The sequence below is a fragment of the Eptatretus burgeri genome, chromosome 10, assembly GCF_056783735.1.
Source record: "Eptatretus burgeri isolate ZD-2024b chromosome 10, Ebu_testis_v1, whole genome shotgun sequence".
NCBI lineage: Eukaryota > Metazoa > Chordata > Myxini > Myxiniformes > Myxinidae > Eptatretus > Eptatretus burgeri.
The window spans coordinates 17728343-17800431 of record NC_140970.1 but is presented as its reverse complement, the minus strand read 5'-3'; the positions used below and the strand labels follow the sequence as shown (position 1 = coordinate 17800431).

General features: G+C 41.4%; 1 protein-coding gene across 1 annotated transcript; it reads right to left on the bottom strand.

The window, feature by feature from the left end:
- Nucleotides 1–17497: 17497 nt before the first annotated feature.
- On the bottom strand, nt 17498–69043 carry NTN4 (netrin 4). The gene is made up of 10 exons (XM_085897214.1): nt 68826–69043; nt 67307–67842; nt 52142–52405; nt 50865–50991; nt 49896–50084; nt 36682–36892; nt 25354–25487; nt 23411–23479; nt 21960–22130; nt 17498–20797 (listed from the first exon to the last, which is right to left on the bottom strand). The coding sequence occupies exons 1-10, from the start codon at nt 68893–68895 to the stop codon at nt 20661–20663; spliced, it is 1908 nt and encodes a 635-aa protein (XP_085753340.1). The 5' UTR covers nt 68896–69043; the 3' UTR covers nt 17498–20660.
- Between the last annotated feature and the right edge of the window lie 3046 nt (nt 69044–72089).

The window sequence follows — 72089 nt, the reverse complement described above, 5'->3', positions numbered from 1 at the left end:
ATTGGAAATTTGGAGATGGATGAAGAGATTGTTCCGTACTGAGTGAGTGTGACTGTCAAGCATTAGTGAGGCAGATTGTAGAGAAAGTGTGTGGCACAGTGCCAGATCGGTGGAGGAATACCCTGGTGTGGGAGGAGTAGTACATTCACAAGCTGCAAATTGGTAAAGAGAAGAGGTAACTCTTCTGGTCCATTGTGCCTAACCTCTTCTTCTTCTTCTTTCGGCTGCTCCCGTTAGGGGTCGCCACAGCGGATCATCTGTATGATCCGCATAGTGATTTGGCAGAGTTTTACGCCGGATGCCCTTCCTGACGCAACCCTGGTCGCCTCTTACGACACAGGGATAAATTGTGCCTAACCATCCATTATTAAATGTCATTGAGCACTTGGAAAGGAGTTTGAGTAGTTGGAAAAAGCACACTTTTTTTTCAGGGCTTGTGGGGCAATTATGAGATGTTGTTACTCAAAGACAAACAAAGCTCCATTACCTGAGCATTTCCAAAGACTACACAGGTGACAAACAAGTGAGAAAATTAACTTGTTTTGTCAGTTTTTTGAGATATTGTATGAAGAATATAAAAATAATTTTAGACTTTTACATTTTGACTTATTAGCTGTACCCCTAATAATTGCTCCTTTATAATACAGAAATTTCAAGCTTGTTTTAAATGAGATATTTCCAATTCTTTTTTGAACTCACATTGCACAAGGTAAGTCATGCAAGCAGTTGGAAAGTTCCTTTCCTTAAACTTTAAAATTCTGACCTCATATTACATGGATCATGTGTACGATAGTTGTGGAATGAGACATTCTATGAATGAATTAAAGACCTCTGGTAAATGTGGGGAGTTTGAACATTCATAGAATTGTATCATTTGACTTTTGTAGGCCTGGCACTGGCTTAAGATCCTTGGGTCTTCAGTTCAAGCCCCTATCGGGCTGTTTAATTAACACCAGGTAGGGTTGACTCAGCCTCTCATCCTTCTGAAGTTGGCAAAGTTTTGAGGTTTTGACTTGTTTCCAGTGTGCTGGTAACATGGAGTGTTGCATCAGTAGCACAGCTGTGCCCACAGAACATGATGCAGCCAAGCAGCCACAGGCTGCATATGAATAAATGAAAAAATTCGACTTTTAATAAATAACTTTGGAAAAAGTTTTCCCACTGCTCCTTTAAATATATTTTCGTTGTCTTCCTGGATCATTAATTGTCTGTGCATCATGTGGTTGCATGTATAAGTGCACCTTGTATTTCAAAACAAAGAATGGTCACTTGGGGGAAGGTTTGGGCTGCAATGCTAGGCGGTCTAAAGGAGTGAATGGTCAAGATTTATGAGTATGTCCAGGGGTTGTGGAAATAGAGACAAATAAATAGGTGAATCTGGTGGCCAAGTGGTGACGACAGTGGATTGGTATCCTCAAGGTTAACGGTTTGAATGCAGCTGAAGACAGCAGTCTCTAAACTTAACGAGTCTCAGATGAATTGACACGCTCCAGTTAGACTGTTGATAACCCATCTATCTCACTAATTACTCTCAGAGAGGGGGTAATCTGTTTGCCACACCTGGACTGCTGGATGTATGTTTCCAGTAATCCATACGACTTGGTCGACTCTTAAATGCCATCAGAACAATTTATTATTGGGACTAAAATGCTTGCTATATGATAAAGCATTGGTGTCAATATCACTCTCTCCAAATAATAACGAAATATTTTCCAATTGAGATTTAAACTATGGGCCAAAAGGCTGCGTTAAAACAGTATCAGCTCTGTCATGGCTGATACAGGGTATGTTTAGTTTTTTTTTTATAAAAGTGATGGATGCTCACAGAAGAACATTGCAACAGAAGACAGAGGGTCAACAGACAAAATCGAGAGAAGGGGAAATGTGAGGACAAGAACTTACAGATGCACCGTAGCACGAGGAGTTGTAGATGAAAAGGGGACAGGTTTTCAAAGGGTGTAGTGAATCTCAGAGGTAGAAATGGAGGTTCAATCTGTCCTCACTTCACTGTGCGTTGCCCATGTGTCTATTCCTTTGTTTGTGGTATCTGTTATTTCCCAAGGCCCAGGTGTTAAGGTTGTGTTGAATTCCTTGTACATATCAATTGTCAATGTCAAGCATTGTTGTTGTGGAATGTGAATTTAAATTGTCCAAAATAAATTTCAAGTTTATCTTTGTTTAGTTGGTTCTGCTCTTGGTTTCTTACCTGCACAATTCCTATACAAATTGTTGAGTCGAGCACTTTGACGGGGTCGACCGAGTCGAGCACTTTGGGGTCGACCGAGTCGAGCACCTCCACGGGGTGAACCGAGTCGAGCCCCTCCACGGGGTGAACCGAGTCGAGCCCCTCCACGGGGTGAACCGAGTCGAGCCCCTCCACGGGGTCACCAGAGTCGAGCCCCTCCACGGGGTCACCAGAGTCGAGCACTTCCACGGGGTCACCAGAGTCGAGCACTTCCACAGGGTCACCAGAGTCGAGCACTTCCACGGGGTCACCAGAGTCGAGCACTTCCGCAGGGTTAACCGAGTCGAGCACTTTCACGGGGTCACCAGAGTCGAGCACTTCCGCAGGGTTAACCGAGTCGAGCACTTCTGCATGGTTAACCTATATTAGCACTTCCGCCGGGTTAACCAAATTGAGCAGTTCCACGGGGTTAACCGAGTCGAGTACTTCCACGGGGTTGACCGAGTCGAGCACTTCCACGGGGTTGACCGAGTCGAGCACTTCCACGGGGTTGACCGAGTCGAGCACTTCCACAGGGTTGACCGAGTCGAGCACTTCCACGGGGTTAACCGGGCCGAGCACTTCCACAGGTCAACTGAGAGCAGATCAGGTGGGTCAGACAGATTATTCCATTAGGAAGGTCTGTCTATCTGAATCTGTCTATCCAGTGCATCGGCAAGGTCTCGGCATCATCATGCCCGAGGTCCGCAGCGAATTTACGTGCCTTCAGCAGCAACATTTCACCGTCCAACCGAATATTTGGCTGAGCCGACATTTGCCGAAACCAGATGATGAGCGCGTCATCGACATCTTCAAAGGACACACATTTCACACGTTTCACACTTACCGCCGCCTCGCGATCTTCTCCACTTGTCCAAACATCGTGCCCTTATTCTTCAAGATATCGTTCAATCTCTGCCGTTTGATGTCCAACTTCTCAGCTATGGCCGTTTTCTTCATCAGTGGGTTTGCCTCGCAAAACTGGATAATGTCGTATTTTTCTTGGTAGGTTTTAGTTGTAAGCTTACGCTTAGTCGCCATTGTTCCGCCTGCAGTGCGATCAACGTGTGTACGCAGTTATAAATAGCCTATCACTGACGGTGTAAACCAATGAGCGAGCATCACGATTCCCTGAAATCGGGCTTCTCACGAGGCAGCAGTTCCGTGTGACGAGTTAGGAGTGGTAATTTCTTGAGTTTCCATTACACGGGAACAGACAACATCTGACGACTTAGACGAAGTGACGACTTAGAGATGACGACTTACAGAGGGATGACCCTTTATTCATAGGGATTTAACATGAGATAAATTCGGGACTTTTTGACGCTGCCGACTTAGGCGAAGTGACGAGTTACACGCTGCCGACTTACGCCTAGTCTACTGTATATATATATATATATATATATATATATATATATATATATATATATATATATATATATATATATATATATATATATATATATATATATATATTTTTTTTTTTTTTATATATATTGGGGCATATTATGTGATACCGGTCGTCTGTCCGTCCATGTGTCTGTCTGTCTGTCAGACCGAGTCCGTCCGTCCGTTCCTGTTCGCACTCTAACTTCCAAAGTTTTCAACTTTCACATTTCATATTTGGTACGTAGGTACAGACTGTGGAGACGGTGTGTCATGACATATGTTCGTCATCTAAAGTGGTTGCCATGGCAACCAGGATGCTGTTTTCCATCCATTCCTGTCCGCACTCTAACTCCCAAAGTTTTCAACTTTCACGTTTCATATTTGGTACATAGGTACAGACTGTGGAGACGGTGTCGTGACATACGTTCGTCATCTAAAGTGGTTGCCATGGCAACCAGGATGCTGTTTTCCATCCGTTCCTGTCCGCACTCTAGCTCCCAAAGTTTTCAACTTTCACGTTTCATATTTGGTACATAGGTACAGACTGTGGAGACGGTGTGCCGCGACATACGTTCGTCATCTAAAGTGGTTGCCATGGCAACCAGGATGCTGTTTTCCATGTAGTAGCACAATTCCGTATATACCTTCTTGTTCGGGCGCATATTGTGCTCACTTGCGCTCTTGTTACTGATTACAATATACAAATACGTATATTGCTTTAAAATTATTTGGATCAGACTTCACTGCAATGCTTTATAAAAAAATATTAATTATTAGACTAGTCTTTTAAACAGGCGAGCATTGGGTGGCTTTGACACCAACTCTGGTCTGATTTTTTTTATGATGTGCTGCTCACAGCATTTACCTTGCCTGTGTATTGTGTATGCGTTTTTGTCAATGTGCCGGTGACATGATATGGTACACCGAGCCTGTAAGAATTTACAACAAATAATTTGTCCATAAAGTTCAAAAATATTTCAACTTGACACACTTCACACAATTGACACCGACACACAGTGGCACAAGCTGGAGGCATGCCATTCTGTCACACCCCTGAATGCCATTCTGTTCACACCCAATGCCTGGGGACCTGGGTGTCCAAAAGTAGAGCTGTGCTATATAAGCATGTTTCATTCCAACCTTGCATGCCAGTAAGGACTTGCGTCATCATACCTGTAACAGGAGTGGTAAATTTACGTGCATCCTTCAAATATTTTGTTCTGCAAAGGTAAACTTGCCCTTTCAGAAGATTGATGACTTGTTTTCATGGTAAATGCAGACATTCATTTGTTTTATAAAAGAAAGGATTTAAGTGTAAACAAAGTGTTTAACAACAACAACAAAAAAACATTGTTTGCATATGTTATTTTATAGATAGTCAAACTAATTTGTTCAATTTCCTTGTTTCAGAAGGTTGTTCTGAATGACAAAAAAGAGAGGAACGAATGATGGAGGACGCTTCAGTCCGATACACTTAAAAATAAATAAATAAATAAAACGCATAAGGTGTCAGGAAAGCAGAGTTTGTTTTGTACACAGAGTCGAGGCTTGTAGAAGAACGAGAACACTGAACGGATCAGGATGCAACAGAACAAAAGGGAATAGTAAAGAGAGAGGGGAGACACTAATAGCAGAGTTCAAGGATAAAGTAGAGGGAAACTTGAACAAATAGGGGAAATATGGAGGAAAGAGGGGTAGGGGAGGATCAAGACACACAGGATGAACAAGATGGCTATAGAATCAGTCTCTCAAGAAGGAAAAACTGGAAATTTGGAAGGAGGTGGGCTTTGGGGAAGGGATTGAAGGGGGTCGAAAAGACGATGGTTTTGGTTTTGGATGAGAGGTAATCTGAGATGGTGGTGAACAGCTATATTGAAGACCTGGAGGGGAGAATGAGACTAAAGACAATGTGGAAGTTGATTGCACAGGTGGGAAAAAGAGGAACTAATGAGTGGAGGTGAGAAGTGATTCTTGATTTTGGGCGTTTCACCAGAAGGGGGTTGATGGTGGACCATGTGTGCACTACAGAAACCTGGGGGAGGGGGGACAAAGCATGGAAAGAGCAGAGGGTGCAAGACCAGAAAGGAGAGTACAAGACAGAGACCACCAACCTGCCTGTGATGGCAAAGTGATAGGCCCATAGATTCAGCTTCAACATGGGAGATTCCAATTATCTTGAAGACCTTGGTTTCCACAGCGTCATGCTGAGCAAGTTGTGAGGCCAGGGAGCCAGCTCAGAGGGTACTCCATGAATCTGCAGATGAAGATCTTGTAAGTGGATCGGATTTCAGGTGTGCCAAAGAAGGACGTTGTCTGATGGAGGATGTTCAGTTGGCGAATGGCAATTTGGAAGCCAACTTTGAAAGGTGGTTTTCCGAAGAAAGATTATTGCAGATGGTGAGGCCCAAAAGTTTGAATGACTTGACTTCTTTCAGTGGTTTGTTTGGGAAGTAGATGGGAGGGTTTGACAGACGGTCCTTTCAGAGGGACAGGGTGAGTGTGTGGGATTTGTCAGGGTTGAAAGACATATTCCAAGTGTTGGAGCAACTCCTGATTCTGTCATTTCCTGCAGAGAGGGAAGAGGCTGCTCCCTGCCTGTCTGAAGGATGAGAAATGATACGGCAGAGGGTGGAATCATCAGCAAAGACATTGGTAGGAGATTGTTCGGAATCTGAGATAAATTTACATTTGGTTTGCAAGGAAATCTCAGCTTCTGCTGTAGGGGCATGATTTTCTTTTTTATGGGAACCATAAGAAACTAGCTAATCAGATTCGCATAGTCTATTATTGCACACCTCGGTGGTGCACATTTCTGTCGACCCTTCATGTCGCTGATGATTCGCCAATGGTGATGATTCGCCAACAAGTGATGAAACCGGTCCGTCGTCTTTAGGGGTGTGTATGTGTTACTTGCGAATGTTTTCAGCTGTTGGGGAACACAGGTAGGGTTTGAAACACCAAGGGATCTCTTTGAGTGTTGGAATAGATGGGGAAAAGGAATAGGAGACAACATAACTTTGTACATCATGAGAAAATCAAACATGGATGACATAGTCAGGATTGGAGGAGGATTGATAAACGGTTTAGGTATGCTAAGGATACCACTCTGTTGGCATAAAGTAAAGAGGACTTTAAGAAACTGCTGCAGACAGTAACGAATGAAAGTGAAAAAGCAGGTTTTATCTATCTATATATTACTAAAACTCTCATCTTGTATATGTGTATATATATATATATATATATATATATATATATATATATATATATATATATATATATATATATATATATATATATATATATATATATATATATGTATGTATGTTCCCGAAATACAGCCAAATTTTTTTTTTATCAATCGCTGTCACAACGGGAACCCAACTGGTTCACGGGTCATCTAGTATATTACTAAAACTCTCATCTTGGATGTCTGTCTGTATGTCAATCATTGCGAGGGAGGGGAGAGGTATGTGACACCATTACTCGGTGTTTCCATGTACTTGGTGGCAATTAGCCGGTACACGATAGCACAAAAATTTTATGGCCACTGTTCTCACCATTCTCCTGCTGTATGCAGGATCAAGTTTCGTTATAATCAGGCAACGAAAAAAATTATTTAAAAAATCAATTCCCGATTCAGGCAAGTATTCTTCGGGATCATTTGATCATTGCAAACAACCTCAGCAGTATAGTTCACTGGAGCTATCTTCTTTTTTTTCTTGAACTGATTTTTTTCATCAACCGCTGTCACAACGGGAACCCAACGGATCGTCTAGTTTAAACCTAAAAAAAGAATAAAATATTTTCAACTGAGAAGATTGACATGTTCACATTGAAAGACTATCAGGTGGAAATAGTGGAAAGTTTCATCTTCTTGGGTTCTGATATTAAAGTGAGTGGAGAATGTTAGAGGAGGAATAAATGGACAGTTAACAATGGGGAGAACAGCAATGTCAGAACTGACAAAGATCTGGAAATTCAAATGTGACGATACAAACCCAGAGGAGGCTGGTGAATGCTGTGGTATTTCCAGTTGCAATGTATGGATGTGAGTCATGGAGAGTGAAAAAGAAAGAAAGAAAGAAGAGTGACAGTTTTGAAATCTGTTTTGTGAAGACGAATGTTATAAATTCCATGGATCGCAACAAGAACAAACAAATCATTTCTTGAAGAAACTCAATCACCATGTACAGGTAGTGGACAAGAAATGGAAACACCGACGTAAAGTCACTTAATAGGACATTTGGCCATAACGTGCAGCCAGAACGGCCTGCATGAGCCGTGGCATAGAGTCAACCAGCATCTGCAATTCTGCAAGAGGGATGTGGAATTATTCTTCCACGAGAAAGTCAATCTACTCACATGTTTGATGGAGGTGGAAAATGCTGTCTCGGGCATCATTCCAGAATATCCCATAAATGCTTTGTTGGGTTCAGATCTGATGACTGAGAAGGCCATGACGTATGGAAAACATGAGTGTCATGTTCATCAGAACATTGGACTACCACACCTGCTTTGTGGATGGGGAAATTGTCATCCTAAAAGACACCTCTCCTGGCAGGAAAGAAATGCTGCATCATGGGGTGAAGATCACTCGGAACCATAAAGTAGCGATTGGCATTGACCTTGCCTTCTGAGGGAATGACTACACACAAACAATGCCAGGAAATTTCGCCCACAACTTCACACAACCACCAGCATGCTACAGGTATAAACAGTCTGTGTGTCAATCATTGCGAGGGAGGGGAGAGATATGTGACACCATAACTCGGTGTTTCCATGTACTTGGTGGCAATTAGCCGGCGATCTTGCCTCTCCTTCAACTCTCCCAGCATGGAGTCCTGCACCTGTGGGGTCACGGATACTTTGCACCTCGCTGCCACAACACATCCTGGTGCTTCTTTCTTTGCACATTTAGTTTTACTTTTTACTGGTGTTTGCTCTGTTTTATTCTTCTCTATCTTCATTTTATTTTCTCTTTGCTTCACTGCTATCTCTTTATTTCTTTTCATCTCCTTCTTATTTTTCTCTTTTGGTACTGCTTCTATCGCTGTCTCTTTTCTCTCTTTTAATTTCACTGTATTCCTCCTACTTTCCACTATGTCCCTCTTTACTCCCTTCTGTTCCATCCAAATTTATTCTTCTCCTGTTCATTCTGCTCGTAAGCTGTCTACCCCCCCCCCCCTCTAACCTGGCTTGGCTGGTCACCATCTGCTCTGCCAGCTCAGCTTGGCCAGTTCTCATATTGGCCATATCGTCCCCATAACCTCCAGCTTGGACGACATTCTGTCCTGGCCAGCTTTCATATCGTGGTCTCAGGCAATAAAGGACTGCTGCTGAACCTCGTTGGGCCATTGTGGTTTTTTGGTGTTCTGGAGGCTCTTGGCTCCCAGGTGGGGAGGGCGAGCAGGGGAGTGACTTCACTGGGCCCTATAGTGGGCCCTCCATCTCCATCTCTCCGAAGGACGTGGTAGCATCAGTCCAGTGCCACCGCTCCTCCACCAAAAACAAGGATTACTCTCCATACAGCATTTATTACACAAAAAAGAGATTATTTTATACAAAAAGTGATACAAATATTATATTAAACCAAAAAAGACACAAGCCGCTCGGCAACATGGGTGGTCGCTATATAATTGCATACTAGTCATACAGTTTTTGACGGATCGGGCTGAAATTTTTTAACAGAGGTTCATTATAGTGCGCACAAAAGTGCGGAAGCCGATTTTTGATTTTCGAAAAAAAAATATATAAAAATATTTTTCGGATTTTTTTCAAAAGTTTCAAAGTCCCGTTGCTAGGCAACAGAGGTGTCCATAGCAACGGTGCTCAAAAGCATACAACTAGATCCTGGTATGAAGCTTCCAGTCAAGTTTCATCAAAATCGGTTGACTCCTCTGGCCTCCAGAGCTGTCCATTACAAACATACAGACAGACGGAAAACCTGAGAATAACGGTAGTCTAGCTACCACCCAATTTAAGTAAAAAGATAAATAAAGCAAATAGAAAGGCAAGAGAATGTTGAAACAGGGGTATGTTCCATTACCAAGCAGTTTGTAGATTGTTCGCCAAGTGGCTTTAGCACTCCCACGAAACGGTTGATAAGGAATGGCAGGCTTGGCAAGTGATAGCAAGCTGATTGGAAATGGGACACACCCCAGCACCTTCATCAATGCAAAAACAACAACTGGCATAAAATATGGAGAAGGGATCATAGTCTTGCTTAAAGGAAAAACAATGAATTGCAAGAATCGTTAATTTCTTTAAATTTTAAATTTCACTCCACATTTTGACACTTGATTAGCCTATGAGCTCAGATCCTCAAATCCGAAGGCAGATTTTGATTATATACGTTAACAAGAAAAAGAGCAATCAGAAATTGCAGACTCTTGCCAGGACTTCTTTTGTGTGGTGTTTGTGTAGTTTTGTGTGGCGTTTGCGTCCTGGTGTGTTCCATAATTAGAACTGTCACTTTATAAATGCTGACAGTGATGACTGGTTCAGCCATTTCAGAGAAATTTTTTTTGAAGGTTTAAAAAAAACAAAATGTGGCTGCCAAATCATGTGACTAACGTCATCAAAAAATTTTTGTGGACCATTTTATCCCTAGATGACCCTCAAATTTTTCAGAATGATTGGATGTAGCGTTCTACATATGCAACTCGAAGGGCACTCGGTAGAGCACATACCTCCGCCACTCTATGCCTGATCCTCGAGAACATATCGGACCCAATACGTTTTTGAATTATCATGCGATATATCGTTATTGTTTTTGGCCCGTTCTCTCAATGGTGAAAAACTCCCTTTAAAAATGAAATAATTCTCGTATCCAAATCCAGATTCAGATCTTCACCAAAATCGAATCATTTCTTCCTTGTCACACACCCAACCGGTCCACAAATTTTCATCCGAATCCGCCTACAACATTTTGAGATATCGTGCTTATATATTAGTTCAGCCCTATCTCTCAATGGTGAAGAATCACTTAAAAAACTTCGAATAGTCGAATCCGGATCCGGATCTTCACCGAAATTGAATCAATTCTTCCTTGTCACACGCCCAAACAGCCCACCAAATTTCATCCGGATCCGTCCACAACTTTTTGAGATATCCTGCATACAAACAAACTAGAATGGGCACTCGTATAGCGCATACCTTCGCCGCAGCCACTAGTTTGAACATGGCATGAGAGTGAAATGAGGAACTAAAATTCCACTAAATCTGCTCGGGAATTTCGCAAATTTAAAGTCCATGATCCGGATTTTGTGAAAGGATTTTGTTATTATAACTATTACGATTCTGACAATTTTAGGTGATTCGTTGTCCCGAGTGCCGAACTCTGTAGCATGTAGGGTCGGATTCGGTCGAATGTCACTGACCATGCAGACACGACCTGGATCAAGTAGATCATGTTTTCAAATCCGAGCGAGGACAAAAACGTCATTTTAGTCGGCGTCTAATTAAACAAGAAAGTAAAACTCCTTTAACTAAACCATGAGCGAAGCTATGTGCATATCAAACTATACCAAGTCTCCTTAATGAAAATTTGTTGTATTTTACTTAGTAACTAAGTTTGGTAAGGCCCTTTTGGCCCTTGTTGCATCAACAGACACAGTTTAGAGACAGAGATATATTCTAGTTACCTTTGTATTAAGTTGTCCAAAACGCATCTCAATACAAATATGCATTTCGTGACCCCCATGACCTTTGACCCACAACCGCTACCTAGGGTGACAATAGTACTATACCTTGTGTCATTTCAGAAGATGGGGAATTGAACACTGAACAATTTGGAGTTAATTTGATGTAAATCGGAAACATATTAACCGTTTTCATCATGAAAAAACGATGTTGACCTTTTTGTGACCTTGACCTTTGATCCGATCGCTCCCAAAATCTAATGGATTTGTCCTTTCATGATGCCAAACAAATCCAAAACAATTAAAGTCTCTCTGCGTTTTGTTTTTTTTGCATTGAGTTGTCCACAATGCTTTCCGATATAAATGTGAATTTGTGTGACTCCCTTGACCTTTGACCCCCAACTGCTGCCTTGGGTGACAAAAGTACTATACCATTTGTCATATTAGAGGATGGGGAATTTAATTTTGAACATTTTGGAGTTAATTTGCTGTAAATCAAAACAAAATTGACAATTTAATCGTGAAAAAACTATTTTGACCTTTTTGTGACCTTGACCTTAACCTTTGATCCGATCGCTCTGAAAATCTAATCGATTTGTCCTCTCGTGATGCCAAACACATCCACAAAATTTCATGACAATCAGCGAAGTGGTTTTTGTGTTATGTTGTCCACAACGCTTCCCAATCAAAAACTCCATTTTGGTGACCCCCCTTGACCTTTGACTTCCACAGACTAACTAGAGTTGCAAACACTATACCATACGCTACATCAGTGGATCGGGATTTGAATACTGAACTGTTTGGACTTAAGTTGATGTAAATCGGAACAAAATTGACACTTTAATCGCAAAAAAACTATTTTGACCTTTTTGTGACCTTGACCTTGACCTTTGATCCGATCACTCCCAAAATCTAATCGATTTGTTCTCGCATGATGTCAAATAAGTCCACAAAATTTCATGACAATCTGCTAAGTGGTTTTTGCGTAATGTTGTCCACGACGCTGCCCAATGAAAAATGCTTTGTGGTGACCCCCTTGACCTTTGACCCCCAACCGCTACCTAGGGTAATTCCGCCACACTTTCATGTGGCATAGCCTAGAATGTAGAATTGAGTAATGAACATTTTGGTGTTAGGGTTTTATCTCATGTTATCTCATTCGGATAAAAATTGACCGTGTTATGACGAAAAAACGATTCTGACCTTTTTGTGACCGTGACCTTGACCTTTAATCCGATTGCTTCCTAAAGCTTCGCCTGGCGTCCTCGAGTAACTGCACATCATCTCTGAAAATTTCATGCAAATCGGTCCAGCAGTTTTTGCGCAATGTTGTCCGCACACATATTTACCAATAAATAAATACACAGGGGTCAATACAATACCTTCGTCAAACGAAGTTTGCGAAGGTAACAAATGAAATTGCTCGTCCCGACCCCCTTGACATTCGACCCCCGACCGCTAAGAAGGGTGTTTGTGTGACACCCCAATGAGACATATGGTTGGATGCAGTATTGGAAGATGCACATTTCGGATTTGGTTTGAAGTCGATACGACCATTTTAGTGGACGTTATTGCGAAAATAAGAAGTTCGGTTTGTCGGTGACCTTGAACTTGACCTTTGACCTAGATTCACCAAAAACGGCAAGTGTCTAAGTTGGACCATGGCCGACGTCTGTACCCAGTTTGGTCATGATTGCTGAAATGGTGTGGCTGCTACAGGGTAAACAAACACACAAACAAACAGACAGACAGACACACAGAATGACACACACAACCGAACAACATAATTGCCAAAATCCGAAGGATTCCGGCAATTAACAAATGGACCCAAATGAAATGCCCTCTTCTTCGGCAAGGGAAATAAATCATACAACCACGATGCATTTACTGCAATCGTCCACCAGATGGCAAGTTCGACTTTGAGCAGAACTATAACACACAAAAACAAGAAAAAGACCAATCAGAGATTGCAGACCTTCGCCAGGACTTGTTTTGTGTGGCATTTGTGTACTCGTGTGTTAAGGTAATTAATAAGAGACATAATTAGAACTGTCACCTTCTAACTGCTGGCAGTGTTGACCGGGTACCATGACGTACCGCTTTGATGCAACTCCCTTTGATCGGACACCTGACCCTGACCCATGACGTTTTAAATTATTATTCCATTGAATTTTGAATGGGATTAAAATAAATTCAATTCACATCAAATGGAAGACCAAATAGGTACAGTCCTGCATTGGAGTCATCAGAAGGAACCCAAGCAAGCAAAAATAAAAGATGCAGTCATCAGGAGGAACTGAGATAGGATTTCAGCTGCTACTCCTCTTTCCTCAAACCCATCCAGGCACTGCCAAGTGAGCCTTATTCAACAAATGAAAAAATAAAAAACCCACATCAAAAATTAAATAACTCTGGCTGCCAGACCATGTGTCCGATCAAGTTGAAATTTAAAACATACAGTACATTCGTAGATAATAATTGTGAAGTTTCACGTCGATTGATTAAGCGGTCCCAGAGAAAATATTATTTAATATTTTTCTTAAATCCAATATGGCTGCCAAACCACATGACATCAATTATTCCTCAACAACCATGTACACGCATGCCTTGGTAAACATTTGTGTGAAGTTTCCCCTTGACCTGTCCAGCCATCTTCGAGAAGAAGATTTTTATGTTTTTGGATAAATCCAACATGGCTGCCACACCACGTGACCTATGATGTCACAACTATCATTAAAACATTCTAGATGAATAGTCGCACCAATGGTGAAAATTTTGTCTCAATCCGACAAGTGTTGTGGATAAACAGACAAACAAACGACCCAAATGCAATTTCCTCTCCTTCGGCGAGGGTAATTAGTCCGTGAAAGGCCAGAATGCATAAAATCGCTCCAAGTTCCTAATTTGAAAATGATGGCACCTACCAAGCGATATATATATATATATATATATATATATATATATATATATATATATATATATATATGTAAATATATGTATATATATATTTATATATATATATATATATATATATATATATATATATATTTTTATATATATATATATATTTTTATATATATATATATTTTTTATATATATATATATATTTTATATATATATATTTATATATATTTATATTTATATATATATTTATATATTTATATATATATATATATATATATTTATATATATTTATATTTATATACATATATATATATATTTTTAAATATATATATATATTTTTATATATATATTTATATTTATATTTATATATATATATATTTTTATATATATATTTATATATATATATATATATATATATATATTTATATTTATATATATATATATATATATATATATATATATATATTTATATTTATATATATATATATATATATATATATATATATATATTTATATATATATGAGCCTGGTGTTGGCGCAATGGTTAGGGCAGCGGCTTGGGATCCAAAAGGTCGTGAGTTCAAGCCCCGTCGGGCCACTAAATTAATACACCAGGGGGTTGACTCAGCCTGTCATCCTTCCGAGTTCGGCGAAATGAGTACCAGTATACTGGGCTAGTGTATACCCCGGTTAAAATAGGTGTACCATATCCCTGTGTCGTAAGAGGCGACCAGGGTTGCATCAGGAAGGGCATCCGGCGTAAAACATGTACCAAATCACGGTGCGGATCATACGGATGATCCGCTGTGGCGACCTCGAACGGGAGCAGCCGAAAGAAGAAAAAGAAGAAGAGAAGATATATATATATATATATATATATATATATATATATATATATATATATATATATATATACATGTATATATATATATATATATATATATATATATATATATATATATATATATATATATATATATATATATATACACATATATATAAAGCAGTTCGTAGGTATGAAGATCAGGCATTCGATGATACGAGTGAGGAAAGTGAAAAAAAAAATTGAGTGCTTTATCATACAGAAACCGTTGCGGCCTGTTCCAAGTTAAGGCGTTGAATGTGGTTTGCTAGAAAAGTCGAAGATATGGTGCTTGAAGTTTGGATTAATGCCACAAGTATTGTAGCCACTGATTGATTATCATATTGCAAACTGAGCATGTAGAGAGGATGGAGGTTTTGATGAGTGGGTTTGTGAGGAGGTGGTTGGGAGTGCAACTCTGTTTGACGAATATTGTTTTTACCGTCAGGGTGGAAAACTTCGGTTTCGCTTAACATCGATAACTGAGGAGTATAAGGCGGTGAGGGTGCGGGAGTTCATGATGGTGTGGGATTCGAGTGATTGTGCAGGTGACGACGTTGAAATGGCAAGAGGTTTGGAGGATGAAGTCAAAACTGTTGATTTTCCTGTTGCGGACAACATATGATGTGCTTCCATCGCCAGCAAACTTGAGGGTGTGGGGGTTGTTGTAGGAGGAGAGCTGCTCCTGGTGTGGAGGTCAGAGAATGATGCAGCATGCACCAATTACATGCTCAATAACTTTGGCAGCAGGAAGATATGGATGGTGGCACAAATAAGTGCCAGCAGTGGTAAGGGAGATGGTGCAACAACAGGTGATGAGATCGAGAGGAGAGTGGAGAAGGAGGAGGAGGCCGATGGAAGAGAGGTGTTTGCGAAAGAGGTGCATAAGGTGAGAGGTGGAAGGCAAGAGGTCTGCTAAATGCTTGTGATTGGCAGGTGGTGGCAGACTTAAAACAGGAAATGGTATTCCCAGAGGAGATCTGCGGGACAAGGTTGCGGCCTGACAATGTCATCGGATCAGGCACAAGGTTGGTTATCTTTGGGAATCGACAGTACCTTGGAAGGAGAATAAGGAAGAGGTGCACGAGAGGAAGAGAAAAAAAAGTAAAGGTGAGCTGGAAGAGGAGTGTCAGGAGAAGGGTTGGCGGGTTTCTTGTCAGCCATTTGAGGTGGGGTGTAGAGAGTATCTTGGCAAATCCTTTTGTGCATTTCTTGCTCGATTTGGAGTATGTGGAACAGAAAGGAGGAGGTGTGAGAGAGTTGCCCAGGTTGCCTTGAAAGGCACACTTTAGATCTGAAGGAAGTTTATGGAGGCAGGTCAAATGGTGTAGATCGAGGTTGATTGGGTGGCAGTTCTATCAGCCCCAAAATGGGGCAGTGACTGAGTGTGAAAGAAAAAGGAGAGATGTGTATGGTTGTTGTTTTTGAGTGAGTTTGTTGGTTGTGTGTTTTTTGTGTGTGTATTTTGTGTGAGTGTCCTTTTGCTGTTGAGTGTTGTATGATGTAAGTTTGGGTGGTTGGTTGGTTGCTCCAGCATATATTTTCGATGTTGTCAATTGTGGGAGTGGTAGGTGTTGTTGTATTTTGTGTTCTCGTTGACTGGGGGTCGGGGGCTCCTGGATCTCCCTCCGCCTCCTGCTCAACCGTGCTCCTTCTCACACCTCTTCACACATTCCTTCACTGCAAACATGACACACACACCCACTCAAACACAATCTCATTCATCTTCCTCAGTCTATCTTCCATCCTTCCTTTCAAACTCTGAAGTACCCCACAAACTACTCCATCCATCCTTTCTCTTCATCCCCTTTTTTCCATACCTGGCCATTTCACTGTCCTCCTTCCATCCATTCCCAGCTGAAGTACAACCCCAAGACCTACAACACTGTGGTTTGCTACTTGGCTGTTTCTCCCGAAGGAAGAGTTGGAAGGTGAAGGGAGGACTGACAGGGGGTTTTGTGTTCTCGAATGCATCTAAAGGTAATTGCTGCATGTGGAGGCATATGTGCCTCTGCTGGTTCACCTTAGTGGACTGTATTGAGGTTCAAGCTCATAGGGTTAAGCTGATGCTGAGGACTCTTCAACTGAACACCCAGTTAGGAAGGCACAATTGTGGCCCAGGTGTTTTGAAATTGCGTGTGTGTGTGTGTGTGTGTGTGTGTGTGTGTGTGTGTGTGTGTGTGTGTGTTGTGTGTGTGTGTGTGTGTGTATATATGTATATATATATATATATATATATATATATATATATATATATACATATACATATACATATACATATACATATATACATACATTTGAAAAAAGTGGAAGGCCCCTAATTTGAATAAACTGCCCCACTGTTGTCTCATATTAACTTCTTCCCTGAACAAAGGCAGCATTGTTTTAAAAATAGAATGAAAAATCAATTTTCACTCAGTCCATTCATTTAAATCAACATATACACAAGTGCCTTTTTGGCACATGAAGGAAAAATACTTTGGTCAAAATTATTTTAATAATAACACTGATTGGCAGGTGATTTATTTTTTAAATACATTACCTGGGGATAAGTGGATGTACTTTAGCAGAGTGCCCTGTAAACACATTTTTTCCATATAATTCCTGCCCTTCTTAGCATGCAGTATGTCAGGTTATATAAATGATGCAGCTTGGAAACGTTAAACACCAATTTACAGTCCTCTTCATTGTACACTGACAGGCATCAGTTAATCGGTTTTTGAACTTAACATTGAGAGTTAAACATTAAAGGGAAACAAGACTCAAATTGAAAAAAATGTGAGATAAACCTATTTTTACCTGACTTGCAAGGATATTAGTAGACAACAGTCAAACACATTTTAATCTGAGTTTATAGACTTGGGTTGAGAATGGAACACAAAAGTCAAATCATTTTATCCTCATGGTTGATCAGTCACAAACTTTATAGTGTATTTATAAGAGAATTTTCAGTTCACACAATTATATGAATAATGCTCCAGAGAAGAGTGAATGCTGCTTATTGAATTTCACAGTAACTTACATGAGGGCACTCTCGATATTGAGGGTCTTCAATTGCCTATGGGCATGCATTTCACAGCCAATCAGGGATCCACAAAAGGAAAACATAACAGCTTCCCTCGAGAGAAAAATCACTGAAATTGCATTTGCTACTTAATGGGTCATTTTCTCATATAATGATGTAAAGTGAAAAACTCATTAAAGATCAGATGAAGTTTATCTCAATTATTGTAACATAAGTCTGCTTTCCCTGTTTAATTTATTTCACCACATTTGACTAATTTCAGAAAACTTTCCAAAGTGATTGAAAAAAAATAAATCAGTGTGATTTGTAACGGAGTACAAAATGTCACTTAAAAATTAAAAAATAAAACACCTCAAGGGAAGTGTAAAATATCCAGTATTAACAGAAAGAAAAAAAGGCAAAAAATAAAAACAAGTGCATTCAAACCAACATTACAAACAATATATTGTACAAAGCCTGGCGGCAAGCTTTATACACAAGTATTAAACAGAACTTCCTTTCTGATAATGTATAAATAGGTCTCCTATTTTAAAAACTAAAGGCACCTTTTTTAAGTGCTCACTTGTCATTTGTGCAAAAGGCAAGTCTTAAGTTCTAGGCCAAGGCAAGTGTTTATAAGAGCCACCTTAAATTTTATCACTGTTATTAGATCATTGATAAAATGGCACACTTTAACCATAAAATTTGAAAAGCTTGAGCTGCTGTTTTCTCTTTGAAGCAGATAAAACAGAAATTTTATCACTATTTGATGGACAATATTTTCTTACTTCTGTTAATCCTTTTATCTATACGTACTTTGTTTATACTCTGCTGTAGCTTAAAAAGAGTATTTAAATTTAGTTAATGCTCAAATTTTACAGATTTTTGCTTTTATTCAGTTCCTTATTGCTGGGATTGCCTATTTGGCCTCAACCCTTCGGGGCGGGACAGGAGAGAGTATTGCAATCGGTATGTGTGTCAGTCAGCGAGTGTGTGAGTACATGATTCTGAATGCAGATATACATTAACATGGATCATTCATCCATCGATCCACTGTAATCTAGATACCCCAGAAAGGTTCTGCATTAACTGCTCTGTCTTATTACCTCTGCTACCGAAGGTGGACGAATGTTATGTTTTCACCCCTGTTTGTCTGTTTGGCTGTGAGCAGGATATTTCAAAAAGTTATGGACGGATTCGGTGGACAGATTGGGTGTGTGACAAGGACGAATTGATTAGATTTTGCTGAAGATCCGGAAAAGGATCTGGATTTGAGAATGAATTTTTAAAAAAAAAATTGATTCTTCACAATTGAGAGATCAGGCCAAAACGATATATAGCATGATAACTCAAAAACTTGTGAATGGGTTATTACAAAACTTTATGGATGGATGGTAGGTGACAAGAACAAGCCAATTATATTTTGGTTTAAGTCCGGATGCAGATCCGGCTTATCAGTGGGATATAAAACGTAAACTGTTCAGCCTAGCGGAGGTATGCGCTCTATTGAGTACCATTCTGGTTTACTCCTGTGTTTGTATGATTTGGTTCTATTTTTATAGCATGGTGACATCGGCTGTTATATAATTGGCTATTCTTTCCTGTGTCTTCTGTCACACTTATGGCTGCGTACGTCCCTTTGATCTGAGGGCTATAAATAGAAATTTGTCCAACGTCACAACTCTTCCCATCATGCATGCTAATTCACCTTGTCTACATTAACATTTTACAACTGCAAAATTGTTTCATCATTCTTAACCTAGACTTTTACTGCCCCCAGACGCGTGATATCAAAGTATTCGCTTCTTGTTATCCTCATGGTTGGTCAGTGACAATCATTTGTTTCTTTAAAAAATGGAGGAAAAACATTGGTAAACACTGATTATAAGTGATGAATACGGAACTTTTGTTGAATCAAGATTGCGGCTGAATGCTTCAAAGTTAATTTGGAAAAAGAAAAAGGAAAAACATTTTTGTCAATGCTTGAGGGAGACATGTCAAGAGAGAGCTAGCCACATACAAATTATTAATTAGTTTTCATGTACTGTATATTTGAGGGCCTGAGATGTGTTTTGGTCATGGAGGCAGGCAATGCAGAAGAAAATGAAAATAGAGATGTTGGGTGGAGGGCAGCCTGAACCTGTTGTGGTTTTATAAACTGTTTAAAGCTTGAACATTTCTGGCTCAGCATCCTCAGGCATCTCATTTAAAAGACTTGCTAAACTTCTTTGAATCAGAAACTAGCTTTCACCAACACCAACCGCAAAAGCTTCTTCTGTATCTTCAGGTAAAATTATTTAGGAAGTGATATTTTCTTAAAGTATCAATGACTTGTCACTTACTAAGTTTTATTGTAATAATTGAACACATCATATAAATAACTATTACATGATCTTTAAACTCATCGAGTGAATGCTGTTGTGGCCACAAGGATGACTTTTCAGGCCAACAAATAATGGCCAACCCTTTATATTGCAATAGCTGAATTTTGATTGCATTAGATTTCATTCATAGGCAGTGTGTTTGTATAAATCCAAGCAGACAAACAATGTCTTTTCATGTTTCATTGACCAGAATACAGTTAGTCTCTGCATCTGCAGCAAATGTCTTCATTGGTTTTCTCAACTTTGAAAGCCATCACTTGCAGCCTCCAGACAGGAAGGAAGTGATGAGCTTTGCTCTTCGGCGCCGCCATGGTCTGACATAGCTTTGCAAATCAACAATCAGTCTTCGTCTATGTACGTCTTCATGTCCAGCCACCAAGTACTGAGTTCCTGCACCATGTAGCAAGGATGCAACATGTTGGTCATGTTCTCTTCCAGACAGTTAACAACAAAACTTGTAAATCGGGTGAATTAAAATGCTTATTTATATTTGAGGTAAATACACAAACAAACATATTACTGGGTCCATCATGTTTGCATCTCATCTTCATTGCAGTACTAGATCATAATGTATGTTGTGCAAAAGATTTGCGAGGAAAGGTTAAAAGTTCCTTTGCTCAACAATCGTTCAATTTCAACAGTAAATTCAGGATTCAGAGAGAGCAAATCAAAAGGGTTCAGAAAGAGGTAGAATTTGGTATGGAGTGGGGGACAGAGGAAAGGGGGGGGGGAGGGGTGGAGGGTGAGATAGGTTTCAGTGTCAACTGATTCATCACTTGCATGCACAGGAAAACCGACATCTATATAACGATATAACCATATATAGAACTATATATATATAACTATATATATACATATATACACATATATAACGATGCCTGATAGTTTCATTAAAGGGAAGTTACATCCATTTCTGCTCGTGGGAAACTTGAAAGCAGGCTTTAAATTTATTATTTTGTGTATGAGTGTCTGTTGACTCATTTTCCCTGTATTTGTGGATCTATCACTGGAATTTGGTGCTTGGCAAGGTGCCGGAAAACTTGGACCGTGTTTTGACTAGAATGCAAGTCAGATGAAGCAAATATTTGTGGTTTCATTCAATACAGTTCTACGATAAGAAATGCACCAGTTTGGCACATCCACACTCTATTTGTCTTCATATTCAACTTCACAAAAATGTATTAAAAGATCACTCTAAAATACCTTAAGGCTGTATTTACATGTTACATAAGAATGCGTGGGAAAGGGACGTGGGGTGAGGTTAGGAGGGCAGTGGGGGATTGCAAAATGGAAATTTAGAAAAAGAAAAGGGATGGGAGGAAAAGGGGGTATGAGAGGTGGGGAGAGAAAAGGGATATTTGTTTGGGAGGAGAGGGAAGGAAGGTGAAGGGAGGGATGTGGAATAGGAAGGGTGGGGGGATCCACCATTTTGCCTGGATTATAAGTCTGCATAATCCATTTTTGAGCTCCATAATTTTTGTACCAATAATCTCGATGAACCTACATCCCATTAAAGTGCATGTATTGAGTGGGAAAAGGTGTTGTGGCAGACCTGGGTTGAGAACTGGACAAGTACAGCCTCGGTGGGTCCATGACTCTGGGAAGAGAGTTGCCTTCCCTCGTGCCAACTTGAGGTGTGTCCTCTTTAAAATCTTCTTCACACGAATGATGACTTCCACGTGGCTGCCAAGGTCGTGTGCAGAGAGCACTTGTACTCTGATAACTATTGACCAGGCGAGAAAGTAGAGAAAGAGAAAAGAATAGATAAGGATTTGTTTAGTTTTTCAGAACTTTGCCTTACTTTGTTGTAAAACAGCGCATATGGTACAGACATACCACAACAAAGTACATGTCATATATATATATATATATATATATATATATATATATATATATATATATATATATATATATATATATATATATATATATATATATATATATATATATATATATATATATATATATATATATATACACACACAAATGTGTGGGAGAGTTTGCCAGGAAGAAAAGGAAGTTGCACACAAAAATTAAATGAAAGAGAAAGAAAAACATCAGGTGAAAAATGAAGGAGAAAGGGTTTTTGACACCTTGGATTTTCACTGCATATAAAGGAGGAAAAGAATGTCAACACAACCAACTTTAGATCACCAACTGGATGATGAAAAATCTTCAAGATGTTGAGCAATCAGAGCAGAATCAGAAAAAGGAACAAATATTTTAAGTTCTCCAAGCAGTTAACCTTTGTGTCACAACAGGAAAGGTGGAGTTTCTCTACTTGTGCCCATTTTTGGCCGTGGTGATGACAAAACAATACCATGATAATCAGGGGTTGCTTAGTCAGGACCATCTAAATGTTACATCCACAAAACGGGAGTGGGGAGGGGGTTGGAGAACCTTTCTTCTTTCTTGACATGTTTCCCTTCACTCCCTGCTTCCCCTCATCTCTTTTTCTCTAATTCCTTCCCAACTGCCAATTATCCTCAGTGTGTTCCCACCATTCCATTACAAAGTATGTAATATTTAGATGGTCCTTTGGTTCCATTCGCCCACTATAGAGAAACTGACTGCTTTTTAGTAATGTAATTTTAAAAAACTGGTTTTCTTTGCAGTACTTTGTACAAAGGAGAGTCAAAACGAGTTTTAATGAATCAGTACCATTCCATCATAATGGATGTTAAAGATCCCATGATGTCTTTCTTGAAGAGTAGATGAGCTAACACTGGCACCATGAATTTTTTTTTCAAATTCCTGCTCTAACATACAGGGGAGCACTGTATCAACGGTACAGCTGCCCCTTCCCCAGCCATTGATGTTATCCGCAGCCATGTGCTGCATAAGAAAGAGGAAGATGAAGATTCCCTCTCGGTTGTGAGAAACATATTTTGACTCCACCTCAAATCATACTGGATCTCCATAAAATAATTTGGATGTGAGCATACCTGCAACATTTTCATTTAATCTATTCAAAGCTAAAGTGGCCTCCACATGCGTACCTACCATAAGTATATTTCTTGCTGCAGAATTCCTCACGGCTTCCCAACTTCATTTCCTTGCAAACGCAATTCCCTGAATTGCACAAATGAATAGCAAGAACTTAAATAAATGTCTGAAGTAAGATACATTAAGATTCTTTTTGGTGGTCTTTATTTTTTTTTTCCATAAGTTCCCTTACAAGGAACTTCAATGCAGGAGGAGGCCATTTGATCAACAATCAAAGCATGCACAATGGTTACCAACATATGGTTGTTTGTCCATGCTCTATCCTTTTTAAATACTGAGTGTTAAGCAAGTAAGCAGCAGATACCATTATAAAAGTCTTTGGGATATGATTCAAGGGCTGGCAGGATGGCCTCGAGGTATGCATACCCACCTCTAAGCCATCTAGCCTGGGTTCGATTCCCAAGCCAAATATAAACTGTCATCCTGGTGTTTCACAACCAGGGTGATTCATCAATGGGTGTGCTGTCTCTCGGATGGACGTTAAACGGACGTTGTTGGTGGACGTCAAAGATCCCATAGGGTCATTCGCAGAGTAGGTGAGCCATCGCCGGCACCTTGGCCAACTTTCAAATTCCTGCCCTAACTAGTTAAACGTCAGGCCTGGCCAGCCGGTTCGTGAAGACTCAGGCCAAGCTTCCCCCGGCCAATAGTGGCCGTTGAAGAAGAAGAAGAAGAAGAAGAAGAAGAAGAAGAAGAAGGTACTCAACTGGGGTCTGAACCACCGACCTCCCAGACTCGAGAGCCACCACGCGAACCATTACACCACCGAGTCTGGTTGAGTGGCAGTCGTGTCACTTTAGGATTATGTGTTTTGAAACTGTCCTGTCTCTTTGCTTAAAGTAAATATCACAAAGTAATTCGGAGGATAAAAATACATTGTTTGTACTTCTCATATTGATGAGACAGTTGACAAATCATAACCTGGATTATGGATCTTATCACGTAAAAACTGATAATGTGAGTATGTTAACCATCATGGAAAGTTTGAGTGTTAGTCCTTTGAAAAGGTATTTTGCTCTGATAAAGGAGAACGCTCGATTTCTCAGCCTCCACCTCGCTTTGCACAACAGTTAACATAATCTCATCAGCTTTCAGTGAATGAAATCTATTGTTTACCTTGCCCGCTGATGGGTACTGACATCAGACCTCATGAAGACTAGTATTCCATTGGACAAACTATATCGTAAGTAGTTGACATTCTCTTAACAAATCTATTGGGACAGTACCTCCAAACTCGAAATGAATCATCACAACCTGCAAGTGCATGTTTTCCAAATAACGCAAAGCAGCATGTGCTGAATAAAGATGTGCGCACAAGTTGAAACTTACTAAAGAGTAGACTAACCTTCAGCGTGGGTTTGCTATTGGGTGCTAGATGGTTGTGACATATCTATCACTTTGGGCGTATTTCCGAAGGCAACTGCAGGTACTGTCCTTACAAAATGGAAAACAAAAAGTTGTGCCATTGTGTAGAAATAGGATGGGCAAACAAAAGTTTTCACAGAAAGGATCAAAAAACCCTTAAAACACATAATCTCTATTATAATACCAAGCTCGCACACTGAAAACTCGGCTCGCCGTCACACGATCCCTATGAAATTGCTGTGGCACTTAGCGGACATGCCGACAATGTTTGGGAAGTCTTGGCGTTCCATAGTACCACTTGCATTTTGCACAATGCGTATTTTTGTCATTCCCCGTGTACGGTCTGTCGTCTGCTACCAGCTATGTTGTACTGCTATTCCGTGCATGTGCACGGGTATCGCTAGTGATGCAATATTACATGCGATATCGAGCAAAATATGCAATAAAATGGGGCTGACAGTGACACATTCTACCAATCAAACAGTTATGAACTCATAATTCTGCATATTTCATGATGTGCCTACACTTTTGGTAAAATCGTCTCGATGATGCTTTCACGATGAGGTACTTTATACCTGGGTACAAGGCAGCTGAAAACCCCTGCACTTCATCCCATTCTTCAGTCTGAGGTGGTCGGTGATGGCTCAGCCCTGGGACAGCTCCTCCAATGGGTACATCAAGCCAGGTTGTGTTTCCATGAGTTTGAGTGCTGCGTTAGAGACATCCCACTCATCACATTGCACCCATAAGGTGAGGGAAAGCCGTCATCCTCACAATTATAAGCGATTACAAGCCTATTCCAAAGCTCTCAAAAAAACTGGGAGTGAATGTGTCCACATTATGTTGCTCGGAAGCATGATGTCATGATTGAAATTGTATGATTTCTGCAGTGGAACAATAATCTAAAAATTTAAAGGATTCCTGTCCCACATGTGAACAGATAATCAATTTTATCAAGCAAGAAAAAACTTTTTTTTAAAAAATTAGTCCAGGCAGCCAAGCTCATGTAACGGCGCAAGCAAGTATGTTTATCCAACACCTAACCGACTACTGACTTATGTTGGTGAGACTACCTGACTTGCATTAGCAGAAAGTGTCACCCCCAAACCGTCCCTGGAATAGATGTTAAACTGGGTGTATTGGATTGTGGATGTTAAAGATCCCACGATGTCCCTTGCAAGGAGTAGGCGAGCTATTGTCGACACCCTGACCAAATTCCAAATACCTGCTCTAACCTACATGGGGGCACTGCATCAGTGGCATGGCCATGCCACTTCAAGAACTGATGCTAACCCACAGCCACATGCTGCATAGAAACGATGGCAATGAGGACATAACTGTATATCGCTGCAAACCCTTCAAGTATATTATTGTTCAGCTCTTCCCGATATGAGGCTTAACACATGTAAAGAAGAAAGGGAAAGAGAATGCAATAATTTAAGTAGTACTGGCCAGTGATTGCTCATGAGGAGCATGTGAAAAAAAAATGTATTACCTTCAGCCTTTCATCTGCTCGAGTACGAATAAAATTACTTTAATTTAAAGCTGTTTGAGATAAACTTGTTGAACAACCACAACAGGAACGACACTCTCCAAAGCACATACCTCTGCCAGGTGAAACAGTTGAAGTTTTGTATCCCACAGATAGGCCAGATCTGCATTCTGACCATAACCAATATCTAATCGGCTTGTTCTTGTCACACACACAACCTGTCCACCAAGTTATGACCAAATTCTTTCTTAACGCTTTGAGATATCAAAATGCACAATGGTTGCCAAACTCTCAGGAAGGAAAAACTGGAAGGTTGGAAAGAGGCGGGTTTATGGGTGGGGGAGGTGGGTTAACGAGAGTAGAAAAGATCGTGGTTTTGGATTGGGGATGATCTGAAATGGTGGTGAACATCTGCCTTTGAGACCTGGAGGGAAGAATAACATTGAAGACACTGTGGAAATTGTTTCCACATCCGGAGAGAAAAAGAATGAATGAGCGGAAGTGAGCAGTGATCCTTGATTTAGGTAGTTTCACCAGAATGGGATTGCTGGTGGACTTCGTGTACCATGTAGAAACCTGGAGGATGGTGCGGGGGGGGGGGTGGACAAAGCATGGAAAGAGCAGAGAGTGCAACACCAGAAAGGAGGTGGTAGAAGACAGAAGGGAGAAGAAAGTAGGCCCATAATCTCAGCCTCATTACAGGAGATCTCAATAATCTTGAAGGCCTTGGTTTCCACAGAATCAAGTTGAGCAAGGTGTGAGGCAGGGGAGCCAGCCCAGAGGGGAGTGCAGTTCTCCATCAAACTGTGGATGAAGGTCTTGTAGGTGGAGAGGGGTTTAGGTGTGATAAGGAAGGATGTTGCAGGCCAAAGTATGCCTAGTCGGCAACTGTATTTGGAGGCCATCTTGGAAATGTGGTTTTCCAAAGAAAGATCATGGATCAGCATAAGGCCCAAGAGTTTGAGTGACTGAACTTCCTCAAGGGGATTATTAATAAAGTGGACAGAAGGGTTTGCGATACTGTCCTTTCTGAGAGTGAGAGTGTGAGATTTTTATGGGATTGAAAGACATATTCCAGGTGTTTGACCTGCTTGAGATTTTGTCAAGGCCTGAAGAGAGGGAAGAGGCTGCAGCCTGCCTGTTTGAAGGATGAGGGATGTCACGGCAGAATGTGCAATCATCAGCAAATAGATAAAGATGGTTTTGCAGAGAGTCAGATAGATCATTGATGAAGATCAGGAATATGACTGGGCCTGTAACACTGTCATGGGGGCACTCCAGCCTTAATCAGAAGAAGAGAAGAAAGGACTCCATTGGGAGCTACATGTTGGCTAAGAGAGTAGAGGGAGTCAGTAACCCAAGAGTGGAGTTGGCCTTGGATGCTATAGGCAGTGAGTTTGGAGAGCAAGGTGGGATTCCAGACTCCATTGAAAGCTGGAGATACAGTGGCCTGCAAAAGTATTCACACCCCCACCCCTAAAGTTTTCACATTTTGATGCCACCTGAGTATATTTTGTGATGCTTTCAAATAAAACTTAATACATAGAGTCTTCACAAACTACTCCAAAGTGATAAAGCTAAAGAATGCAGATGAAATGTGAATAATTTAGATTAACAGAGAAAATCAGATGATTCTAAAGTATTCAAACCCTTTGCCGAATTAACCATAAATCACTTCAGGAGCAAATTATTTGTTTGAATGATTACCAAAATAAATGTAATAGGTTTCACTTTGGTTGTTATCTCCATTTGCAGGTTTCAGGAAGTGGGAGGAAGTTCTCCCAGAACTCGATCTCCCCCTCCTATTTTTTTGTAAAGAATCATGATTCATGAACTAAACTGTGAAACCTTGTTCTCATAACCTCGTTCCAATGGCTCTTTTCAGAAGCTTCACTGAACCTCTGACAGCCTCCACTTGTAACTTGTTTGGAGTGATATTTCCAGGAATGATTTTTAAGTGCTCATTAAGGGTTTTCTTCATCATTCCCATCGCTCCAACTCTCACTGGTACAATTTCAGCTTTCTTCAATTTCCACAACCTATTGACGTCATTTTTCAGATCTTGGTATTTAGTCGTTTTCCTCATTTTTGTGGCATTTAGTCCAGTCATTATGAACCGATACCTCGATGAACAATGCTGTTTTTTCCTTTTTGTGTTTAAGCACCATTTCCAGACGCAATGCTTTGTTTGCGATGTCCACACTTGATGGGATCATCTTGTTGTCATGTGTGAACATTATTTGTTCATTTTTGAGAATCGGCTCTGGTTTTTGTTTCCATGATTGTTTTGGGACCGGGATGTTGAAATGTTTACAGATGTGCAGGTGGAATACTCTGCAGATGTTGTCATGTCTTTCTGTGGACAGCTGTTTTGACATGAGTTTTTTATATCCTGAAAGAAGGTGACTGGTACTTTGTGTTTCTAACCCACAAAACCCGCACTTGTCCGATTGACTCAATTTCACCATTTTCTTCAAAGTATTAGTGTAATGTCCTTGGTCTTGGGCATTGATGATGACTCATTCTCCAACCCAATTAATTTGGCCTCTTCTTCACGATTCCAAAGAGACTTCCTTGTCGATCCCTGTTCTGTCAAGCTCTTTTTTTTTTTTTTAATCTTCCTGCTCTTTTGTCATTTTCCCATTTGTCAGAGTATATCTGCTGATATTTCTTGTTGTCGGTTTCCTTTTTTTGCAATCATTGGGGCTGTGTTTGGTTTTGTTTCCTTTGCCTGTGTAGTATCCATAATTTGCACGTCTTTGGAAATTTGTTGCTAAATGGATTGAGGATCCCTTTTCCGGTCTGTTGTTTTCTTGCTTGTGTACAAATCTCATCCGGTGGTCTGTTGAGCTCTTCACATATATTCCGCAAGTCAGACACACAATGTTCTGTGCACTTGGTTAAGGTCTATCAGGCCACTTCCTTCTTCTCATCTGGGTAAGTACGACCTCGGTATGCATTGTTTTTTAATAGAACATCTTGTGAATCGTTCGAAGTTTCCTTGTTTCGGTGTCTAAATTGTTGATCTCCAATTGTGGCCAGTTTATACTTGCACAGCTATATTGGAATACTCGTACTGGAAGTTGGTTTATAGCTTTGGTTTTGTTTCTCGGGGAGAGGAATGACTTCAGAATTAGTCTTGTTCTGCATAAGTAGTCTTTTCTGATTGTTTTGTGCTGTACCTGGGTGCCTTCTTCTACTCCTAAGTATTTGTAGGATGCTTTGCTTTCTAGTACCTGGACTGTTGTGCTTTTATCGATGGAGATGTTGTCTGTTCTTTTTATTATTCCTTGTACACATGTGCACTTTGCACATTTGTCAAGACCAAACTCCATTCAGATGTCCTCCGAATACTGCTTTACTAGTTTCAATTGATCTTCCAATTTCTTATCATTTGGGGTGAAGAGTTTTAGATAATCTATGTACAGTAAATGTGTCACCTTTCTTGTTTCTTTGATCATTTTTCTATTGCATATCAGATTGTATCCATGTCCTTGTTCATTGATGAGGTTACTCAGTGAGTCCAGAGCCAGACAAAACACGAGGGGGGAAGACTGTCACCATGTAAGATACCACATCGCATCTTTACTGCTTGAATTTCAATCTTTCCTTCCAGGAAAGGTAGTATCAGAGTTGTGTTCTAGAGCGTCATTGGTTTTTCAATTAGTGTGACTATTTGGGGGTAAATTTTGTATACTTGCATGCATTTTATAATCCATGAATGTGGGACACTGCCAAAGGCTTTTTTGTAATCTATCCAGGCTGTGAATAAGTTAGTTTGTTGGAGCTTGCAGTTTTTGAGGATGGTTTTATTTAACAATAAATGGTCTATTGTTCCATAACATCCCCTTTTACATCCTTTCTGCCCTGCCTCTAAAGCTCCTTGCTGAGTGAGGTGGTCATCAACTGCATCGGTGATTATACCTGTTAATAGTTTGTATGATGATGGTAAGCATGTTATTGGTCTATATTTGTTGAGTATATGGGTTTCTTCAGAATTGGGAATCAGAAGTATGTTACCTTCTGTGAACCATTTGTCCATTGACTGTTTCCGTTGGATGAGCTCATTAAATGCTCGAGTGTAATGAGGGTGGAGAGCATATAATTGCTTTAGCCAGAAATTCGGAATCCCATCCGGCCCTGGGCACTTGAAATTTGGTGCTTTTGCGAGATGTTTTCTCATTTTTTTTTTCTCCTCATCAATTGTCATTGGGTGCATTTCCTGTAGCTGTTTGTTTCTATTTTCCAAGTGTTATATCCGCTCTGCTTCCTTGTTATGTTCTTTATTGTCTTCAAATATACCCCTCCAACATTTTTTGAGGTCCTCTTTTTTTAGGGGGAGTTGTCACATTTTGTTTCCGTTTCCCGAGCTCTTGGTAGAACTTTTTCGGGTTGTTTTCAAATTGCTGATTTTGGTTTCTTCTCTTGTTTATTGGCTTCATCATAGTTTTTTTTTTTTAAGTTCTTGATTAAATTCTATAATCTGTTCAATTTTTGTTACTGTTGTTGCAACTGAACCCAAAATCCCATCCATTTCTGTTTTCCTCTCCCATTCTACCCTTTGTGCAGCATCAGTAAGTTCTGTTGGTTGTTCTTTTTCTTTGGAAGTTTGTGCTCTGGGGATCTCATCCCAAGCATATGTCCCGTCATTTCCTTCTGGCATTGGTGGTAGTTCGCCATTTATAGGTGACCAGCCATTTCTTATTGCTTCTTCACTTTGTTCGTCTCTTATTCTTAATTCCTCCTCTGTGAATATTTTCTGTTTGAGAAGATTGTGTTTCTTTGTGTTTAGTGTTGCCCTATTAAAATTACCTTTATCATGGCATAGTCTTCAGATTATCTGATCCCAGGTGTTTGCACTTTCTTTCCTCATGCCTTTTCGTCTGGCATATTCCATTGCCCATAGTAACGTCCATTTTTCCTTCCTTGTCCAATTTTTTTGTTTGATACTGATTCGCTCTTCTTGAGTCATCTGATTTATGTCTTCAATTGTTTGCTTGTTTGCTGTCTTGCTTTGTCAATTATTTCCTTTATTTTTTCCTGGGTCAAGTATCTGTAGATCATTGCAGCTAATGAAGTAGCTGTTAGGGTTATCCTTTTCAGCACACATTCTGGCTGCTTACTGTGGCTGTGCAGAACTCTGCATCAGTGTAGGAGGGGTCTGTCTCCCTCTCGTCATTTTCTGTGACCGATTTTCTTTATTTGGCTTTTTTTTTTTTGCAGCGAGCCATATTGCTTTCCCCGAGAGGCCGTAGTGCCTCGGCTGCTTGACGGGTTACCGATGGCACTCAAGGGAGTCGTGCCAAGAAGGTATATGCCAGGGTTGTATATCTGCATGCTCACTTTCTCCTCACTGGTTTGCTTATATAGCTTGCTGTCACTTGGGATCAGTTTGCTCAAATGCATTGCCATCACTCAGAATCGCTCACAAGGGAGGAATCCACAACCAAACCTGTATGTAATCAGTGGTTCAACTTGAAGATGAACCTCCTCACTTATATAAGGAGTTTTAAGGTGCAGCTCACTTAGTAAACCAACAGGACAAACTTGAAAGACCAAAGAGCTTTCCAAATAAGTCAGATATAAAGTAGTGGATAAGCACCGTTCAGGAGAGAGTTATAAGAACATTTCATAGTCACTCATTATCCCTTTGAGTATGGTAAAATCCATCATTAAGAAGTGGAAGACTTGTCATACCATCCAGACTGTACCCAGATCAGGTTGCTCATCCAAACTCAGAAGCCGGGCAAGTAAGAAACTGATTTAGGATGTCACTGTAAATCCAACAATGACTTTGAAAGATGTGCAAGGCTCTATGTCCAAGATGGGGATCAGTGTTCATCGATCAACAATATCCCGTTCCCTTCACAGAGCTGGCCTCTATGGACAGGTGGCAAGAAGGAAGCCATTACTGAAAAAGACAAATCTAAAGGCTCATGTGGAGCTTTTGAAAAAGCATCTTAATGATACTGCAGGCATGTGGAATAGGTTTTTGTGGTCAGACAAGACAAAAATTAAACTTTTTGGTCTAATTTCAAAGCGTTACATCTGGCGCAAACCTAACACTGCACATCACGCAGTCAAAACCATTCTCCCTACTGTCAAGTATAGTGGTGGCAGCATCATGTTATGGGGCTGCTTTGAATCAGCAGAGACTGACAAGCTTGTCAGGATAGAAGGGACAATAGACGGTGCAAAGTACAGGAGAATCCTTTAATGAAAACATGCTTGAGTCAGCCATGAATCTGAAACTGGGTAGGAGATTCACATTTCAGCAGGACAATGATCCAAAGCACAAAGCTAAAGCCACACTGGAGTGGTTGATTAAGAAGAAAATAAATGTTCTTGAGTGACCCAGTCAAAGTCCTGACTTGGACCAAATTGAATATTCATGGCGAGACTTGAAGATTGTAGTCCATCGCCGATCTCCATCAAACTTGGGAGAACGAGAGAAATTTTCATGTGAAAAATTGGGAAAGACCCAAAAAGACTCATAGCAGTCATTGCTTCCACCAAGTAGTGACTTAAGGGGGTGAATATTTTTGCAACCAGTGAATTTTGATTTGTGCATGCTTTTTGCAGGTATTCCTGATATGTAACCTCCTTCAACTATAAGTGTTTAGTTTGAGCTCTTCAGTTATGAATTGAATAAGTTCATTTGGAAAAACTGTTTTATATAATTCCTAATTCGTACAAATTTGGCATTATTGGTAGGGGGTGAATCGTTTTTCAGGCCACTGTATGTCCAGAGAGATGCCCCTGATCTCAAGTCTGACATCAAGGGGTTCCATACATTGTTGAGAGAGTAGAAGCAGCATGTCCAAGGTAGAGTGATCTGGTTGGAACCCAAATTGGTGATCTGAGATGAGGCTGTTGGAGAAAAGTAAGGATTTCATATGAATTGCGATGATTGAGTCCATGACCTCGCCGATGATTGCAAGTAAGCAGATAGGTCTGGATTTAAAGGGATCGGTTTTTGCACCTTTTTATGTAATGCAGTGATGTTAGCGGATTTCTAAGCAGATGGAAGACAACCGAGAGCAAAATATAGGGTGAAAAGTGCAGAGGGAGGATGTGCAAGAGCAGCAGAGCAGATTTTTAGGACACGTGAGCTAATGCTGTCCGGTCCAGTCGCAGAATCAGAGTCGAGGGTTGAAAGAACCTTCTCAACCTTCTCAGGTGCAAAAGGCACAGAGTCCAGGAGCAGTTGTGTGTGATTGGGTAGGGTGGGTAGAGGGGCGAGGGGTTAGGGACACCAGATTTTGGATTAAATGCAGAATTGAGGCATTTGGCTTTCTCATTAGCAGAGTCGGCTGTGGTGCTGGCGATAACTCCCCGACATTTCACAAAAGATATCATAGGATCCTTAATGTCCATTAACTTAACTAATGCTAGGACACTCAGCTTATTATCCATCTGAGGAATGGTGTACTTCGTGATGTAATGAACTGCCTGTGAAGCACCAACCCAAAAGTTTATTGTTGGGTTGGTTATTCAAACCCAGACTAGACAGCTTAGATGTACAGAGACATGACAGAAGTAAATAGACACCGTAAATTTCATTTCATCTGTATAACGCAGTTTTACTCAGTGATTTGCATTCATATTTGACGATTTCTTTGCAGAAACAAGTTCCTGGGTCTTGTAAGACAATTAACTACACCTCAAACTCAGGGAGCACATGAACTTTCTGATTTTCAAAGAGGACGAATTGTTGGCCAATCGGAAGGTGGAGTCAGCCAGCGTCAGATAGCTCACAGTCATTCTGCTTTGGCATTCCTTGGCATTCTGCTTTCTACAGTCAATCGGGTGATTGTGCAATTCACCAGTGAAGGCAAGGAAGCCACAGCTTTCCGTTCTGGTTGACCTGGGTCTTCAGAAAGATGTCTTTGAGCTGTCAAGCAGTCCATTGAGAAAACTCCCCATTGCAAGGCAGCAGATGTTGCAGAGGAGGTCCAAGTTAGCTCAACAACTACTGTGCAGTACCTTCATCTACTGGGCTACTATGGGAGAGTAGCTAGGAGAAAACCTCTTCTTTGACCAGCCAACATTCAAAGGAGAAAGCGTGTGCTGACGAGATGGCCAACAGACTCTTGGAGTTTTGGCAAACTGTCATTTTTTCAGGTGAGTCCCAATTTATTCAATTTTCTGAAAGTGGGCGCGTATGGGTCTGGAGACTTCCCAGTCAAGAGTTCTCTTTGAACTGATTGCAGCAAACTGTCAAACACAGTGGTTTTTCAGTGATGGTGTGGGGAGCAATCTGGAGCGCTGGTCGGTCAGAGCTTGTGGAGTGTGTTGGCAACATCAACCATAAGATATACATTTCTATCCTTGAGGATAGACGTCTCCCTGTCTTCTCCACTGGTCAGATGTTTAAAAACAACACTGTTCATGGAAAATGGAGCTCCATGCCACACTGCAAAAAAGACCAAAGAATGGCAAGGCAGAAATGGGATCAAGCGACTTCCATGGCCAAGTCAGTCTACTGACATGAATCCCATTGAACACCTCTGGGCCAAATTGGATCGAGCTGTGCAGAAAAATTCCAGGAAACCAACATCACGGGCAGAATTGCTAAACCTTTTGTGTGAAGCCTGGGCAGAAATCACACAAAATAAAATTTGTTTTGAATAAAAATAAAACTGAAAGAGTAAAAGCGGTGAAATCTGCAAATGGCAAGTCTACCATCGACTAGTGTATGTATTAAACTGGATCAAAATTACTTCAAACGTTCAAGAAATAAATTCTTTAAAAATTATGGTGTCTATTTGCTTCTGTCATGTATCTGTAAGTGTGCTACCTCTTCACCATCCTGTCAGATGATATTTGGAATCCTTACTATAATTCACAGAGCGGTGTGTGTGTGTGTGTGTGTGTGTGTGTGTGTGTGTGTGTGTGTGTGTGTGTGTGTGTGTGTGTGTGTGTGTTTGTCGTGCTACTCCTCATACAGTTCTGGGCTGATTTCATCCAGACTTGCTACATAGGATCAGCATGACCCAAGTTCATGTATAGGGGTGTTTTAATGTTTGCCGGTGGTCTTGGGGGGGGGGGGGGTAGAGGGGAAGGTGAGGGGGATGCTAATTCTCCATGTAAATGTGTATCATGTAGCATCGTTTCAGGTGGGAGAGGGTATTATAAGTATCCACCATTTTCAGCCCAGTCCTGTTTTTCTGTACCGTACATTTTCAAGTGCAGTGAAGAGTGTTTTGAATTATAAGCAGTAGGTATGTTTTTGCTTCATGCATGTAACCTGGGTTATTTTTATTTTGCCAATACAGACTTGTCAGTTGCCTATATTACACCACCCAAATAAAATTATGCGTCAGAAGAACATGTTGCATGCTTGGAACAAGATTGCCTGTAGGGCAGGTACTCTACGAGTAAATACAAATGATCATGAATGAGGAACATCCCAAGAAGGATTGTTTGTGGATGATGATGCTATCAGTGCCCTTCAGTGAAAATACAAGTATATAGTATCATATCAAGACTTCTTTTGAAAGCTGTGTGATGTTCTGAAACATTGTGATGTTTTGAAAGTGTGAAAGCAATATATCGTATCAATCAAGCAAGCGTGCATGTTTTCATTTATTTCCTTATTGATAATGAGAAGAAACCATTGATGTTTGTTCATTAAAAATTTTAAAAATATAAGTTGGGATAATTAATTCAAACATTAAAACTTAAAATTAATTAATTAATGCAGAAAGAGCAAATATATTGCTGTCATAATCAAAATTCACGACAAAACAAGGAGAAAAGACATAAAATGTCACAGCCCCTGTGGTTTTAGTAATTCTGCTGAATGGCGTTAAAGGGCGAGCCTGTATTTACAAGATTTATGGGTATGCACAACTGAGATGAGTGGTCATGTGACATGGAAGATTGCGTACAATTGGTCAAGGTTGCAGAAGTAACAAAATGGCCACCAGTCAGCCATATTGGATCTGATCTCGAAAAAAACATGATGTGCTTACGTAAGCCATCATTCCTTGTCTGTGTGCCAAGGTTGAACAACATCGGTAAATGCATGTCTGAGAAATGGTTAAGGACGTATTCAACATCAGGTTTTTTACAACTAAAATGGCCACCATTCGGCCATCTTTGATTGAATCGCGAAACAAAATGATATGCGTATGTATATCATGATGTATTGTCTTTGTGCAAAGGTTGAACAAAATTGGTCCATAAACGTCCGAGATATGGCTGTGGACGGATGGACGCATGGATGGGCGAGACCCATTCCATAAGCCCCCATTTCTGACGAAGTCCAACGGGGGATAATAAAACTCCTCATGGCTTTTTAAACTTTCATTGACGTGTTCTTCATACACTTCACCCCAGCCCCATTGGTTAGTTCCCCCAATCATATTCCAAAAGCAGCTCGACCGAAATTATGCCACATACTCACCCACTGGTGCAAAAACCGGTGTTTGAATCACAAGAGTTTGGGCAGTGACAAGGTCTACATCCAGAAAGGCCAAAGCCCCAATAGCCAATGAGGCACTGATGGCAGTCGCGTCCCCCGACACCAAGTTTGCAGAAGCAATTTCCAGTAATGGGGTCGCATGTGGAACCTTTGTCACCGGAAGAGAGAGAACCCAGAGGATGGCAAGAGCAAGCTGTTGATGTTGGGATGTTTGATGAAATAGGAGGGGGGGGGGGGGAGAGGGAAAAGTCATTATCGACCTAAGTATAAGTTGTAGTAGATATTTTGAGAGCCAATGGTGTTTTTCTCGACAGATTGGATAAATCACTAAAATGTAGGACACTGTAGGATATACTAATGGAGGATATTTGACACTTAATATAATAGCATACAAGCATGGTGCCTGAACATGTACTCAGGAGATACCTTGGTGGTGCCATTATAGTGCTGTCAAGATATATTTTACATGAAGACATATCAGAGAGAGGCAATAAATTATGTGACGTTTTTCTTTTTAATGTCAAGAGCATTTTGAAGAATGAGAAAAATGAAGGGAGTAATTCTGAAAAGGTGAATTAAATGTATGACATGTTATTTTGAAAACCCCAGAAGGCAATGCTTTAAATGCTTTCCTAAGATAGCCATTCTACATAACAAGGGAGGTCGAGATTAGCACATATCCAGAAAATCATACACAGAACCACAGGTTTACCTGTGTAGCACATTACCATCTGAGACGTTGGCTCATGATGGTCAGAACCAAGGCTCAAATACCGTTTACTGTGATAGCCGTTTGAATGGTTTCCTGTATGGCTTTGCAATGCTAAACTGTCCACAGCTTCTCAAATGTCATAGTGTTGAGAAGGAATATCAACTTTCCTCGTACTGATTTCAGTAATGTATAGGTGCTGTGACCAGTGAGGGCTAAACAATGGACCAAGCCATATTGCAGGTGATTACTTTGTGTGCAGGTATATAGGTGTAGGTGTAATTATAGAATTTCATGTTCTGCTGAGAAATACTGCACAAAAGATTCAACAGCTGATGATAGAGACCTTGAGAGTGAGTTGCACTCTTCTTCTGATTAAACCATATGGTTGCAGGCAATGTCCATGATATCGTCGTCCTCACTTCAGTCTTACAAATGCGCTGCCCATCACGACCAAATCTGCTCACTTATGCAGACGCACAATCTCTTCAATAAATACTGATTCTTCAGTGTTCTGCTCCCCTCTGGGACTTTTTTTTACCCGCAGAAACATGTTGTGGGCATAAATGAGGACTTGGTAGTTTGTAAATCCAGTGATATCCTTTGCTATTTTGATCCTCCATGATCTCAGACTCTTGTATGTATGTATGTATGTATGTATGTATGTATATATGTATGTTTGTATATATGTATATATTAAAAAGATGCTTGGTACAGCAAAATTTTAATATAGACATAAACAGAGACATTTTGAAGAACATCATAAAAAGAAAACACAAAACTTTTCGCTGTGCTCTCTTCAGGTTAAATTCGCACAAAGTGAATGAGAAATGATGAAGAACAGTCGAATAGACACCTGTTTGTTGATAGGTGTCCATTAGACTGTTCTTCATCATTACTCATTCACTTTGTGCGAATTTCACCTGAAGAGAACACAGCGAAAAGCTTTGTGGTTTTCTTTTTATGATAATCTCCTTCAAAATGTCTCTGTTTATGTATATATATATATATACTGTATAAGATTGCGGCAGCTGGGATGACATATTTAAAGAAGATAAAGAAGATTCATCCAACCAAAAGTAAAAACGACATCGACTCCGCTGATATAGATTATATTGTGGTTGAGGAAGCCGGCTGTGAAGCTCGTGAAACGTCACCTCAGAGCGTCGGACGAAGTGCGTTGTGTGGGTCTAATAATTATATCTCTATCTTCTTTTCAATGCTGATTTCCATCCAACCCTTTCCTTTTATCCTTGATACAAATCGAAGCAGGCACCGCACCCAGCCAGCCACCCTATGAGAGACTCACCACCAACACTGTACAGGATGCGCATGGCGTGCCCTTTCATTCGAATCTGCGTGCCAATTTACATCGGCGTCTCACCTTGCTTCACTTTCGCTCACCAGAAGCTCACCACCTCGACCACCAACATCTCCTGCACACAGGAAAAATCACCCCGTGCCTCCACACACCTCCGCATTGATGCAATTCGCCACCAAATGGGTGTGCTGCACGACCCAGGCCACTTGGATCACGTGGCGTTGGGACGGGCCAAGCATGTTAACAGCACCAAATGCAGCTCACCGGGGGTGCACCTAACGGGCATGCGGGACCGACACAACCCTCGTCCAGTTGCCAGTACATGGCCCGGTGCAAGGCTCCGGGCCATGTCATGCCAAATGTGCTAATGAGACCGCTTCCAGCCCCAGGAGCCTGGCAGGGTGGGGCTGGGATCCAATGGAAGGGTACGATTCGGATGACGGCGCGTCGTTTCTGGTTGTCACCCCACTCTTCGCTCTTGGCTTATAAAAAGTGGATCACGAAGCCGTCCACCCTCTCTCTCTCTCTCTCTCTCTCTCTCTCTCTCTCTCTCTCTCTCTCTCTCTCTCTCTCTCTCTCTCTCTCTCTCTCTCTCTCTCTCTCTCTCTCTCTCTCCCTGCACTTCCTCACCTGCCTGCCTCACCCACCTGCCTGCCTCACGCCCTCCTTCGTCTCTGTACTCCACCCTCTCTTCACTGCACCTCATTGTCTGCCTGTCGCTGCATCTACACTCGGGGTTGGTGTGCGACAGACGTTCTGCTGGACCAGTGCGGAGCATACATTTCCATGAGCCCTGGCAAAGTGATCAAGCAAGAGATAACGCACGGGGTCTTAAGGTGGGATTGCTCGAGCGGAGCATCCCCCAAAGCATACTGGGTTGCGTTGGTCGGCCGACCGTGCCAGGTATTGAAAGGCCATTAGTTCTCATCTGCTCTCCTTCCTTCTGGCTAACTAATCTTCTGTGTGTGTGTGTGTGTATGTGTGTGTGTGTGTGTGTGTGTGTGTGTGTGTGTGTGTGTGTGTGTGTGTGTGTGTGTGTGTGTGTGTGCGTGTGTAAGTAATGGTGCCAGTCGCATAAGTTAAAAGTGTAGAAGATATAACGGGATAAGTCTGCTCTGTGTCTGCTTTGGTAAATTGCTTGCCTTTTGTCATACCTGTGTCAGGTCAGGTTAGATCTGTGACCTGCTACAGGTACCATGTAAACCTGTACTAACCTGTTCCCTGGTCGGGTTGTCGGCGACTAAACCGTCTCCCCCACCAGGTTTTCTGGTGAGGAGGATAATTGGATATGGACACCCAGCAGGATTAAAAACAAAACCTGTCAAAGGGCAGAGGAGCTCCTTGTGAGCCAACGGCCATCCATATCTAGTGCCCAACTGTGTCTGCGGACGTCCTCCTGCAGTTGGGTTACTTTTTATTAGGAGGTTGGTGGCAGGATTTGCACTCCGGCCACCGTAAAACCCTTCATTCCGCAAAACACAAAAACGCAAAAAAAATCTGAAAATCCACTCCGTGGGAGTACCTCCTGTGCAGCTTCCCTTTGCAGGGCAGCTCACCGGATGACGGGATTGGGGCAAAGCCTTCGGGACCCCCAATCTTTGATAGGAGGGAAACCACGGGGTAACATCCCTGGGTCAGATTGCGGGAGAGTGTGTCGGAGTGGTGCCGAGGTGTCGTCCACCAGATGGCGGTCTCCTTGGGTTAACCTGAGGCAGTCCCTGCGGGTGGGTGCCTGGAATGTCCTATCCCTAAGAGAGGATGATCACCTGTCTCTGTTATCATCTGAGCTCAAGCGTTTGGACATCGGGATTGCAGCTCTCTCTGAGGTTCGGAGACCGGATTGCGGCGAGATAATGGTGGGTGGTTACACCTACTATTGGTCTGGTCGCTCTGATGGTTACCATACCCAAGGACTTGCTGTAGCTGTGTCCAATAAGCTGACCCCAATGATAATTGAGGTAACACCGGTCAACGAGCGTATTATGAGATTAAGGATTCGTCACTCCTTAGGTGTCATTTCCCTGGTCCCTGTTTATGCTCCGACTGAGGCGAGTGATCTCACCGTGAAGGATGTATTCTATGCCACACTCGAGTCTGTGGTTGATCAGTGCCCCAGACGAGATACACTTCTAGTCTTGGGGGATTTCAATGCATCGACTGGAACTGATAGGGATGGTTATGAGGTGTGTGTTGGCCCCCATGGGTCAGGAACTTCTTCTTCTTCTTTCGGCTGGTCCCGTTCGGGGTCGCCACAGCGGATCATCCGTATGATCCGCATAGTGATTTGGCACATGTTTTACGCCGGATCCCATTCCTGACGCAACCCTGGTTGCCTCTTACGACACAGGGATATGGTACACCTATTTTAACCGGGGTATACACCGGCCCAGCACACTGGTACTCATTTCGCCGACCTCAGAAGGATGACAGGCTGAGTCAACCCCCTGGTGTATTAATTCAGTGGCCCAACAGGGATTGAACTCAGGACCTTTTGGATCCCAAGCCGCTGCCCTAACCACTGCACCAACACCAGGCTCCCCATGGGTCAGGAACTATGAACCAGAATAGCACTAAGTTCCTTGACTTTGCAAGAAGTCATGGACTTAGGGTGGCTGGTTCATGGTTTCAGTGCCCACAAGCTCATCGCTGGACTTGGTATTCCAACGCTGGTGGTGTGGCAAAGGAGATTGACCATGTCCTCATTGACAGTCATTGGAGGATGATCCAGAACTGCAGGGTCTATCGGAGTGCTCAGTTCCTCACTACTGACCACAGGCTTGTTGTAGCAACTCTAAAGCTGCAACTTAAATCCTGGAGAATGGTACCATCCCAGCCTTGGCTGGATGTTGGCAAGCTCAGGGATGAGAGAGTAGCTGAGGAGTTTGCGAACAGGCTGAGTGGACACTTGGGGGGTCTGGGTGATTTGGGGGGTCCTGAAGAGTTGTGGAGTGCCTTCAAGACCACCGTCCTTGATGTTGCCGGTGGATGCCTTGGAGCTCACCGCAGGGCAAAGAAGAATTTTGTCTCTCAAGGGACACTGGATACCATTGACCAGAGTCGCAGGGCCAGGCTGAATGGCAAAACTGAGCTGTTCAGGGAGCTGAGGCGTAAAACTGTACGTGCACTGACGGTGAACAAGGAGGCCTATGTGCGAGGAATCTGTGAGGGGGTAGAGCATCACCTGTGGACAGGTGATTCTCGTCCCGCTTACAGGGGAATTCGCGCATTACGTTCATCCAAGCCCATCCCTCGGAGCACTGCAGTTAGAGCAGAGAGTGGTAGGCTCTTGACAGAGGAGTCTGAAGTGAAGGCCCGCTAGGCTGGTTACTTTGAGCGGTTGTACCAGGCTGATCCCCAAGCTGTCGAGTTGGACATCAAGGGTGTTACAATCCCTGTTGCTGACCCTCGAATCAACTGTGGTCTTCCTTCGCTTGTGGAAACATGGGCGGCGGTGAACCAGTTGAAACAGGGCAAAGCTCCAGGGATCTGTGGCATCCATGCTGAACTTCTCAAGGCTGGTGGAAATGCTGCACTCGTGTCGTTGCATGGAGTTTTCTGCTCTGCCTGGAACACAGGCATCATCCCAACTGATTGGAAGAGGGGCCTTGTTGTTCCTCTCTGGAAAGGGAAGGGTGATCGCCAAGACTGCAACAACTACCGAGGGGTGACGGTGCTCTCAGTGCCGGGCAAGTTCTTTGCTCGGATAATTCTTGATAGGGTTCGCCACCATCTGCTTGAGCACCAGCATCCAGAGCAGTCAGGCTTTAAACCAAAGAGGTCATCGATTGACCGTATCCTTGCTCTTCGTGTCCTCACTGAACGCAGACAAGAGTTTCGGCAGGGGCTGCTTGCAGCCTATGTTGATCTCTGTAAAGCGTTCGATTCAGTGAATCGGGATGTCCTCTGGAGGATTCTTGGTCTTCGTGGGGTGCCACCAAAACTGATCAATCTGATGTCTGAACTCTACTCTGGTACTAAGAGTGCTGTGAAGTGTGGTGGTACCATCTCTGACTTATTTCCAGTTGTTACTGGAGTTTGTCAGGGGTGTGTACTGGCCCCCACACTTTTCAGCACTTGTATGGACTGGATTTTAGGGAGGATGTCGGAGAGATCAAGCTGCGGTGCATCGTTTGGGAATGTCAAGATCTCGGACCTTGATTTTGCAGATGATGCAGTCATCTTTGCGGAGACTTTAGACATCCTCTTGGGGGCCCTCGAGGTGCTGAATCAGGAGTCGGAGCCGCTGGGATTACGGGTTTCTTGGGTAAAAACTAAGATCCAGGCTTTCGGTGACATATTGGATGCTGCTGTCCTGTCTGTGTCTGTTTGTGCTGAGGATGTTGAGGTCGTGGAGAGATTCACTTACCTTGGCAGTGATATTCATGTTTCTGCTGGCTGTGAGTCAGAGGTCAATAGATGTCTGGGTCGGGCCTGGGGAGTCATAGATTCACTGGATCATGGGGTGTGGCGCTGCCGGTACCTGTGCGGGAGGACGAAAGTCCGAGTCTTCAGGTCCTTGGTACTTCCAGTCTTGCTCTATGGATGCGAGACTTGGACTCTGACCAAGGATCTGAGATGGAGACTTAATTCCTTTGGTACCAGGTCTCTTCGGAGAATCCTTGGCTAGCGCTGGTCGGATTTTGTGTCCAACGAGCGGTTGCTGAGAGAGACTCGGATGAGATTTGTTACCTGCATCGTCCGTGAGCGTCAGGTGCAGCTGTATGGACATGTGGCTCGTTTTCCTGATGCTAATCCTGCTCACCAGATTTTCTCAGCGAGGGAGTCTCATGAGTGGAGGAGGCCAGTGGGCCGACCACGTGCCTCGTGGTTGCAGCAGGTTGACCATCATCTCAAGGAGATGGGGATGGGCCTGGCATCTGCCTGGGGGATGGCCAGACGGAGGCCCCTGGAGTACCGGTGGAAAGTGGACGCAGCGACGCGCTGTTCTGGCACATGCTCCCATACCTGACCTGACCTGACCTGTCATACCCCACGGATTCCTTGCTGTCCCTGCTGTGCATAATAATAAACCCCATTCACTGTGCCACATACCTTTCCTTGCCTGAATGTAAGTAAATGCTTTGTGTGGAAATGTTCCCAGCTTGATTTCGTCTTTTCCTTCATTGATCTAGCATGGCCTGTATCCAAGCTTCGGCAGGATGTCGTTCCCCAACGATCTGTTATTCTAGCCGATACGTCCTTGGCGGTTACGCTCGGCTGCATCTGATCCAGAAAGGTGATCCGGTTTGAACAAGGCGGACCAAGGGCGTGTCTCCCGGTAATTTGATCACGTGACCATTTTAGGTAACCAGTTTCCATTAGATAGGAGGACCCAAAGTCATGTGGTTGAGTTATTGGTGTTCATGGTCGATTAGCGACCCGCCGCGCCACGGATTTATCCGTGTGCGACAACCTGCGATTCCGGCGAGACTGCTGGGAACCCGAGGCAGCTTCCCCCCCTCGTGGTCTTCTCGCCCCCAATCCCGGGTCCATTCCGCAACAATATATATATATATATATATATATATATATATATATATATATATATATATATATATATATATATATATATATATATATGTATGTATGTACGTATGAACACACACAAGGTGAATGCACCCGGCATTGCCCGGGTTCTTTTTGAATGAATTAAATCTTCTGTACTGACGCGAGCCCAGGATCAGTTCCCTCTTGGGCCACAACAATCATAGCCTAAGTGGGTTGGTGAGGGGGAAATACCCCTCCCCCCCAGCCGAGGGGACTCTCCACCTAGCCTATAACCTTCCCGGGGCCTGTCCCGACATTTTTTGTTTCAGAGGTTTCCTCCTATCCTTCACCATTCAGGAGATTAGCGCGTGCAGACAAACAAACAAACAAACAAACAAACAAACAAAAACTTCAAATTATATATTAGATATTGAAACATGTGGAGTGTGACGAGCACTCCACCGATCCCCAGTGGACACAGTCCAACACCAAAGTGTCGCCTACAACACAGAGGCTCCAGTCCAGTGACTCTGTCAAACAAACAAAGATTATGTTGTCAACATCAGTTAAACATCAAGCGGAACCACCGATCCGGATTTCAGGCTTATTTGTCCTCATCAGGATAACATACCAACAAATATCTAACCAATGATGACCACAATCCTTGTTTATACATCAGACGCACCTCCTGAGTGTGATGGTGAGCATCACCTCGGATTATGTCTCACAAGGTAAAACCGTACAATCCGCACATAACAACCATCCGTCTGCCATTCAACCCATAATGCAAACCATTTAACCAGATGGCACGTGATGTGATCGGCGGGAAAATCAAAATATGAGCAGTGTGACGAGCACTCCACCGATCCCCAATGGACACAGTCCGACACAGGACACACCAAAACCGACTACCCTCACTGGCTCGCCAGTGGGGAGGTTGACTGTGATACCCTGCAGGACTAAAAACAATACCTGCTAAAGGGCAGATGAGCTCCTTTAGGGAGTCAGTAGCCAACCAGTCAGGAGATGGTGTCTCCGAAAAAACATCCATCCGGTTCGACTGTTTTTTTTTAGGTCGTAGGTTGTGGACAGCAACCACTCAGGGTAGTACTACCGTTCTGACTTAGGAGTGTTAAAGTGGTGCCTGGAACCATCTTACACTCTCAGTGTCAGGATTACTGGTCTTACTTTCTGTCTCACTCAAACTATAGCTTCAGGGCTAGCTTTAATCTCTTTCTCGCAAACAAACATCATACACTTTTCTTACTCACTAATTTTCACTCCTCACTTTACATCCTCTGTTTTATTTCCCTTTCCTCTCATTTCCCTCAGACAGCCTCCAATTAAATATAAATATGATAAAGTCTGAAAAGTTAATGCCCCCTAGTTCCAGGCATTATGGGGTGCGAATAATCTCTGGTCACCTGCCTGTCTCTGCTGCCAATGAGGGGGGGGGCTCAAGCAGTAGTCGTATCATATATGTATATGACTATATATACATATATATGTATATGCTCAAAAAGCCATTTACATATTATATATCAGTGGGTTTGGGGAGAATTGAAAAAAAATAGAGGACCCCGTAGCTCACTTGGTTGGTTGCCAAAAAGTGTAGTGACAGATGGATCAGGATAATAATTTTAAAAAGAGGTGGATTTAGAATACGCAATTTAGGTCAGGTAGTATTGACATAACATGATGTTCACAGTAGTGTAACTCCCTGCTGTCTTTGAGCCTTAGTTTTTGAGACATTGCACACTTCTGGTCTGAAAATGTCACTTCCTTTTGTGTTAAAGTTAGCCCTATTTGATAAGGTGCAACTCCAAGGTGTCTACAATTCGTATTTTTTGAGATACTGCCCACTTTCTGTTCAGGTATCTCCCGCTTAACGAAGGGGTTATGTATCTTTATAACCCCTTCATATAGTCAACCATTATTTCTTATAGGAAAATTACACCTTGTTTCCCAACACTAGTTTTTCGGTCTACGAGCGAAGCTATATGCTTGGTGTGACAATGGGCTTAGTTCCAAGTGACATTACAATATTATTATTTACCTAATAATAAAGACAGTAACACAATCATAAAGTTAATTTTGTTGTAACACTTAACGGGCGGTGTTAGATGAGATGGTTATTTTTTAACTTTCATTCTGAAAAGTTAATTATTTGTCAGCCTTCTGAAAAGTTAAACATCCAATTGAAAAGTTAATCGGTATGAAAAACATATTACCACGGAAGTAAGTAACATTGTGCAATCATCAAACACTGTGTTATGTCATCAAACATGTAGCGAATGAAGACCTTTGTCAAGCAATGATTAGCCCTAAATTAAACCATTCGTTGTATCGAACCTTCGCTATTCGAACGTTCGTGAAGCAGGGTATACCTATATTATGACATTTCCTGCCGCCATATTGTGTTTCAGATCAGCTTCTTTTCATCAAACGTTACTATATTTCATATATTTTCATATATGAAAATATATGAAAATATATTTCATATATTTTCATATATTTTAAGTTTTGCATTAATCATTAAAACGGTTTCAGGCAAGATGATTTTTATAGATTTTCCTTTGATCCAATATGGCTGCCAGACCATGTGAAAAATGATATCATTATGAAAAAATTATATTTCCTGCATGTGGTCCATCACATATGTATTGTTTCACATCAATCAGTTCAGTGGTTTCAGAGAGGGTGTTTTTTTTAAAAGACTTTTTATGATCCAATATGGCTGCCATACCACGTGAGTGATGATGTCATTGTTTACAAATAATGTTTCACATGGGAAGTCGATCACAAATTCATAGATTCGCATCGATCAGTTTTTGAGGTTTCAGAGAAGAAGGGTTTTAAAGGTTTTATTATGATCCAATATGGATGCCATAACATGATGATGTCATTGTTTACAAAATATATTTCCCTTGGGTAGTTGATCACATAACTAAACTTGCATATTAATCGGTTCAGCAATTTGAGTGTAGAAGACTGTTAAAAGTTTTCCTGTAATCTAAAATGGTGGCCAAGTTAGATCAAATTCAAGTACTTTTGGGACCTTTAAACTTTACATTGACCTACTTGTCGGTGGAGGGGGAGGATGCCATATATAAACTTGAGTTCGACCACACCAAAGATCATTTGAGCCAAGTTTGATTACAATCCCATCAGCAGTTTCAGAGATGAAGTTGCAAGTGTTTACGGACAGACTGACGAACTATGCTCACCTGAACTATGTTCCAGGTGAGCTAAACAACTAAATTGAGAAAGGAAAGGGAGGAGATAAGGAGACAATATGTGAGTTGGCTTGTAAAGGGAAAGGGGATTTGGAGGGCAAATGAGTCAGGGCTGCTGGAAGGGAAGGAGGAAGGAGGAACGATGTATGAAGAAAGTTCCACCATTTTTGAGTTCATAAAATATTGTTGACCCAAAAAGTTACTGATAGCCAGTTGTAAATGTTGTCAAACTGCTTCCTCGTCTCCCCCAGTTGGTTTCCTCTTCAATTACATCCCTTTTTCCCCTACAGATGTAATTTTGTTCTCTTGCTAAATGCTATATTGTCTTGTAGCATGTTACCTATTTGTCAGGAATTTACACATTATTTATTTTGTGATATGTTTTGACATATGACGAGCCTTGTGTTGGCGCAGTGGTTAGGGCAGCGGCTTGGGATCCAAAAGGTCCTGAGTTCAAGCCCCGTCGAGCCACTGAATTAATACACCAGGGGGTTGAGTCAGCCTGTCATCCTTCCGAGGTCGGTGAAATGAGTACCAGTATACTGGGCCGGTGTATACCCCAGTTAAAATAGGTGTACCATATCCCTGTGTCGTAAGAGGCGACCAGGGTTGCGTCAGGAAGGGCATCCCGCGTAAAACATGTGCCAAATCACTATGCGGATCATACGGATGATCCGCTGTGGCGACCCCTAACGGGAGCAGCCGAAAGAAGAAGAAGATATGTTTTGACATTTGCGTTTCAAATGACATTTATTATTCCCTGAGACGGTTTGTAATAAAAGGAAAGTTAATTTTTTTTCTGGCAATTGATTTTAAAGCAATGAAGGGATGTCAAAAATGTAGGTTAGAAGGATACACATATTTGAGATAATAAATAGTAAAAGATTATTATAAAGAGAATGAAATCATCATGGGATAATGTCAAGTGGATGCAATTGCGAATACTGCTAACATAAGGCAGTCGACAATACGGAAAATTCCATGACTACAGAATGTGTAACTGAAACCGTAGATCTTTGCTTTCCTTATTTCACTTCCAAGTTCTGTCAAGTACCGGTGTGTATTTGGTTACGTTCCTGGAACTTGTATATTTAACAGAATTCTGGATAAGCTCTCTTCCTGTCATTCTTTCTAATAGTGGTATGGTGATTATTACAGATGAACTGGCATGACTGCAAGGAAAAAGTGGTCAACTCAAGGTGTTCTTGACACGAGTGATCATCGATGCTGCAAAATTGGATTGAAATACCTAGGCTTCAGGCGTTCACATGGTCAGCCCAGCCTGCGTTCCTCTATTCTCTCGAGCCTGCATGTCAAGATTTTTCCACCCTAAGCATGGAAGAGATATGTACAACTCCACAGGCATTCTCAATGCACATGAGCAGAAAAGCAGGACTTGAAATCATTTTATTACGCATTTAAGCAACCACTTCTTCCTAACGGATTTTCCCTTGGTGAGTTCCTTTTTGCCCACAACACGATTTATGGTTCGAATTTGTCTCACTTGTACAATGCTTTAAAAGGGCGAGATGTAGAGATGGAGGAACACTTGAGACGTCATCCTGTGAACTTGAGGGCATTCTGAGGCCGATCATGTACTTAGTGTGCATATCGAGATTTCCAGGCATAATGCCAAGCTACAAGGTCTATTTGAATAGCCTCTAACATAGCTGGCCCACTTGTTATTTATTTGTGCCATAATAACTTGATTCTGTCGCTTCTCTTGTAAAAGAATGACAAATTCTCAATCGTATTGTTTCTTCAAACATTTCTAATGGTTTGTTGGTGTGTCACACCAACTTTGATGTGGCTGTGTATTGAATGGTAAAGTTGTGATGGTGGGTCTGCATTTAAACGTCTTGGGTCTGTGTTTAAACACATGTGAAGTTAAATCCGACAAACACTGGTGCAGGGTGAAAGGTATCACCATATTATGGAGCAAACGATATTTTGGAGGGCACTTAGCCATGTGGACTTCAAATAACCCACAGCCTCTTTTGAGTTGAGTTGACCTTTGAAGTGGTAGGGTGTAAAAATGGTAATAGCAGCTTAAATGGGATGTGCAAGTTTTAAATAAAAGGGTGGAGATGTTGTCTTTTTCAAGTATGTTCAAAAACGAGACGGTGAGTGTATTGAAGTTATGATAATGTGATGTTAATTGGGTTAATTAATAATGTAAGTTAGGTTAATTGACAGAGTTTATAATAAGTAGGATAGACCGAGTGGCCTCCTTCCGTGCACAAGTTTCCTCACATATTATTGTGTGGTTTGATGGGCTAAAATGAATAAATCAGGAGAGGGAATAAAAAAAAGATAGGCACAGAATGAATTTAGGATGCAAAAAATAAAACTAAGGACAGCATTAATTGTGAACGAAGAATTAACAGATTGAGCACACCTTAACCAGGTCTTTTCACCACTGAGAAATGGATGTGAAGCTTACGTTTACAAACGTGGATCGAGGATAGAGGTTGGGTTGGATCACGGTGGAAACCAGGTCGACATCGATGGCAGTGCTGCCCTTGGGTGTTGTCTCGGCAGCCGTCACATACCCCGCCACTCCGGTTCTGTGATGCTTGCCATACAGCAGGATCAAAGTGGCAAAGACTGGCATGGTTGTGGCATTGACAGGCTGGGTAGAGGGTAGGTACCAGGGATGGGGCAATAGGTGAAAGGGGTTAATGGGGGATTAAGTTTTGAAAACCAGTTGAAAGTCATCCTGAGGATGCCGTCTCCATGAATTGCCTACACACTCACATTCCTCATTCTGCCTTGATAGCCATGCCAAAATAATGAACGCCAGGCCTATCAAACTGACTTATTTCGCCTTGGCCTCACTGCCAATCAATTGGCAGCCATTATGCCACCAACAAAATTGGTATTGGGATGGTGATGTCAAGGTTAGTTCTCTTTGTCACACTCTGGCTTTGCTTTTCCTTCCTGCATATCAATAAGGACTTGAAGATAAAAGATGGATGGGGGAGGGGTTGGAGAAGGAGGTGGGGGGAGCTTTTCTCCATGTCTTCAATTGTGCACAAAAAATGTAAATACAGTGTAAATTGTTGCCTGGTAAGCTAAAAGCACAACAGAGCTATTTATATTTGTCTGTGGTGGAGATGGTGTCAGTCATTTCTGAACTTTTTCCCTCCACTTAACCACAACCAGCAAGCAATGCATGATGTAAGCTTACTTGTTGAGGTGCTGATGCCAATGCTCTACTTTCATTTCCTAAACTTGGTTGAGTTACCCAACACAAAAGGCACACTTAGCCAGGACCACTTAACAACAGTTGGTTCATATGCTGAACCTGAATATAAAAATATTGCTTGGATCAAAAATTTAAATCTCATTAAATCAACGACAATACAATTTCAAAAAAATTGATTCTATAAACCTTTAGCCCAGATCTCACCTTGGCATGCATTCACTTCCTCAGTCTTTCCATTTGCCGGTTGCCATGGTCGATCATTATACAGTGATTTGCACATTTGGCAATGATCTCCTGTGGTGTAATGTTTGCATTCACACCTTCCATGCACCTAAAAGATAGAAAGAGATCTTTAGAAATAATTCAATTCATAATTTAATTTAAACAAACATTGTTTGCTGAGAAACATGTACATTGACTGGCCAAAAAAAATTACAAAATGCATCTGACAGGTGGTTGGATCATCTCTGGACTGAATGACATCAGCAAAAGGATGTGCCATCAATTCCACTTGATATTATTAGTCCCCTACCGGTTTCACCGGAGGGGACTAAGGTTTTCTGTTCGTCTGTCCTTCCGTCCCACCTGTGGTTTTTCAGACCCTTTTCCCCATACCATTTAACATATTCCACTGAAACTTGGTACATAGCTTTATTATGAAAAGTTACAGAACAAGTTTGAGTTTCATGGCATTTCATCAATTTTTCACAGAGTTATGCCTTTTTGGACTTCAGAAATATCACCCGTCCCACACATCCAGGATTGTGCCCAATAGCAAAGGAGACTGCTCAGGCAGCACCAACGCTTTGCACAGAGTATTGTCCCAATGGATGGATGGATGGATGGAAATATCACATCGGTTGGGGACATGGATTGCAAAGCAAATCTCACTCTTGTTCCTGCAGAGAGGCCGAGATTACGAAGTTCAATGTGGTTGGAAGATGTGGGTTTGTCTTGATGTGGCAATCTGACAGGCGAAAGATTCATCTTTCACTTCTCCCATCAAAAGTCGATCTGAGATTGATGACCAATTTTAGAGGTTTGGATCACTGAGCTGGCTGGGTTCACATCAATTTGCACCATGCAGCCACTTTGATTCTCCTCTTTCATATATTGTGAAGCAAGCTGAAATTTCCTTCCTTCCTTCCATGTAAGTGCTGCTTCATCACGATGAAGATTACTGCACCGCACTGCCATGAAGATTATCGCATCAGAATTTACCACTTCGTCTTTTCTTTATCTACATCTGCTAAGTGGCTTGGGACATCAGTGACTCGTTGTACTGATGAGTTATCAGTGACTCATCAGTGACCAAAAATACTTTTATAGGAGTAGTACAAAGCATTAGAGGGAGTTTTGTATTTTCTCGGCCGATGGTTGCCCATCCACATATTCGTAAGAAGCAGACAAAATTGCACAATCTAACAAGAGTTGCTTAAAAGGACAATCGATTCAAAAAAAATAGAAATATGTATATATACCATGATATGATAATCTTCACCGGGGGCTGGGATGCACCGTTGGGCATGCCCATTGCATAAACATGTCCCGAAGAACATCAGGTCATACAAGGAAACGTGTGAAAAAGGGAGAGGGTCCTGGCAGCCTTTCTTTTGTAAGCAATGCAGAAGAGGTTGTGGTCGCAGCACCCGTAGACGGAGGTTAGTTACCACCAGCAGCTTCTGAGCAGTGTCGCTGTACGGGTTCTCAAAGTGATTGGTTGGCATCATTGCACGATATATCACCTGCACAAGGACAGATTAGTAGAACCATACTCATAAGATTGTCATAAATGCAAGTACATTTCAGAAGCCTCTACGAAGATAATTCCTTGGGTTTTAAGAGAACAATGGCAGTGAAGAAAAGTAAAGGAAAGGAGATGGCGTGGCTGACCAGGGGGAATGGACTCATAACTAATAGTGTAATCAAACAGCAAAAGTTGTGGCACTTTGTATTAAATCAAAGAATACATCATTTTGATTAACACATGCAAATTGCTGCTTTGATTGATGGATGCCGTGATTAAGCAACTACATTACCAAAGTAATTATGACGGTGAGAAAATAAACAGGGTTATAAATTCATAACTATTTATTTGATTTCCAAAAGAATATCTTCATCACAATCAATTTGCATCAAAGTTTGGGAGAAATCAGGCACAATAGCGTGTGATCCCACGCATTAAGGTTTGTATGGTACAAGTTTTCAATAATTTTGGCCTGTCTGCACTATTTTAATCCTCAGCATGACCTGTTGCCTTCTATTTTCTAAGGACATTACTCAGAGGTGACTTGAAAGGGCACAATTACCTGAACCTCTGGCACCCACTAACCATTCCACGTTGAAGGTCATCCATCTCTTTACCTCGTGGCATCACATTGCAGTTGAGTTTCCAGATCTGCTGTACAGTTTTATAAAGACTTGTTGCTTTGTAGAATGGTGAAAAGTTTGGTGAAAAGCAAAAAATAGCAAATCCATTATCTCGTGTTACATCTCGATATTTGCATGATGTGTTCGTGGAATTGAGCTTGGTTGAATTTAAATGGACCGAGGAATACATCTCATCACATCTTATTGTTTGATGTGTTTGGTAGAAATAGGATGTTCAAAATCCAGTTGATTTAATTGCAATAGATATTTCACAGGCCAAAGATTGAGAACAATTGTCTGACTTCGTTTTAAGGCAGATTTGGTGGTGTAATGGTTATAGCGTCCGCTCCGAGTCTGGGAGAATTGTCTGACTTCGAGTTAAGGCAGATTCGGTGGTGTAATGGTTATAGCGTCCGCTCCGAGTCTGGGAGAACTGTCTGACTTGGAGTTAAGGCAGATTCGGTGGTGTAATGGTTTGAGTGTCCGCTCCGAGTCTGGGAGGTTAGTGGTTCAAACCCTGGCCGAGTCATATTAAAGACTTTAAAATTAATGGTATGTGCTGCTTCCTTGCTTGATAGTCAGTAGTTAAAAAGAGAGAGCATGGACAATTCCAATGGGTTGGTATCCATCGGAGGAGGAAATTCTTCTTTCGGAAATGCCCCACTGTGTGTGGTGAGAAATGCGGCGCCATTGTTGTGATGTTGCTGGTACCCAGAGTGCCCTAAGAAGTGAGGGCATTTCCCTTAAGCTCATTGGCTGTGTTTGTCTCGTATAGCAGTCCTGTGTTGTATCATAAATTTGTCTATATATGCTCGTGTGTGGCTGCTCCACCATGAACCTCAGATAGTGTAAATCGAAAGAAAACAAGCTGAATACAATGAATGACCCTGACGTTGAAAGAAAGCTGATTACCAAATGATGTTGATACTTGTTCTGCTCGGATTTTATGAAAATTATCTACATTAAGACTGTAGCTACACCAGAAGGTCCCAAAAGTGAAAAGAGAAATCGAATAGAACTTAAGATAGCCTCGTGAGGTGGCATGGAAGCCAATGGAAGTCTCCCCTCGGTGAAATGCATTCCACACAGACCGAGGGGACAAAACATTCAAATTTCACAAATCTCGATGCAACCGAGTGTGAATCAACCTTCGCGACTGCGAAAAGTGAAAACAAAATTTAAATTAAACTAAAAAAAAAAAAAAAAATTGAAAATCCCTCCTATTGACAGTCAAACGTCGGGTAAAAAAAGGCAAAGTCTTGGCTAGGCATTGGGTGGATGCAGCAGGAAGTGACAGGCAGGTGCTGCTATGCCAGATGGTACAGTCATAAGTGAGGACAAAGGAACTAACATCTCACTCATATAAACAACAACTTGCATATCCTGTTCAATTGGAAATATGGATGGTACCTCTTTATATTACTATAGTAATGGCTTTTGTGAATGTGCCTGAAAAGCATAGTCAGCAATGCTGGATGTGTGTACAGCAGAGTGTGAGAACAGAATATGAGCTCACTGATCAATGCGTATGACAAATGGAACAGATAACACTGGTCAACAATTTTTTACTTTCTGAATGTTGTCTAGATTTCTACAAGTGAATTAGGGTATTCTGGCACTGCTGAATCAGGAAATGGCATCCGTTTCTCTCCATCAGGTCAGGTTTTTGTGCTAAGTTGATTTGAAAAAATCAGATCTTGTGACAAAATCAATTACATTTTTGTGGCATTATCAGCTGATTTTTGTCAACACATATCATCCTAAACATGTTTTTAAGAAAAAAAAAAGTTTTGCCAACAACATTTATTGATTACATGATAGAAACATCGATTACTGTCATCTGATTGGTGGGCATTGATAAAGGTAAGTACAAGTAAATTGCATGTTGCGTCACCACTGTTCAAACTTCAGGGCTTGAACTTCCGTTTCTTCGAACTCCTGGAATGTTCAGCGGCAGGGAGGTCTCTCTTCAGATTCCAACAGTAGTCAGCCATCATGACTGCGTCCCAGCGACCCTGATACCTGGTCTCCATCTCCTTCATGTCCTGATGGAATCTCTCCCCCTGCTCGTCACTCATTGAACCCAGGTTCTCAGGAAACCGGTTCATATGTGAAAATAGGTAGTGCATCTTGATGCTCATGTTGCAGCCCAGGTTTCTGAAAGCAGTCAGCATGTTGTTGACAAGTTCTGCGTAGTTTCTGGCCTTATTGTTGCCAAGAAAGTTCTTCACTACCAAAACAAATGTCTTCCACGCTTCCAGTTCCACTTCGTTCATTGAGTTTTTGAACTCTGGATCTCTGATGAGCTGACGGATCTGAGAACCATCAAAGATGCCAGCTTTCAACTTCTCCATGGTCAATCCTGGAAAAGCCTGGCACAAGTAAGTGAAGCAGTCACCATCTTTGTCCAGAGCCTTGGTGAACTGCTTGATTAAGCCGAGCTTGATGTGCAGCGGTGGGAAGAGTATTCTGTCTCTGTCCAACAGAGGGTCGTTGATGACGTTCCTTTCTTTGCATGGCACCAATTCCTCCCGCACAGGCCAGTCCTTCTTCGTGTAATGCTGAGCACGGTCCCTACTATCCCACATGCACAGAAAACATGGGTACTTGGTGAAGCCAGACTGTTGTCCCAACAAAAAGTTCACCATCTTCAGGTCAACACACATAAACCACTTATGCTGATCATAACCAATTTTCTCCAGCACGTACTTCACCGCTTCATACTTCTCCTTCAGTGTAGTCGAGTGAGCGATGGGTACAGAGGCAAACTGGTTGCCGTTGTGAAGCAGAACACATTTCAGTGATCGCTTGCTGCTGTCAATGAACAGTCTCCAATCTTTGGGTTCGTACTGTGGCACTCCAAGCTTGAGCAGAAGCGCATGTCATAAATTGGCGCATGTAGGTATTGTACATTCTTCAGAGTTCGTTATTTCAAGAAATACAACTTTTTTGTATCACATTATTACAAAATCTGCCCCATTAACTTTAGTTTTGATCCACAAACTTTATGCTTTGCCTCACCAATTTTTGGAAGATTTTGAGGTTTTATGACTTCAAACTGATCCCTTTTCGACATAATCACCCAGAACTATCGTACCTGAATACTTCTTGTCATTAAAATAATTATTTCCAATCAAAACAATTATTTGACATGACATTTTACCCCCACCAACTTCTTCTAAAATGCTCCACACATGCGTACATGTGAACAAAAATGTAAAAAACGACATGTGGCCATATCTCAAAAACTTGACCTGATTGAACAAAACTAATGTGAGTTTTGGATTCAGCGCATCAGATTCGTCCTAAATCAGCTTAAAAAATGCAGACAACAAATTTGTTGTTGACCAGTGTAATGAGTGAAAAAAGTGTGATGTAACTGGGGAACACCCGATGATGGAGACAGATCATCATAGCTTGCAGAGTTGGCCGGAGTTGGGTGCAGCGGCTGACGGAGCAGGAAAGCAGAGTTGGTTATGGCCATAGTGGCCAAGAGCTTAACCATGGCCTGAGTTCTGCAAAGGCTGAGTCAGTCAATCCACACTGAGTCAACTAGCAGAGAAAATGGCCAAGAACTAGCTGACGATATAGTTGGGTAGGACTGTGATGCAGCACGTGAGATTGTACTACTATCCTGCATATGAAACGTGTGTTGCATGACTTGAGATTTATACAACTACTACTACTACTACTACTAGTATGACTACTTCCCTATTTCATTAACAGCCGTAACTATTCCCGTCTTATTGTAGGGTAGGCCAGAGAATGTTTTTGACATAAATCTTTCATGAACCAGCTTTTATGAACTTTGTTCTATAATTCCTTGATCCGCTCAACTAAAGCAGGGAGTTTTGGAGCTCCAGTGTGATTAAAGGTATTCATAGTATCGAGGTGACTGCCTACTTGAGCAACCTGGACTTTAAGAGGCTTCCTCTCCAATGCGAGTTATAACCTTCTCGCCTCTCTTTCGGTCTCAAACCTTGTATCTTCTCTTTCCACCTCGAGCCTTTTTTCTTTTCTTTCTGCCTCAAGGCTTTTCATCTTGTTTCCTTGTTGAACCTTTTGGTTTATATTCAGCCTAGAGCCTTTTACTTTCAGCCAACCTTTCAGCTTCAGTTATGATGTTGGCCTCTTTCAGTCTGAGCCATCTATTGTCGTTTTTCAGGGCCCGCTGCTCCCTCTCAAGATCTTGCTGTTCAACCACAAACTGTAGTAGTTCTTTGCCCTATAATCCCAAAGCACACTTCTATGTTTGGATGGAAATCAGCACTTTAACCATGACCAATCATAACAGTACAGTCCTGTTACCTTCATGCTCCAAAGTTTTGATCAGTCATGCCGTCTTCCACAGACATTCACAAACACCACTGCATGGTCACCAGATGCAGTGACAGCACACATGGCTCACCCCCTATTCACTCACCAATGCAGACCAACAATGGCCCAGTTTGATACAGTCCCACAGCCACCACCATAAGTACGCTCCTCTGGCCTTTTGTTCCACACACACAGACCGTCCCTCCTCGCTTGAGGACAAAACACACCCAAGGTTCTCCCGGCCTTGACACGCATGCAATGAATCCTTGCACCACTGAGAAGAAATGAAAGATCGTGCTCCATCTGTGCTGCTGCGGGCACTCCTATCCCGTTCACACACAGTGCATGCCACAGTGAACACCGCCAATGGAAAGATCGATCCGAGACGAACCCCTAACTGTTACAAAATCTAAAGCTCTTTGATGAATCAATGCCCAACCAATAGTCAGGCATAGTCCAAATTTGCGTTTATTCAAACGATAAAACACAAGCGGCACATGAACACACTGAGTTGGCACTGCACACAGAAATGGTGACACTCTCTCTTCTTTCCACTCTCTCTAGGCTCTGCTTTTCTACTTATATGGACTGCTAATGAACATACCCAAAAGACTCTCCCTCTAAGAACCCTCTCGCAAATATGAGACAGTTCTATATCTAGGAAATGCTCAATATGCAAGATCATTCCATATCCAGGAGGTTTAACTTCCGCGAGCACTCACCATCTTACCACAGGTGGTAAGTCTGTACAGCTTGTCTCCACAGCAGGTCCTGTGTCTACACAGCTTGTTTGATATCACAGAAAGAGTCATCAAAATCGAAAACTAATATTGCCGAAAGGGCATGACAGAATCCAGTGAGTACTATATGTGGAAGAACTGATGCTCCATGATACTCAATACTATACGTGGAAGAACTGATACTCCATGATACTCAATACTATATGTGGAAGAACTGATACTCCATGATACTCAATACTATATGTGGAAGAACTGATACTCCATGATACTCAATACTATATGTGGAAGAACTGATACTCCATGATACTCAATACTATATGTGGAAGAACTGATGCTCCATGATACTCATGATCAAAATCCAGAGAGAAAAAGGAAGAAAGGGAAAGTCCTTTGTCAAAGTACAACATCAAAGAACTGATACTCCATGATACTCAATATTATATGTGGAAGAACTGATGCTCCATGATACTCAATACTATATGTGGAAGAACTGATGCTCCATGATACTCAATACTATATGTGGAAGAACTGATGCTCCATGATACTCAATACTATATGTGGAAGAACTGATGCTCCATGATACTCAATACTATATGTGGAAGAACTGATACTCCATGATACTCAATACTATATGTGGAAGAACTGATGCTCCATGATACTCAATACTATATGTGGAAGAACTGATGCTCCATGATACTCAATACTATATGTGGAAGAACTGATGCTCCATGATACTCAATACTATATGTGGAAGAACTGATGCTCCATGATACTCAATACTATATGTGGAAGAACTGATGCTCCATGATACTCAATACTATATGTGGAAGAACTGATGCTCCATGATACTCAATACTATATGTGGAAGAACTGATACTCCATGATACTCAATACTATATGTGGAAGAACTGATGCTCCATGATACTCAATACTATATGTGGAAGAACTGATACTCCATGATACTCAATACTATATGTGGAAGAACTGATGCTCCATGATACTCATGATCAAAATCCAGAGAGAAAAAGGAAGAAAGGGAAAGTCCTTTGTCAAAGTACAACATCAAAGAACTGATACTCCATGATACTCAATACTATATGTGGAAGAACTGATGCTCCATGATACTCAATACTATATGTGGAAGAACTGATGCTCCATGATACTCAATACTATACGTGGAAGAACTGATACTACATGATACTCAATACTATATGTAGAAGAACTTATGCTCCATGATACTCAATACTATATGTGGAAGAACTGATGCTCCATGATACTCAATACTATATGTGGAAGAACTGATGCTCCATGATACTCAATACTATATGTGGAAGAACTGATGCTCCATGATACTCAATACTATATGTGGAAGAACTGATGCTCCATGATACTCAATACTATACATGGAAGAACTGATGCTCCATGATACTTAATACTATATGTGGAAGAACTGATGTTCCATGATACTCAATACTATATGTGGAAGAACTGATACTCCATGATACTCATGATCAAAATCCAGAGAGAAAAAGGAAGAAAGGGAAAGTCCTTTGTCAAAGTACAACATCAAAGAACTGATACTCCATGATACTCAATACTATATGTGGAAGAACTGATGCTCCATGATACTCAATACTATACGTGGAAGAACTGATGCTCCATGATACTCAATACTATATGTGGAAGAACTGATGTTCCATGATACTCAATACTATACGTGGAAGAACTGATACTCCATGATACTCATGATCAAAATCCAGAGAGAAAAAGGAAGAAAGGGAAAGTCCTTTGTCAAAGTACAACATCAAAGAACTGATACTCCATGATACTCAATACTATATGTGGAAGAACTGATGCTCCATGATACTCAATACTATACCTGGAAGAACTGATGCTCCATGATACTCAATACTATATGTGGAAGAACTTATGCTCCATGATACTCAATACTATATGTGGAAGAACTGATGCTCCATGATACTCAATACTATATGTGGAAGAACTGATGCTCCATGATACTCAATACTATATGTGGAAGAACTGATGCTCCATGATACTCAATACTATACATGGAAGAACTGATGCTCCATGATACTTAATACTATATGTGGAAGAACTGATGTTCCATGATACTCAATACTATATGTGGAAGAACTGATACTCCATGATACTCATGATCAAAATCCAGAGAGAAAAAGGAAGAAAGGGAAAGTCCTTTGTCAAAGTACAACATCAAAGAACTGATACTCCATGATACTCAATACTATATGTGGAAGAACTGATGCTCCATGATACTCAATACTATACGTGGAAGAACTGATGCTCCATGATACTCAATACTATATGTGGAAGAACTGATGTTCCATGATACTCAATACTATACGTGGAAGAACTGATACTCCATGATACTCATGATCAAAATCCAGAGAGAAAAAGGAAGAAAGGGAAAGTCCTTTGTCAAAGTACAACATCAAAGAACTGATACTCCATGATACTCAATACTATATGTGGAAGAACTGATGCTCCATGATACTCAATACTATATGTGGAAGAACTGATGCTCCATGATACTCAATACTATATGTGGAAGAACTGATGCTCCATGATACTCAATACTATATGTGGAAGAACTGATGCTCCATGATACTCAATACTATATGTGGAAGAACTGATACTCCATGATACTCAATACTATATGTGGAAGAACTGATACTCCATGATACTCAATACTATATGTGGAAGAACTGATACTCCATGATACTCAATACTATATGTGGAAGAACTGATACTCCATGATACTCAATACTATATGTGGAAGAACTGATACTCCATGATACTCATGATCAAAATCCAGAGAGAAAAAGGAAGAAAGGGAAAGTCCTTTGTCAAAGTACAACATCAAAGAACTGATACTCCATGATACTCAATACTATATGTGGAAGAACTGATGCTCCATGATACTCAATACTATATGTGGAAGAACTGATACTCCATGATACTCAATACTATATGTGGAAGAACTGATGCTCCATGATACTCATGATCAAAATCCAGAGAGAAAAAGGAAGAAAGGGAAAGTCCTTTGTCAAAGTACAACATCAAAGAACTGATACTCCATGATACTCAATACTATATGTGGAAGAACTGATGCTCCATGATACTCAATACTATATGTGGAAGAACTGATGCTCCATGATACTCAATACTATATGTGGAAGAACTGATGCTCCATGATACTCAATACTATATGTGGAAGAACTGATACTCCATGATACTCAATACTATATGTGGAAGAACTGATGCTCCATGATACTCAATACTATATGTGGAAGAACTGATACTCCATGATACTCAATACTATACGTGGAAGAACTGATACTCCATGATACTCAATACTATATGTGGAAGAACTGATGCTCCATGATACTCAATACTATATGTGGAAGAACTGATGCTCCATGATACTCAATACTATATGTGGAAGAACTGATGCTCCATGATACTCAATACTATATGTGGAAGAACTGATGCTCCATGATACTCAATACTATACGTGGAAGAACTGATGCTCCATGATACTCAATACTATACGTGGAAGAACTGATACTCCATGATACTCAATACTATACGTGGAAGAACTGATGCTCCATGATACTCAATACTATATGTGGAAGAACTGATGCTCCATGATACTCAATACTATATGTGGAAGAACTGATACTCCATGATACTCAATACTATATGTGGAAGAACTGATGCTCCATGATACTCAATACTATATGTGGAAGAACTGATACTCCATGATACTCAATACTATATGTGGAAGAACTGATGCTCCATGATACTCATGATCAAAATCCAGAGAGAAAAAGGAAGAAAGGGAAAGTCCTTTGTCAAAGTACAACATCAAAGAACTGATACTCCATGATACTCAATACTATATGTGGAAGAACTGATGCTCCATGATACTCAATACTATATGTGGAAGAACTGATGCTCCATGATACTCAATACTATATGTGGAAGAACTGATGCTCCATGATACTCAATACTATATGTGGAAGAACTGATGCTCCATGATACTCAATACTATATGTGGAAGAACTGATGCTCCATGATACTCAATACTATACGTGGAAGAACTGATACTCCATGATACTCAATACTATATGTGGAAGAACTGATACTCCATGATACTCAATACTATATGTGGAAGAACTGATGCTCCATGATACTCAATACTATATGTGGAAGAACTGATGCTCCATGATACTCAATACTATATGTGGAAGAACTGATGCTCCATGATACTCAATACTATACATGGAAGAACTGATGCTCCATGATACTTAATACTATATGTGGAAGAACTGATGTTCCATGATACTCAATACTATATGTGGAAGAACTGATACTCCATGATACTCATGATCAAAATCCAGAGAGAAAAAGGAAGAACTGATGCTCCATGATACTCCATACTATACGTGGAAGAACTGATACTCCATGATACTCAATACTATATGTGGAAGAACTGATGCTCCATGATACTCAATACTATACGTGGAAGAACTGATGCTCCATGATACTCAATACTATATGTGGAAGAACTGATGTTCCATGATACTCAATACTATACGTGGAAGAACTGATACTCCATGATACTCATGATCAAAATCCAGAGAGAAAAAGGAAGAAAGGGAAAGTCCTTTGTCAAAGTACAACATCAAAGAACTGATACTCCATGATACTCAATACTATATGTGGAAGAACTGATGCTCCATGATACTCAATACTATATGTGGAAGAACTGATGCTCCATGATACTCAATACTATACGTGGAAGAACTGATGTTCCATGATACTCAATACTATACGTGGAAGAACTGATACTCCATGATACTCATGATCAAAATCCAGAGAGAAAAAGGAAGAAAGGGAAAGTCCTTTGTCAAAGTACAACATCAAAGAACTGATACTCCATGATACTCAATACTATATGTGGAAGAACTGATGCTCCATGATACTCAATACTATATGTGGAAGAACTGATGCTCCATGATACTCAATACTATACGTGGAAGAACTGATGTTCCATGATACTCAATACTATACGTGGAAGAACTGATGCTCCATGATACTCATGATCAAAATCCAGAGAGAAAAAGGAAGAAAGGGAAAGTCCATGATACTCAAAGTACAACATCAAAGAACTGATGCTCCATGATACTCAATACTATATGTGGAAGAACTGATGTTCCATGATACTCAATACTATATGTGGAAGAACTGATGCTCCATGATACTCATGATCAAAATCCAGAGAGAAAAAGGAAGAAAGGGAAAGTCCTTTGTCAAAGTACAACATCAAAGAACTGATACTCCATGATACTCAATACTATATGTGGAAGAACTGATGCTCCATGATACTCAATACTATATGTGGAAGAACTGATACTCCATGATACTCAATACTATATGTGGAAGAACTGATACTCCATGATACTCAATACTATATGTGGAAGAACTGATGCTCCATGATACTCATGATCAAAATCCAGAGAGAAAAAGGAAGAAAGGGAAAGTCCTTTGTCAAAGTACAACATCAAAGAACTGATACTCCATGATACTCAATACTATATGTGGAAGAACTGATGCTCCATGATACTCAATACTATACCTGGAAGAACTGATGCTCCATGATACTCAATACTATATGTGGAAGAACTGATGCTCCATGATACTCAATACTATATGTGGAAGAACTGATGCTCCATGATACTCAATACTATATGTGGAAGAACTGATGCTCCATGATACTCAATACTATATGTGGAAGAACTGATGTTCCATGATACTCAATACTATACGTGGAAGAACTGATACTCCATGATACTCATGATCAAAATCCAGAGAGAAAAAGGAAGAAAGGGAAAGTCCTTTGTCAAAGTACAACATCAAAGAACTGATACTCCATGATACTCAATACTATATGTGGAAGAACTGATGTTCCATGATACTCAATACTATATGTGGAAGAACTGATGCTCCATGATACTCAATACTTTATGTGGAAGAACTGATGCTCCATGATACTCCATACTATATGTGGAAAAACTGATGCTCCATGATCCTCAATACTATACGTGGAAGAACTGATACTCCATGATACTCAATACTATATGTGGAAGAACTGATGCTCCATGATACTCAATACTATACCTGGAAGAACTGATACTCCATGATACTCAATACTATATGTGGAAGAACTGATGCTCCATGATACTCAATACTATATGTGGAAGAACTGATGCTCCATGATACTCAATACTATATGTGGAAGAACTGATGCTCCATGATACTCAATACTATACGTGGAAGAACTGATGTTCCATGATACTCAATACTATACGTGGAAGAACTGATACTCCATGATACTCATGATCAAAATCCAGAGAGAAAAAGGAAGAAAGGGAAAGTCCTTTGTCAAAGTACAACATCAAAGAACTGATACTCCATGATACTCAATACTATATGTGGAAGAACTGATACTCCATGATACTCAATACTATATGTGGAAGAACTGATGCTCCATGATACTCAATACTATACGTGGAAGAACTGATACTCCATGATACTCAATACTATATGTGGAAGAACTGATGTTCCATGATACTCAATACTATATGTGGAAGAACTGATGCTCCATGATACTCAATACTTTATGTGGAAGAACTGATGCTCCATGATACTCCATACTATATGTGGAAAAACTGATGCTCCATGATCCTCAATACTATACGTGGAAGAACTGATACTCCATGATACTCAATACTATATGTGGAAGAACTGATGCTCCATGATACTCAATACTATATGTGGAAGAACTGATACTCCATGATACTCAATACTATATGTGGAAGAACTGATACTCCATGATACTCATGATCAATACTGTAGAAGAGACATTCAAAATCCAGAGAGAAAAAGGAAGAAAGGGAAAGTCCTTTGTCAAAGTACAACATCAAAGAACTGATACTCCATTGGTGAAGATGGTAAATAAAATGGGAACATCTAATGTGTAGATTAAATGGGAACACCTACCATGTGTAGGCATGAGATGGCATGGTATTGGCCCCATTCTGTATTCCCAACATGCATGTCCATGAATACTAATATTGTAGTTCAGACACCTGTAAGTATGTGATGTAGTCTGGCAATTGACAACAATCAGTTGAGCTTTGACATAAAAGCAAATGCCTACTGACCATAAACTCTGCAATGTATGAGGGAGGGGGGAGGAGGTGGGTGGGGTTGGGAAGCATTAGACAAATTTCTAGCATTAACCCCTCATCAGAGCTGAAGGGTTATCACCCAAAAGGTCGGCTTCTCCTTGCTTCCCACAGCGATTAGCCTGTCTCACTCAACGTCCTGTTGAGTTAATTCATCGTTCAACTTATCCGCCAACATACATCGACACGATTCTTCACAAGCGAGACAAGTTAATCATTCTACAACCAGAGTAAGAAATGTGCTGCCATTGAGCAAGGAGACATATTGAACTAAGACTGCACAGTTGGATGGAATCCAAGGTCAGGTGATATGTGAAATCAAAATGTTGGAAGCAAGTGATTTGACATTTAGGCCTCATGGCAATTATTACTTGAATGTATTTGTTTTTGGACCAATAAAAACTAAAGCTGTCAGGTGAAGAGTCCGAGCCAAGTGCGGCTGGGGAACCATGGTTTCAACTTACAGGAAGTTGGAGTAAAAGTCTACCAAACCTTTGGAATCACGGTGGGTAAGGACATTGGATAGAGAGAGGAAAACAGTTGACGGGACGTGGAATCCTAAGCGTCCCACACATTTCTGCTATGAGCATGCAATTTTGCCCTCATGGTTTTTCTTGCTGTTGTGGCATGCTCAGGAATGCAGCATGGGTGAGGGGGGTGGGGAAAGGGGAAGGGGGATGGGGGAAACGCCTTCATCAAACCACAGCAATTATTTACTTGTGGCAAAGTGTATGGCTTTGAAGGATAAACTTGAGGTTCACGGTAGGAAATTCTTGGCGCGACGTTTATCAAGTGTTATCAGACTGCAGCCTTTGGCACTTTTAGACTGCTGTGAGCGGCACCAAACACAGACACGCAGTAATGGTCTGGGAACTCAGACCCTTCGAGGCATTTGGGGTCAGAAAAGATCACCTCAAGGAACCTTTGATAAACAGTGAAACGCAAAGGTTCCTTGATGAGGAGGTATGAAAAAAAACATTAAAAAAAAACAAAAAACGATTGCGGTTCAAAATCATGGACCCCTATAATCACAAGAGTGTCAGAGGACATTGATCATGGACAACATTTCATTTAGAATATCAATACTGGAGAAGAGACATTCAAAATCCAGAGAGAAAAAGGAAGAAAGGGAAAGTCCTTTGTCGAAGTACAACATCAAAATGAAGTTGAATGCACGGGTACAGATGATCAAAGAGGAAAGAAAAGATTGTTTTTCTTCCTGTTTGGTCACTTACTGGTCCTGTTGTGGCTACAAGTTAAAGTTTGTGGCATCCGCTGCGAGCAGTTTCTGAAAACACTCAACCACCTGGCAGGACCCATATGCACACATGTTTTAGGGACAAGGCACCGGTGAGTCATGTGGATGGCAGGACGTGTTTAATCTCTGAGGATTGTCGGATCTGAATCATTTCCCACTGCCTGGATTATCATCGTTTAACCTTCAGCATAACGTCCGAAATAAGGACCACGAGAGAGAATGCTTCAAGTACTTGGTCCTAATGCAATAAAATTACTTTTAGACAAATCATTTTCTCCAATATTTATTTAAATGTCCATTACCAATGCCACCGTGGAGATATCCTGCATTGTCAGTAATCGAGGAGAGCAAAAATGTATGTCGGCCTTGAATCTAGCTGCACATTCAAAACTTGCTGGATTCAAAGAACCTTGTTTTACAATCCTCTTTGAAACATTCATAACATCATGAAGATCTTAGCTTCTTGTTTATCGCACTTTTCCGTTGTGACTATCAATGAAGTCATCAACCAAAATAATTTTTCGAAGGGATTGTTCTATAACTGTGGGTCAGATTATATATAGGAGGGCATTATGGAATAATTGTTCTAGCCATGTAGAAATCTTTAAAAATATAGCACCTAGTGCTCTGTTAGGCTGTGCTGTGAATAACCAGACTTGCTTTGCTCACCTCCCCTTGTGTACAAGGTTCGGGGTCGGAGTACCGTGAAGTGCAAGGTGCTCCAATCTCTTCGACATCATCCGGGAGGCCAAACTCTTGAAGGCAGTTGGGTGCGAAAAACTTGTACATTTGCCAAGATCGGCCCCCATCAGCTGATCGTTCGAGCACCATAACTGCCGGCCTCGATGATCGGAAGATTGCGACCATGTGTGTGAAGACAAAAGGTTTTCCGAGGTCCAATCTCAGGGCCTCGTGCTTTGCCCCTGTTTGTGACTGCCACCATGTCCACGGTCGGTGAAACGGAGAGTCTGTCATTGCCCAGGGACCGTGGACTCTAGCTTTGCACCTCTCGCAATGGGCCAAGCATCTTCCAGTTGTCCTGTTTGTGGTCGTGTCAGACAGGAAGCTGCAGGTCTGCCTCGAATGCAGTCGGTTGCTCCGACACTGTGTAAGAGTGGCGATTTTGCGACCTGACACAAGGTTTCCTATTGGAGGACTACACGGCTGGTCTCTGCAGCGTGATTCCATAGTACTGAAACGACGATCTAAAGGGATGGGAGTTCGGAAAGGTATAAAAAACAAAAAAAGGAGGTTAAATCGTTTGACGACTGTCTCTGACATCACCGCAAGCTTAGACTAGACCCTGCAGTGGATTTTTAAAGCAACTATATTACATGTCAAGCGATAATGATGTGATATCATTATGACATATAACATAATCCCATGAAATCATGATAAAAATAAATCCTGACACGTACAATGTATGATTCGTACACGTCCAGGCACACACGATTCATCTCCAAATGGACGCACTTTCTTAAAGTGTGGCTTTCTTTTCTTAAATTAAAGAAATGCCATCTCCATCATCTTCCTTTAATGGCCACGTTTATTCCCACCTAAATGAGGAGTCGGCTTGGGAAAGTTTTTTGACACAAAATCTCATCACGAACCAGCCGGCCCAACCTGACGTTAGACAGGCTGTAGGTGATTTGGCCAGGGATTTGTAATTTGGTTAGGGTGCTGCGGATAGCTCGCCGACTCTTCGCGAAGGACACCATCGGACGTTTAATGTGCACCAACTCTAATCCCCACAGACGAGACACCAGGTTTATCGTCTTTTCGAGGATACGTCGGGACGGCGCACTTAATGAACCAACGCCGCGTCTACGATTCATATGCCACTCATGTCATTCAACTTTCCTTTTGGGTTGTGAATTCAATGGTGCATCGTTGCGATGGTCGTTCGTGCTCGCGACGCCCTCCACCGGCACGTGTGCGCGCATTCGCGTACGCAACGCGCGTTTCCAAGTCCGTGCAGATAAACATGGGAGGCAGTGGCACAAACTACGTTTGGAAGCCAAAGTTTATCACGATGTGAAATGTCAGACGTGAGAGAGCGAATGTACGTGTTGCGGGAAATGTCCGATTAAAAGGTAACAAACTTGGTAGAAAGCGGAGTGAGAGCTCAGGGCGGACCTGCGCAACATTACCCTGCGGACCCCGAATCCTCTTAATGGTGCATCCTGACCTGCGTGCGCGGACACGGCGCTGTCCTGTATCAAGAGGAGTAGCACGAGAAGTGTGGCATCATGGGCCATGCCGCAGACCTTGGCCGGGCCGGCACCGCTCGATCCACAGCCCCGGGCGATGACTCTCCGTTGATCGTCGTGCTCAGCGGGTCGAAGTGCGCAGGTTCTGACTCCAAAGGGGAGGGACGAGGAGGGAGCGCGTGTGTGAGGGGAGAAGTACGGGGTGCGGAGTGGCATCCCTTGCACGTTCATCTCGGATATTAAACGACGTGAGAGGGCGTTCATCACGGTCTCCTGATATGATTGTAATTTGTGATATGAGCAAAAATTTTTTTTCAAATAACGACGTGTCATTGAAAGCTTGATATTTTCCAATTCTCGGGTTGTTTCTGTGCCAATTGCGACTTAACTGGAGACATATTCTATTTGATTTTGGTGGTTCCAATTACTTTTCTTTGATGCAAATGTGGGTTTACCCCCGGGGATTTTAACAAGTGGGCGTTTCATGAATTGTTAGGGTTGTAAGATGCCAGGGGTCCAACTTTTTAATCCTCAGTCACGTTTTCACGACACTCGTGTCACTTCGGCCATATCTTGGACGTCACAACCTGACGTCACCCACCAAGGAAATGTATCAAGCCATGGAGACTATTAGATGTGGAAGAGGTGTTTAACAGCGACGATGAATCGATCTATTTTTACACTTCTTAAAGCAGTTGTTAAAAACTAATTTCACTTTGGGTCAAGGAAAGGTTATTCCACAGTCACGGAACCTTGATTTTAGCAGGTGGGTTTTAAGTCATGGTATAGTGTGAAATGACACACCATGATGGTTTGTTTTAATCGGGTGCACGATTGTTTCAAAAAACAAAGCAAACTAGAAAGCATCTGAAAATGTAAAGCCCGTCCGCTTTGTAATTGGACTTCTTCTTCATCTTACGAAAATTCACCGTTTGTCTGTCTGTCTGTCTGTTCCCAGGTTCCGCAAAAACGGCTGAACCGATCGCAACCATTTTTTGGGTGTGCAATCCTGGGACCCCTTGGAGTAAAACAGGCATAAATATAATATAATAACATGACCCCCTTGACGGCTCTTGTAGGGAGCGGGTGCTTCTTGTGTACTAAACTGTACCTTTGACATTTTGATAAAATTATTCATTTATCCTCAAAATTCTCATCATAAATCTTTGTTGAAAATATGATGACAAAGCTCAAATTGTAAAAGTGTTACATCCCGGACAGACAGACACACACACACACACACACACACACACACACACACACACACACACACACACACACACATACACACAATCTCAAAACCCTATCCCCTGCACAACACCAAGCACCTGTATAAAACTAGTGGTAGTCAGTTATATGAAGGCCAAGAATCAAAATACTGGTGCAATGTAGCTGTTATACCATATTCAAGGTCTCGTCTGTATGAGCATTAATTAATCAATGTGAATAAGAATGGAAAGTTTCTTCAATGGAAAATAAAAAAACAAGAAAAAGGTCAATGACATTTGGTATCGGTTCAACATATGGAATCTCATGATGTCACAAAAGCGAAAAACCTGGACAATTCATAAACGAAATAAATATAAACGTGAGTTGATAAACTCACAAGGCAAAAAGACACTAACCTACAAACTGAACTCATACAGAGAACTGGGGGGGGGGGGGGGGGGAAATCAGGGATTAACAATCCTTTCTGAAAGACCGACTATTCCTGAATTAGGCCACACTTCCAAAAGGTACGTGGGGTCTTCAACCAGTCTTGAATGTATATAGGCAGCGGAGAGGAGAGAAAAGTGAACATGACTCCTGCATGCTCCGCAATGTGGTATCGCAGCTGGTACTGTATTATATAGTTCAGGATGAATTAGATTCTAGGAGGAATAAAACTCAGGACAGGTGAATGGTGAACATGCCATCCATATGCTCTCCCACCACTCAACAAATGCAATTGACCAGAAAGACAAATGCAAAAGAAGATAAAGTGTATAAAAAGGGAAATTTGGAATCTTGAATAACAAGACAGAGTACTTAACAATGCAAAGCCTTTCCAGTGTATTTGTTTGGGTGATGCCTTTCACACAAGCCACTGAGTCCACGTCCCTTATACATAGATTAAAATATTGTTATTACTCAGGAAATATATTTAAACCCTATAGTATTTCATTGCAGTGCAAAGCTGAGCTCGTGTGATGTAAATTTATTTAGCTTTAGAATGAATGACATCGATTACAGTAGATTGAGGTGTGGACAAATACACCCTTAGAAACAGGTGCGGTTAACTTGAGCATTATCCAAAATGAAGAAAAGACATCAACTTGTGGATAAAATGTGTAGAAAACAATATTATGGTTAAATTTGACAACTTTGTTGAACTGTGCTTCAGTCCGGTGGTCATGCGCACCACAAACCACAAGTGGTGTAAATAAACATCGCAAGAATGGACGTGCCAAACGTAAAAATAATAATCATCATACGATAATGGAGCTGTGGCAAAGGGATATATGTATGTACACGACCGGTCAAAAGTTTTAGAACACCCCCATTTTTCAGTTTTTACTGAAATTTAAGCAGTTCAAGTCCAGTGAATAACCTGAAATGGTACAAAGCGAACTGGTAAACTGCCAGAGGTTAAAAAAAAGTTGAGGTTACCAAAAACTGAAACATAATGTAACTTTCAGAGTTGTTAAAAAGGCCCTTTTCAGGGAACAAGTAATGGGTTCGTAACTGCAGCTGATCTGCAGCAATGGAAGTAAATTAATCCTTGAAAGTTGATGCAAACAATTCCTGCAGGTGTCCCAACTTTTGTTGATTAGTTACAAACCCTCTGTCTGTATAAAAGCAGTGTTGGAACAGACTGTGTTGCCACACCCTCTGAAGCATTATTTAGACAATATTGCACTGCAGGAAGTAGTATATTGCTATCATAACGGCGAGAAAAAGACAATTAACAAAGGAAGACAGACAGACCATTATAACCCTTAAAAGTGTAGGTCTTTCCTTTGGAGAAATTGCAAAGGAAGCCAAGGTGTCAGTGAGTACAGATTCCTACACCATCAAAATGCACTTGGAAACTGGAGGAAACTCTGACAGGAAGAGGTCTGGCAGACCCAAAACCACAACACAATCCGAAGACAAGTTTCTGAGAGTCAACAGCTTGCGTGATAGGTGGCTCACAGGACAGCAGCTTCAAGCACAGCTTAACACTGGTCAAAGTGAGGAAGTCTCAGTTTCAACTGAGACGA

Bases quoted from the DNA above. Each gene is read 5' to 3' on its own strand.
- NTN4 (XM_085897214.1), bottom strand. From the start codon at position 68,895: ATGGCCCATGATGCCACACTTCTCGTGCTACTCCTCTTGATACAGGAC. The intron at 52,406-67,306 runs GTGAGCAAAGCA...GTCCTTGTGCAG, and splicing joins AACCTTGTACACAAGGGGAG to GTGATATATCGTGCAATGAT. The intron at 36,893-49,895 runs GTAAGCTTCACA...CAACATCAACAG, and splicing joins CTCGATCCACGTTTGTAAAC to CTTGCTCTTGCCATCCTCTG.